Genomic DNA, 60,948 nt, shown 5'->3' with positions numbered 1-60,948 from the left:
TAGAGAACCCCAGAGGGAATCCAGGAGGTTAAAAGAAAGAGAAAGATCCTAGATTTGTGTATTGTGGAACTTTGTCTCCTCTTGTAATTGTAAAGGGAGTCGAGCACATCAGCAGAATGGCTTGTTCTGTGTATGAAAGGACACTAGGTGTTCAAGCCCTCACTAAGCTTGGAGGCTTTTAGTCCTGAGAGGCCCAGAGAGAATAAGGCAAGTCTCACTGTCATTTCATGACATGATTCCACCTCCTGCCACCATAATTCAGTGAATATCTGTGAGTGACTTTGGTCCCTCACTTCCAGGAGCCAAATCACATGGGGTGGATGCACAGTGTAGGCAACCATCTACAGGACAGTGGAAGTTTATACAGGAAGGCACTGTTTCTTTCCATATCCAGTGTTGTTCGGAGAGTCAGCTCGCTCACAAAATATAGTCTACAGTAGTAGTTAAGATGTTAGTCTGATTAAAAAAAGTCTAGTACATTAGGCTATATTTCAGTTGCAATTGAGCTAGTTTTCACTTTAAACTTGATGCTTAAAGAAAATCATCTGTACGTTAATACAAGGTGAGGCTGTACTGTAGGTATAGGAAGCTCTTAAGCCCTGTGCGAAGACGATGCCGTTACAATATTTATGCGTGCTCCACTTTAAACGAGGGCTGTAGCTCTGCTCCTCTTCCCCGTCTCTCTCCTCCAAGAAAAGTGATGAGACCAACTCTGACACACAGGAGACTTTCTGAGATGCAAATTATAGAGGGAAAAACAAAACACGATTTGCAAACTCTGTCAAGAAGATGTCTCTTTCTGAGGGCTACAAGTGGAACGGAGCACAAATTGGCCTGTGAAGAGTGTCACGTGGCTGTGTGTGGCTCTGACTGAGAGGACAGAGGTAATGAGAGTGCCAGGCACACGGCCTACGATGGTTTGGATATGGGTTGTCATGGGGCCTCCTGCTTCCTGAATGGATAATGCTGTTTCTTGCCTAGTCCTGCCTTCTACCTTCAGGAGATGACAGCACCTTTAATTCCTGAGTGTTTGTTGTGAAGTAGTTTGCATCTTGCTGGCCCTCTCCTGCTACCCCAGCAAATGAAGCAGACAAATAAGAGATACAAGTCAGGTTTGAAAGGAGTTGTTAAACTCCTCTCCATCATTACAACTTTTTGTTGACACCATTCTCTTTGGCTTCCTGGCTTCTGGTCCCTTGTATTTCCTTATCACCATTTTTGTGTAATTTGAGATGGAGCAAGAAACAAATGATAGGATTCTGTCTACTAGGAAAATCTCATCCATGACTTGTCAAATGCCTTTGGGAAGCTACTAAATGACCATTTATAAAAATTGCCAACAGCAGTAGAACTTTCATCAGTGGTTTCTTCTGGGAAACAGGAATTTGGGGGTAAATGTACATATACAGTTAGGTCGAATTACTCATCATAAAAATGGGAACTCTAAGAAACAACCATTGCAGTAGTTGTGTGAAAAACCAACTCGTACCAGAGTGTAAAATTGTAGTTATGGGGGGAGGTGTTTCGGGGGACTGTAGAGATGACTCAGTGGTTAAGGGCCTTTGCTGCTCCTGTAGAGGACCCCAGTTTGGTTCCCAGCACCCACACAGTGTCTCACAACCATGTTTAACTTCAGTTCCAGGTGCTCAGACCCCCCCTCTACTGACCTCTGCGTGCACGATACATGCATGTCGTACACATACATAAATGCAAACAAAACATTCATACACATAAAATAAATAGATCTTTCAAAAAAAGACTAGTTATAACTGAAATTTCTTTTATTTCACTCTAATTTTGAATTTTTCAAAGTTCTGAGAAAGATTTTTTTTTTTGGTGGGGGAACAGGTAATTGTATATTAGATTAAAATTGATATGGTGGTATTACTAAGGGTTTTGTTCAGTCTGAACAGAACTTTAGAAAAATTGACGAAACTAGTGGAAACACATGAACTATGAACCAATAGCTGAGGAGCCCCCAACTGGATCAGGCCCTCTGGATAAGTGAGACAGTTGATTAGCTTGAACTGTTTGGGAGGCCCCCAGGCAGTGGGACAGGGTCCTGTCCTCAGTGCATGAGCTGGCTGTTTGGAGCCTAGGGCCTATGCAGGGACACTTTGCTCAGCCTGGGTGAAGGGAGGAGGGGACTGGACCTGCCTCCACTGAATCTACCAGGCTGAGCTGAATCCCCAGGGGAGTCCTTGCCCTGGAAGAGATGGGAATGGAGGGTGGGCTGGGGAGAGGCTGGAGGGGGCGGGAGGAGGGAGGACAGGGGAATCTGTGGCTGATATGTAAAATTAAATTAAATTATAAAATAAAAAATTAAAAAAAAAGAAAAGTGACAAGTTCTTGAAATAAAAAATCAATGTTTCATGTGGTGGTGTGTTCTGGACTCTCAAGGCAGAGTGGCTGACTACCTGGCCCTAAAGTACTAAGAAGGTACAGGGAGGCTCTTGGTGACGTAAAGAAACACTTTGCCTCCATCTACTGTGACTATCTCAGGTCCAGGCATACAAGGCAGGAGCAGCAGGTGGAGTGTCCCAGAGCAGGCACATGGCAAAGCCAGGATTTGAACTTCCGTGGCCTGTCTTGGTCTTAGCCACCACACTAAACACAGATAGGAATCAATTCCCTTCAGAGATCAAAGCATTCTGCCTGGGGTGTTTGGAATCAGCTTTATAAAAACAAAAGCAAAACCCAAACTCCTCGGCTGGGTCACAGAGCACTGAGAACAGGCAGGGCAGGGCCTGCTGGTGCTAATGGCAGGTCTGGGAGTATGGGAAGGAATGCACATTTGTAGGAGGCAGAGTTCTTGCTGGTTCCCTCATTGTATGTAACATAGCTATTTTTGATTTCTGTCTGAGGAAATTGCATTCAGAAGCATAAAGGTTTATGTAAAGGATTGTGAGGTTGCCATGGTCAGGTACTGGAATAAGGATAGACTTGTAGGTCTTTGGCATAGGATCGAGAATGCTGATGAATCATCCTTCTATGGTTAATTCATTTTCAAATTTTTATTTATTTTTCATGTGCGTGAGTGTTTTGCCTGTGTGATGTATGTGTACCTCCCATGTACCTTTTACCTGAGGAGGTCAGAGGAAGATGTGGAATTCTTGAAACTGGAGTTATGGATGCTTGACCATCCATGTGGATGCCCGGAGCCAAACCTAGGTCTTCAACAAGAGTGGCAAGTGCTTGGAACCGCTGAACCATCTCTCCAGACCCTGGTTGATTTGTTGTCAATAAATATGCTAAAATAATTAAACATGATTGAATGGCAAAGGGTAGTCTTTTTTTAATATGTGGTGGGGGAGAGCTAGTTTATTCTTTCATCATTTTTATGTTATAAAATAAAGCTAATCTTGATTTTCATACAAAGAACGACTCTCTACTTAGAAATTTAAAATCACTGGGCCACAATGGAATTAAGCTCAAAATCAACACAGAAGAAATTTGAAAAACTCTCAGATGTGCAGACATCGAAGCAATTTACTTTTAAATAATCTGTGAATCAAAGAAATCACCAGGGAAATTAGAGAATATTTTTAACTGAATGAAAAATGTGTTAAACAGTATAAAGGCGGCGAAAGCAGAGTTTAGAGGGGAATTGACAGCTTTAAATGCTTCCATTGGAAACATGGAAGGGTCTGAAAACCAGCAATCTTAGCTTCCACTTTTAGAAACCGAAAACCAAAGGGCAGATTAAATCTAAAAGTAGAAGGAAAAAATGACCAGAGAGGAAATCGTTGATATATAAAGTAGACAAGGATGTGTCAGGGCCAGTGAGATGGATCAGTGGGTAAAGGTGCTGCTGAGCAAGTCTGGAGACCCGAGTTCAATTCCCAGGATCCACAAAAAAGCAGAAAGAGAGAAATGAGTGCCAGACAACTGGTGAATGGCCAAGCACAGTGGAGTACTATTTAGAGGAGAAAAAGAAAGCAATGGTTCAGTCATGGATGACTCTTAGGACCAGACAAAGTAGACACAAACAGCTTCTATACTGTATGATTCTATTTATATGGAATTCTAGAAAAGAAAAAAAAAACATTGTAGAAAATATATCACGGATTGCCTGGTACCTCAGTGCCGGAGATCAGACAGAAATAGGCACAAAGTATCATTTGAGGGCTGAGCTTGATGGCACATGCCTTTCTTCTCATCCCTGGAGAGGCAGAAGGAGTTGGATCTTTGTGAATTCCAGACTAGCCTGGTCTGCATAATGAGTTTACAGGATGGCCGGGGCTGCATAGTGAGACCTTGTCTCAAACAAAACAAAACAAAACAAAACAAGTACCCCCTGCCAAAACCCGGAAACAAAAAAACCCTTGAACTGCACACAGTAGATGAGTGAGTTGTCAGTAATTCACACGTCCTGTAGCAAGCCACTTACTAGAGGCAAAACAGTGTTTTTCTGTTCATATTTTAGTGCACGTGAGATGATTATCTTAGCTTTACTCCTTCTCCCCCATCATGTGAGCAGTGTGTAGAGGCATGGACATTCGTACTTGTGAACTCTAGATGGAGTCGAACAACTTTTCCTGGTGGTAGTATAAAGTGGAGTTAAAAACTTAAATCCAGATGTCCTGATTATGAAACATGAAAATAACATAACAAAAAGTTAAAAAGAACTTTGGCTAGAATTCTTTACAGCAAAAATTCCTGTGTTCATTTGTTTTGTAGACTTCATAGTGCACCATATAAGCACACCAATATACACCAATAGACACATACATTGCACACACACATACACATCCCACACACATTGCACATATCATACTGTACACACACTACACACACTGCACACATACACATTGCACACACACACTGCATACATATACACATCACACACTTTGCACACACATTGCACACGCACCCTGCAACACATTGCATATACATTGCATACACACTGCACATATACATATACACCACATACATTGCACACGCACACACACACACACACACACACACACACACACACACACACACACACGCTGCACACACACTTTGTTTGGTGTGTTGGTAAAGAGAATGTTTGTATAAGTGGCCACATTGTAACTTCTGAGCATAAATTATGAGACTCTGGATGTTTCTTATTAGAGGTCAATGTTTTGGGTATCCTGTTATTAGTGATCTTAAAATTTTTCTTTTATTTGTGTGTGTGTGTGTGTGTGTGTGTGTGTGTGTGTGTGTGTGTGTGTGTGTTTGTGTGTGCGTGTACAGATGTGTGCATGCCTGTGAGTCCAGAGGTTGATGTCAGGTGTTATCCTATATTACTCTTCAACTTTGTTTTTTTTTGAGACAGGGTCTCTCTATGTACCTGACTGTCCTGGATTCAATATGTAGGCCAGACTCAAGGTACTGAACTGAATTACATTTGGAATTTCTTTTGATCACATAAGATGATATTGGTCCTGGGGTAAGTGTAAAAACATAATTTTTTGGAGACCTCTATCCAAATCACTATACTAAACAATCTCTACTTTTTAATTTTTTAATTTTATGTATATGTATGTGTGTGTGTGGACAGATACCAGAAGAGGATGTTAGGTAACCACTCCATCATGCTTTTCTTTATTTTCTTTAGCAGGATCTCTCACTGAACCTGGAGTTAGGCTGCTGGCCTGTAAGTTCAGTGGTCCTTGTCTTTGCTTCTCTGTAGCTCTGTGGTTACAGGCGTGCATGGCCTTTTACAAGGGCATTGGGGTTTGAACTCAGCTCCTTTTGTAAGAAGTGCATTAATTCACATAGTCATCTTCCCAGCCCATATCCATTTCCTAAAGATAAAGAATGTTGATAAAAGAGATTCACTACCTCGCTGGTGAACTTAATGGGCTGTTCACTCACCTTGTCGCTTGAAAGCCAGGGGCGACCTTTAGTAAAAACAAGAGTGGAAACAAGACAGAAGAGGCCTGTTAGGGCAACACGTCACCTTTTCTCAAGGATCTAACTTTGCTGTTTGAATTCAATGTGGATTTTATCACAAACGTTGTTTTGTGTGGTGACCTGAACATTTTTTTTGATAAAATGCAAAAGGTAGAAATAGTGAATTGCTTTATTCTTTAAAATTGTCAAACCATCGAAATAGAAGTGAAAAAAAAACCCAAAAAACAACAAACCCAAAACATGGATATATTACAGTCTCAGTATCACTCTATCCCAAGGCCTATAAATACTCAACAATGTCAAAATGAATTTACTAAAAACAGCCACCTTTTATGATTCATGAGGTCGGCAAGTGAGGAAAGGGGCTAGGGGAAATATGTAATTAGAAGTGGACAAATAGCTTTGCATCCAAAATATGTGAAACACCGATGTTCAGGCTCAGGCTGGAGGCCCTTGGTAGGCTCCTAAATCAAACTCAGAAAAACATTATTCTTCTTTCTTTAGAGGCATGAATGTTGACCCTGTCGGCTTCAGACTGAAGGGCCTTCCCAAGAGGGCTGGTCCAACAGTCCTTGAGTTCTGCACCAAGAAACCGCATCTCTGCCTCTGTGCTCTCATTCGTATTTAACTCCCCCCCGCCCCCCCAGATGAGTGTTCACTATACAGCCCTGGCTGGCCAGGGACTCACTATGTAGACCAGACTGACTTCAAACTCAGAGATCCACTAGCATCTACCTCCCATTGCTGAGATTAAAAGCATTCACTACCATACCCAGATGGGCTTTCATTTTTAACAAGCTTTGGGTAGGGTTGCTAAGAACCCTAAATTTTACAAATCTCTGTTCTTCAGAAGCATTGCTCTGTTTATCCTTCTGCTTCATCGAAGTCTTAGAAGAGATTAAAAAAAAATCCTCCTATTGAGCTGATAACTGGTAATAGCTTGTTGTGCTGTTTCTAATGTAGTATTTACATTTTCAGTATTGATTACAATCTGGCTCTTCACCTAAAGGAATGAGCCTGGGCTGCTGGCTTTTCACAAACCTCCATGGGTGGGTGTGGATAAAAGAGTTCTCACCACAGGAGTGAATTCAGATAGTTGAGTTTGCTTGTGTGGCTTTGTTAGATCCTGGCCAGGCTCTGGCAGGACCCTTAACCTTGGGCTGGCCACCACGGGCTGCTGCAGGAACTCACTGTGCCCTTGGTGGCGTCAATAACCCTTTTAGCTTGACTTGCTGGTGTGGAAGTCACTCTCAAAGAGAGGAAAAAAATCCACTGATGAAGTGCAAGACCCTGTTCTCTGTCTTTGATTCAGATCGTCGTTTGTGGTATGGGCTGGCTTCTATGTGTGAGTCTAGACCAGCAGTTCTTAAAACATGTTCACTGGAACACTGGTTAATCCATTTCCTCAACAACCAATTTATCGAACAGCTTTCATGCACTCAGCTCGATCATATAAATTACATACAGTATTATATAGATTACAGTTGGGAATTAAAAATATCTGTATCCCTCCAGGGCTTGTTAATCTAGTTGTCAAAGGTGCGTGTGGATTTAAAAATATATATATATAAGAAGGCAGGGAGTATTTGTGGCCAGTACTTTTCTTTCTTTCTTTTTTTTAACCGCTAAACAACAGTTTATTCATTCCATTAGAGAAGGAGGTAAACTTCAGATTACAAAACCAATGTAAATATAATTTTGAAGAATTAGAGTATCTTCAAGAAACCAGTCACAGCTTAACTGAAGTGCATGAAAACATGGGATGATGTCCACTGAGGAAGGTCACCTTCCTCTAATGTGTGAAAAGTTAATGAGATACACTTCCTTAGTCACTGAGGAAGAAATTTTCTTTCTTGGTGAGCTGATACTATTTCTTCTTTGTAGCTCTTTTCCCTTCTCCTTTCCTTGGTTTCCCCTTTCCATGGAGCGTCTTTAGATGTCTTTGCTTTTCCATAGAATCCTGATGCTCATCTCTGTAAAGGCCAAGGAAACGGAGTGTGCCCATGAGCGCAAAATACGTGTTGTGATTTGGATACCAGTCATAAGCCTCTTACTTTTTGGCCAAGGGCTGTTCACTGAACATATTCACCACTTTCCTGGACTTTGAATCAGTAGGTCTGGCCACCTCACCAAAGATCCGGGCACTTAGACGAGACAGACGCAGTGCACATTCTGAAAGTGAAGCCATTTCTTAGGCAGCGAGGAACAAGATTCCCTGCGTCTGACCTTGCTCGCGTGCGTGCGTTCCGGAAAGCCCGCCCCCCCCCCCCCCCAGTACTTTTCTTAACTACAGAATTTCCTATAGTAAATTACTATAGGAGTTGGTCAGGGTTTGAAGGATACCCAAGGTATCATTTGACCAGGGAGCCTCTGGGTATTAGATTTTTTTTTTTTTTAAGAGATCGTGTTCTCACAGATATAATTCCTAAACTTCAAGAATGAGATTATTTCTCGTGTTGTGTCGTCAGTGTTGTTTCGGGGGCTCAGCGGGGTGGAGGGCTAGTTCTCATACAGCTCAGGGTGACTTACTTCTCTCACTTACCTTGAAGTAACGACACTTCACACTTACTGAAATAGCTCTGTTGATGCCTCGAGCGCAATTCCATGAGCATGTCGTGAAGCAAGGCCAAATGAAGGAAGGGAGGCCGGTGTCCTGACGTGCCTGTGGTGAGGATGGAGAAAGTTTAGAGAAGTCAAGCGTGGGAATGACAACGGCCAGTGAATGTGTTATCCGGAGCAGAAGACAGCCCTGTAGTTTTTCCTGTAGTTATGTTATGCTGCCCGGCAAAGGTGACTGCAGCTGTAATTAGCCTGTGTAGAGAAGCCGACCAGGCTGCAAGCCAGTGACTTGGAACTATAGAACATTATTTCTTGTTTTTTTTTTTTTTCTCATTTTTTTTTCTTATTTATTGTTTTAAGCTGCCCGGTCTGTGGTAATTTGTTACACAGTGACTGAAAAACAAAACAGAGAACTAAATTGAATCACTCCTCTCCTTTGACAAATGATGGACTAGAAGGCCGTGGAATCATAATGAATCACCTGTGTCTCTTAGTTGACCTCTGGGTTCCATGTCCAAGAAGTTGCGTTTTAACCTTTGCCCCTGTATCCCAGGGTGTTACCTAGCAGACTGTTTTTGTTACCTATATGATGCACAGTAGGTTCAGCCCCTCTTCTGTAAGAGCTTAGCCACATCACAGGGGTAATAGGCAAGCCCACACAGCTCATCTCCAAAGGCCAGTCCCAACCCAGTCTTAACTCCACCGCTGTCAAGTACAGATGCCGGCTAGAACTGGCCTCAGTATTTGTTTGGCCTGAGAGTTATTTCCAAGACCTAACTGGTGGTTAACACAAGAAGTTTGAGAGATTCTACACAGCAGCCTGACAATTCCTGGATAGCCAGGTGAACAGCTGGTGTCTGTGAAATGCCCCAGGAGCTGGGTGCAAGAAAGGGGTTGTGCCCTCTGCTTCTTACTGGTAGAAAAATGTATACTTTCCAGTGGGAGTTTGCTTGGGTGTGACACTGTGAAACCCTATTATTTCTACAGAACCTCTCTTGTGAGCTTATAGACCGTAGGCTAGGAGCCATTGACCCTTTTAACAATGAAGAAGGTGCATAAGGGTAACTTACACAATGAGAAATAGTTCAGACCCTGCCGTGAACTCAGATCTACAGACTCCAGACAACATTTCTTCTGGGGCTGTATTTCCTTACTTAAAAAAAAAAAAAACAGTTAAAATGAAGTCATTATCCGCTCTTCATATATAATAGTCTATGAAGGTCCAGGGAGGACAAAATAATTAAGTCCAGCACAGTCCAGTTTCAAGGGAGAGGGACTCATTCAGACTAGGTCAAGCCCCAAGGGAGTGTTTGATGATCAAACTTGACTTCCTCAAGGCTCCAAATCGGATGCTGTCAGCCTGCTTGTCTCTATTGTTAGGGCTGTACAATATGCTTTGCATGCTCTTCTGTGCTTTTATTTTGTATCTGTTTGCTCAGGACCCCTGTGGTCTCCATAAGGTGGAGCCTTGGGGTCTAAGGCCCCTGGCTGGGCTCTCCTCTTGTTTTGTTTTATAAAGATATCTGTTTGGTGGAGCATTGTAGGCATCAGGGCTGGGATTGGTCATCAACTCTTGCTTGAAGGTGGATGGTGTCTTTCAGAAGTTGGACCAGTGGCATTAAGGAGTGTGCTGTGGAGATCACTGCTACAAGTGCCAGCTGAGGGTTGTCTGGCTGCCACATGCATCTCATTTAGGAAACGGCCTCTTTCCTGGCAAGACGCACCGTATTATAAAAATCTCATTCCCTTCCCTCCCATTCGCCATAAAACCCTATTACCGAAAGACCACTTAGGTTATTTCCTTTGTTTCTTTAATTCTGCTCTTTCATCTTTTAGCTTTTCTATTAGTGCTTTTGCCTCTCCCTCTGGCATTAGAGTATCCAAGGAGGACATCTGAGACATACATTTCATAGCTTCGGTGTCCCCTGGATGGAGTTATCTTCCCTTTCTTCACCTACCCTAAAATCCATTCTCAACTGTGGTATGTCCTGGCTTTGAGGGTAAGGACCAAATAGCCACACTCAGAGTGACGTTGACCAGATGAAATGATGCTGTTGACATTTATTCCAAGGACCCAGTGGCTGCCTGATGTGAATGTCAGGTGATGTTCATGAACATGACTTGTCTGGGCTCTAGGGCCACATCCAGCCTCCCGACTCTTCCTGTGACTCACCCTCACTGGAGTCTGTTGAATCACTACAATCAGGAAAAGGTACTAATACTTGGCACTGAAATTTAATAGCTCTCCTAGCCTAGGGACTTCATTAGCTGGCGGGAGAATGATGGCAGGCTCTTTATGATCCTGAGCTTCCTATGTGGAGTTCCCTAGATCATATCAGCTGAGATGAGGAGCCATTGCACATTAGAATGGACATTTGAGGGAGAAAACTTTTTGTTTTTTTGTGGTTCTCTATCCCTAAATGTCACTGTTCTTTTCTATAACCTAGACCCACACCTTCTATACAATGGTGATTAGAATTTGGCCTTTGGGAAGTGGGAAAGGAATTGATATTTGGCACAGTCTGACCCAGGAAAGCTAATAGCCATGGCAGTGGAATCTTTCCTCTGTCTTTTGGGAAGTATGTGGCCCATCCTGTGTTTCCCTGCTTAGCTTCACTCCTGAGCCAAGCAGTGTGAGTATAAAGCACTCCTTTGTTTTCTGGGTCAGTTTAACATTTGTCTGGAACTTTTCTCTATTCTGAATGACTAAAAAGTTTCCCTATTAAAATTTTGTTTGAGAGCTGGGGATATGGTTCTAAGGGTCAAAGCGCTCGCTGCATAGGCACGAGGACCTGAGTTCAGTTCCTAGCACACCCAAAAGCTGGGCATACACCATGGATATGCCGGCAACACAAGCAGTGTGGGGCATGAAACTAGAGGATGCCTTGGACCTCCTGGCTGCCAGCCTAGCAAGTCTAGGCTCAGTGAGAGACTCCATCTCAAGCAAATAAGGTAGAAGGTGATAGAGCAGAATACCCAACATCCTCCGCCGGTATCTGCATGCATGCTTTGGGTATACCTTTCATCCTACGCACAAGCATTACATATGTATCACACGTACACACAATAGTAATTCTTTTTTATTATGGGAAATTAAATGTGTGATTTTTAGATTGAGATCACCTGTGTTCTAAACCTCGTAGGCTGATAACTCAGAGTGTGACCTTAACCAAATCAGCCTCAAATGGTCGATCGTAACTCACCACGTCAACCTCTCAGCAGCAGAAAGAAAACTCATCAGAAGTTGCTTTGCTTTGTTGAGGTGGAACTTAAATTTCTGGGATAGTATAATCTAGGCCTGTGGAACAGACAAATGCAAGTTCAAATCCCAGCAAAACCCCAGGTTAATTATGTGGTCTTAGGCCAGTGTGTGCCTAATTTTCCTTTTCCGTGGGAAACATTAGGAGAGTATTAACCCATTGCTTTATGTTGGAGTTCTGTGATATTATTAAGATAAAGTATACTATGTATTATGTCATATTATAATAATATACCTCCTGCACCACTGCAGTAATACATCCTGACCTCTTCTCTTGTTTTCATAGAACTCACCAAGTTTGAGATCCCAGATGAGATTCCAGATGATCTATTTGTTTAGCGCCCCCCCCCATCATATCCCCAAGTTTTATAAGGATACAGATACAAAGTTTTGCTTTTTGTTCACTGTTCTGTCATTAGTCTTTGGTGATAGTCAGCATTTAATAAACACGTATAGAATGAATGTCATTTCTGTAGACCTGTGGTCGGGAGCTAGTAAATATTTTAGGCTGTGCAGGCTGTGAAGTCCATTACAAGTGTTCAGCCTGGCTGTTGTAGTATGAAAGCCCTACAGAGATTCCCTACACAAATGGTGGTGATGGCCATATAAAACAGCATAAAAGAGGCTCTGAGCTAGAGCCAGCCTGTTGCTCGAAACCCAAACGGTCTTATAATAAAAACAGGGAGTCAGACATCAGGGTAAATGCTGAAAGTTCAGAGAAACAAAGGAACAAGCTGCTAGAGAAACTTCTCACCACTACCAAATCCTCAGGCTGAATGGAAGGCGAGATCCTGTCTCCAGGAATCCTCTGACTGAAAGCCTCCGAGTCCTCAGGCAAAAGGCTAGTTTCTGTCTCCTCACAACTTACATGCCTTTCTCCGCCCAGCCATTTCACTTCCTTCCTAGTGCTGGGATTAATGGCCTGTGTGCTTCCTAAATACTGGTAGCAAAGGCCATGAGATCTCAAGTGCTGGGACTAAAGGTGTGTGCCACCACTACCTGGCCCTGTTTCTCTCCTAGACTGAATCAATCGCATGTAGTTCAGGGTGGCTTTGAACTCACAGATATCCAGATGGATCTCTGCCTCCCCAGTGCTAGGATTAAAGGTGTGTACCACCACTGCCTGGCCTCTATGTTTAGTCTAGTGGCTGATTCTGTCCTCTGATCCTCAGGCAAGCTTTATTTGATACACAGTGTATCACCACACCAGCCTGTAGAGGGTAGTTGGCATCTCGTTATTGTAGACCTACAGAACAGAGCTGAATTCTGATGTGTTAGTCCTTTAAGTCATTCTAAATCAACCCTTCACAGACATTTGGATTTACACAGGATGAAGAAAGGGGAAAAGCAACCTAAGAAACCTTTCCTGAGAGGCAGGGCCTTTCTCCAGGTCCTATGCCCTTTGGTTGATTTCAGAACCTAAGAGATGCTAGCAGGTTCAGAGCTAGGAGATGAAGGATCGGATGTTCCTTCTAAGCCTTTCTCTTGCTGCCCATGACTTGGATACTTTGTTCTTTTATAGTCCCAGAATTCCACAGGTCCTAATAGCACTATTTTTAGACTCAGGAAGCTTTTTTCCTTTTTGGTGAGTTTTTGTTTTCTAGCTCTGTCCACACCTTTGTGAACAGACCTACCCACTTCAGATGGAGCCATCCGGGTTTCTACCAGGGCCTGGTTTCCTGCATTGCCTAAAGGTAGCGCAGGTGGTGGACGCCAGCGGTGGCTCTTCTCGCCGGCCAACACACTGCTGCCACTGATTGTAACCCCCCAACCTCAGCTTTGGTGGCTCTGTTCTGTAGATTTCTCTCCCCTCCCTCGCAGAAAGAGCTGAGGACAAAGTCAACAGCTGCCTGAATTGGCAGGGTTGCTCAGCGCTGAGACTCTTCTTTCTTTTTAAGCTCATTTAAGTGGACAGGAGCATCAGTGCCTGTGATTCCAGACCCAGCTTTCTCACTCGATATTTCTGTGTCACTGGACAGATTATTTTACTTCTTGGAGCCTCACATTACTCGTCTTTAAATAGACGTGACAAACGTGGCTGTACAAATCTATATATTCAGTATGGTTAGGCCCTAGTCAAGAAAAACAGCAACACTAGTTTGTAGATTGTGAACCACTACCAAAAATGTGAAGTGTGACCATTTAGAGGTGGACTTTTCCCTTCTCCTAGTTCCTAAATTTCATAAATGCTAATGGTTTTATTAGTTTCTGAGCCAATTTTATAAAGAGGCTCAGGAAATATAGCAAACTATTATATCTGAGTGTGTTTGAGCACCGCAAAGAGCCACAGAGATGAGTGTTGGCATTGCTAACTCACCTTGTGGTTAAACAGATCCCTCCTTGCTTGTCTGGAGGTGGCTCCTCTTGTCAGACCCTTTGATGCCGTGAGTTGACCTGATGAGGTTGGCAGAGGCTCTGATGTACCCTCCACTGCTACAGTACCACCGGCTCCTAGTACTGATGATCCTATACCAGTTACCTCACCCACCCAAGTCAGGGGCAGCCCCAGATCTTTTAGAGGCGGCCTTGGGCTCCCCCCAACCCCTGCCATCCTGGGTGGAAGCAGTGGATCCTCAGACCTCCCCTCACTGCGTTCCTTTTCTGAGCATCTCCTGTTTTGTGGCCATGTGACCAGGCCCAAGCCCTTCTCTATGAGAGGATAATGAGAGAAATGAATACGTAAGGTCTTTTCTTATTTGTGTGTGTGTGTGTGTGTGTGTGTGTGTGTGTGTGTGTGTGTGTGTATGTGTGTGTCACACACACACAGAGAAAGAGAGACAGAGAGGGATGAAGAGAGAGACAGAGAGAGTGAGAGAGCGAGGGAGGGAGAGAGAGAATGAGAATTGAAGTTTCATTTTTCCTTTTTCAGAGTCAGCTCCTGCCATGAAATGAATTTGGGTTGATCTTTTATATTAATATTTTCTGATTTAGAAATGATAATTGTATTCCTTTAATTGCTGCCATTAAAATTTAAAGTGAACATTTTAAATACAGTGTAACAGAAATTGTAAAATCGTGTGTATGCGATTTGATACGTTGTATTAGGAGGGTAAGAACAATTCACTGCAGCTTCAGGTGGCAAGGAGGTTCACCATAGAGAAGGTAAGCACGTGGAGGAGGCAGTCAGTCAGCTTTTTGTCAGCATAGTGCACTGAGCATGCTAAACAATGTCAGTGATAAAGTACTCACTGCCCACCATTTTCCCACTCAAGAGTAACGTTTATTTATTCTTTGACAATTTCATACTTGTATACAATGTATCTTGATCATCTCCACTCACAGCTCCCTCTTCCCATTCCTTCTGGACACTTTCAGACATGGTCCCTCCCTACCTCCATATCCTCTTCTTATATGACCCACCGAAGCTCCCACTTTTGTATTCTACTCTAGCTTGGTAAATACCACTGCGGATACTTCCATGTGGCCACTACCTACCTCTGCTAATGCAGGAGGAGGAGGAGGAGGAGGAGGAGGAGGAGGAGGAGGAGGAGGAGGAGGAGGAGGAGGAGGAGGAGGACCCTGGAAGTTTCACTTGTAATGCCAAAGATTCATTTTGGCCAGGATTTCAGTGTGACGCGTAATGAGTCATATAGTCTGTATCCTTTCAAGTCTAGCTGTTCAGGCTCAGTATCGTTTTTGTGAGACATGCCCATTTTGTCATAGGTAGCCATAGTTTCTCATTTCTGTTGTTATGTAGTAGTATAGCGAAAGTACTGTTTATTTGATCTTTGGTGGATGAGTATTAGGATTAAGTGTGATTGGGGCTATCAGGAGCAGCCCTGTTAAAGACAGTCTTTGTTCTTAGGGTGTATCAGTCAGGGGGTCTCTAGAGGAACAGAACTGATAGAACGTGTGTGTGTGTGTGTGTGTGTGTGTGTGTGTGTGTGTGTGTGTGTGTGTGTAACGTGATTTATCAGATTGGCTTTCATGATGCAATCTAGGCAATCTAACAATAGCTTCTGATATCCTGGAGGATTCCTTGCAGGCCCACTGGTCCTCAGTGTGTGTTGGCCTGAAGAAGCTGGCATCTGACATCAGGAAAGGAATGCAGCAGCAGAGGCAGCAGGATAGGCCAACTCCCAGGCTGGGCAGTTAAAGTCAGCAGTGAGACACAAAGACGAGTGAGCAGAAGGCAAATGCACAGACAGACTTTCTGGGTCTGGCTTATTTCACTTAGCACAGTGACCTCTGATTCCATCCATTTTCTGCAGATGGCCGTATTTTCATTCTCTTATAGCTTCATAAAAAATCCATGGTGTGTACACACACACACACACACACACACACACACACACACACACACATACACACACACACACACACACACATACACACACACACACACACACACACACACACACACACACATATATATATATATACACAATTTTATTTATGTTATTCATCTGTTAATGGATGTATAGGTGGCTCCATGTCTTGGCCATTATGAAAACTCCTACAGTGAACATGGATGTGCAAGTATCTCTGTGGTGTGCTTACTTAAATCCCTTTGGGTGGGTACCAAGGAGTGGCATATTTGAATCACATGGTAGTGCTAGCTTTAGTTTTCTGGGGAATCCTATACTGATTTCCAAAGTGGCTGTAGTAGTTTACATCCCCACCTGCGATGTATAAGGAAAAAATGTACAGCTGTTTCCTCCAATCCTAAGGGTTTTCTTTATGATAACTATTCTGACTAGGGTGAGACAGAACCCAAAAGCCATTTTAATTCTCATTTCCCTTATGTACATGAATGTTGAAAACTTTAAAAGGATATTTGTTGGGTGGATGGAGCAAAGGAGTGGGCAAGAGCACTGACTGCTCCTGTAGAGGACCCTCATTTGCTCTCCAGTACCCACAGCGTAGCTCGTTACAGTCTGTCACTCCAGCTCCATGGCATCCTTTGCCTTCCTCTGCCCTCTGGGGGCACCGAATGGATGTGGTACACAGACATATTGTGCAGGTAAAGCACCCATACACAAGAAATAATAATATAAAATAATTTAAAATATTTGTTGGCCTTTTCTATTTCTTCCTTTTGAAGTGTCTGTTCCCTTTATTAGGCCATTTATTGACTGGGTGTTTGATGAATGCTTTAATTTTTGTAGTTCTTTATAGATTCTACACATCAGTCTGCTGTCAGAGACATAATTGGCAAAGGTTTTTCCCCCATGCTGTTGACTGCCTCTTCACTGAGCGACAGTTTCCTTTGCTGTACAGAATCACTTCAATTTCGTATGATCTCATTTTTCAGTTCTTTGTATTCTTTCCAGGGCTTTGGGGAAAATTTCAGAAACTCTTTGCTTATGTCTCTCTTTTGAGACTGAAAAATGCACTTTTGATGAAAGCAGAATGTTGTTTCTTTCTATATAAGTCACAGAGACCAATACTTGGGTGAGGGCAGCTGCCATGCTATGGCTGGCGGTGTTCATTGTATGCAGAAGGTAAGACCTCTCCAGTGCTTTGCCTTGAGTGCTGGCTAGAATGTCCAGCTCCAGGTTTTTGATCCAGTTTCAACTGATTTTTGAGCAGGATGAGAGACATGGATCTACATTTACTCCTTTACATGGGAAAAATCTAGTTTTCTTAGCACCATTTGTGGAAAAGATTATTAATTTTTTATTATATTTTTTTCCTCCAGCATATTCTTTCTTATCCCATTGTCAAAGATTAGGCTATAGCTATGTGGGTTCCTATTTTACTCACTGGTCTATGTGTCTGGATTTTTGTGCCAGTATCTTTCTGGTTTTGTTACTATGGCTCTGTAGTATAGTTTGATATACAGTATTTTGATATTTTTAGCATTCATCTTTCTATCTAATTGGTTTAGCCATTCAAAATCTTCTGTGTTTCCATGTGAATTTTAGGATTTTTTCCCTAGCTCTGTGAAGTGTGTCATTGAGATTTTGATGGTATTGCCTTTAATATGTGGTGGTTTTTTTTTTTTTAAATAATAGTCATTTTTACAGTACACAGAATGGGAATCTTTCCATCTTAGGTGTTTTCTTCAATATTTCTTTGGTATCTTAAGTTTGGGCTATAGAGGTCTTTCATCTTCTTGTTTAGCTTTATTAGCTTGACTTATATTTAGATTTTTAATTGGAATTTCTGACCCTCTTATGAATGATATTTTTGTTCTTTCTTGAAAAGTCTGCCAATTTTAGATAGAAAATTTACACATTTTTATATGTTGATTTATCTTGATATTTTGTTGAAATTGCTTACCATCATATCTCAGAGATTCCTGATGGAGTTTTTAGGGTTTCAGAAGTATGGTATTGATTGTCTGTAATCATTGACTTCATTTTCTATTTATATCTTTTTTTTTTTTTTTTTTTTAGTTTTGCTTTTCTAGCTGAGACTTGGAGCGATATTTTGAACAACAGCCAAAAGATCCCTGTTCCTGGTTTAAGAGGAAATGCTTTAATTTCCTTTAATGTTGGCTATTCTTCAGGGCTTTTTATCATGAAAGATGGTTGAGCTTTATTATAGGACTTTGAGCATTGATTGAGATGACCGTGTGGCTTCTGTCTATTAATGCACTGTATGTATATTTTGATTTATGCATATTGAGCAAATCATTGTATCCTTGGGATGAAACCGACTTGTTCATGATGCATGACCTCCTAAATGTATTCTTGGATTCTGTTTGCAAGTATTTTATTGGGGATTTTTTTGTCACTGTGTTCATCAAAGAGATTTTTGTATGGTATTAATTTTTGTTGTTATGTCTTGGTCTGACTTTAATATCACGGTAATTCTGGCTGTATAAAATGACTGCAGAGTGTTTCTTTACTTTCTGTCATACGGGGCAGTTGGAGGAGCCTCCGTGTAAGTCCGTCTTTAAAAATTTGATGCAGTTTGACAATAATTGTTCAGGTTTGGGGCTCCTATTTGCTGGTTTTCACTTCTATTACTGATTGAATCTCATTGCTGCTTCAGGTCTGCTAAGGCTGTTAATATTCTATTGATTTAAATTTGGCAGCTCATACGTATGTAGGAATTTGTCCATTTCTTCTCGATTCTCCCAGTTTTCTCAGGATATTAGTTTTTAAGTAACAAACTTGGTGTGGTGTTCTTTTGAGCTTGGCCACTTCTTGTCATCAAGTACTTTTGAGATTGGCTTGTTCTTGTTCTTACTTTTCAAAGACCTGAGGTGTATCATTAGGCTATTTACTTGAGATCTGTCTGTTTTGTTTGTTTGGCAATAGCTATGAACTTTCCTCTGCCTTGGAACTGTCTTAGCTGGGTCTTATAGATTCTGATAAGCTGTTACTTTACAAGTGAGTCTAGATTATAAGCCTGGATGAAGGATTGTGTAGTTGGTGTTGTGGGTATGTTCATGCGGTGTGGGATAACTCATCCCTAACAGGCCTGAGGGCCAGCCGGCCCAAACCAGTAATAAGATACTTTCTGAGTGCCAACCTGGGTCTGCCTAAGAGCCTTAGCAGCAGCATCTGAGACATGATCTGGAGATGACCTGGACCAACGAGAGGCAGCCATATCACACTAGCAGATGCATATTCATCAGACCTTCGGAGGGAATATAAGGCTTGCCTCTTCTTGAATAAACTGAGCTTGTTGTTTTAGCATTCCTCTAGAGTCTGTGTTGTTGACTCTGTGCCTACTTAGCCCCCTCCCCCAAAGGGAACAACAGCACAGGACCCTGCTACAATGGGGGATTGTCTTAATTATGTTAATAGAGGTGGGAAAACCTGCCCACTGTGGGTGGCACCATTCCCTACTCAGAGAATCCTGACCTGTAGAAGAGTAGATAAAGGTTGCTGAATACAGTATACATTTATTCTCTCTGCTCTTGACTAAGGACATGACTAGCTGCTTCATGTTCCAGCTACCATGACTTTACCACAACAATGGACTGTAACACGTAATTGTGAACCAAATAAACACCTTCTCTTTTAAGTAGCTTTTCTCAGGATGTTTCGTCACAGCAATAGCAAATGAAACTAAGACACTGTGTTTTCATTTTCATTTGACTTCCAAAAGTTTTGTATCCCCCATCCCCCTGATTTCTTTATAACCCAATGGTCATTCCATAGTTTATTGTTCAGTCTGCAAGATTTGTGTAATTTTTTTTTTTCTGAGACAGGATTTCTCTGTGTAGTTTTGGTGCCTGTCCTGGATCCTGCTCTGTAGACCAGGCTGACCTCGAATTCACAGAGATCTGCCTGCTTCTGCTTCCCGAGTGCTGGGATTAAAGGCGTGTGCCACCACTGCCAACCAGCAATTTGTGTAATTTCTATAATTCCTTTTGTTATCAGTTTTAAATTTTATTCCATTATTATCTGATAAGATATAAGACATTTCATTTCTTTTGTATTTGTTAAGGCTTGCTTTGTGGCCTAGAATATGATCTATTTTAGACAAGTTTTATGGGCTACTGAGAAGAATTTGTGTTCTACATCTTTTGGGTAGAGTATTCTGTAGATATTTGTTAAGTCCATTTGGTGTAAAGGATATTTTTTAACTTGGAAGTTTCTTTTTTCCCCTTCTTTTTTAGGGGGATAGTTTCTGAAGCGTGTTACCTTTTAGTTTGGACAACATATTCAAAAATGAGAATAGGATATTGAAATTCTCCCCTTTTATTGTATCAGCACCTATTTGACCTTTTATTGTATCCAGCCCATTTGTTTTACAAAATTGGGAGCCCCACCATTCAGCACATACATATTTACAATTATTTATCTTCTTGAAGAACTGTTCCTCTCAGTAGTATCTAAAGACTTTCTCTCTTCTGTTGTTTGAAGTCTTCTTCATTGTATATTAGTAATAGTGATACCAGCTTGACTTCAGCTTCTGTTTGCTTGATCATTTGACTTCCGTACTTTGACCCACAGTCTGTGTCTCTCTTTGCCAGTGAGATTTGTTTCTTGGAGACATTAGATAGTTAGGTCTTATGTTTTAATTCAGTCAACCAGTCTGCATCTTTATTGGTGAGTTGAAGCCATTTATATTTAAAGCTATTACTGAGAGATGTTGACTAATTACTTTGATATTGTTTTTCTATTTGCTTGAATTATTGTTTTTTCTTTCATCTATATTCTCTTTGTGTTCTGGTCTTTGTTCCTTTATTTGTATTGATGGTTTGCTAGTTTACTGTTTTATACATGATAGAGTCTTCCTAACTCTATTTTATTAATGTAGGTCTCTTAGAATTTATTCTTTGCTACACTCTCATGGTTGAGACTGCCTATCTTTATCTATCTATCTATCTATCTATCTATCTATCTATCTATCTATCTATCCTTTTAAGTATCTTTTGCAGCTCTGACTTGGTAGTTGTGGTAGTTTGAATGTAGTTGGCCCCCATAAGCTCAAAGGAGTGGCACTATTAGGAGGCATGGCTTTGTTGGAGTAGGTATGGCTTTGTGGAAGGAAGTGTGTCACTGGGCTTTGAAGTTTCCTATGCTCTAGATACTGCCCAGTGTCACAGTCCACTTCCTGTTGCCTTCTGATGAAGATGTAGCCAGTACCATTCATGCTGCCATGCTCCCTGCCATGATAATGATGAACTGAGTCTCTGAAACTGTAAGCAAGCCACCCCAATTAAATGTTTTCTTTATAAGAGTTGCCATGGTCATGGTGTCTCTTCACAGCGATAGAAACCCTAACTAAGACAGAAGTCATGATTGTCCTGATTTTGATCTTGTTCTGAAATATCCCCTTTTCTCTTTCAATTGTAAAAGATAGCTTTATGAGACATACGTAGCACTCTTGATGAGCAATTATTTTCACAGTTCAAATATGTCATTCCATGTTTATCTGGATTTTAGGGTTGTTGGTGAAGGATCTAATGTTATACTGATGTATTTGCCTTTGTAAGAGAGTTGGATTTTTTTTTAAATTGATACTCTTTTTTGATTTGTGTTTTTATGTCTTGGTTATAATGTTTCATGAGAATTTCTTATCTGGTCATGACTGTTTAGGATTCTAAATGTTTTTTATGCTTATATGTCCAATTCTCTCTATATATTTGAAAACCAACCATGTTACAGTTTTATGGAATAGATTATATACAAATTTGCTTTATATCTCAGCTCCTATTTATATCCCATCATTTTTTAAAGTTTGGTCTCCTGATAATAACCTTAATTCTTCTAAGTTTTTTTTTAATATGATAAAATAAAAATACTACTAAAATATAAAGAAAAAAGGAAACATAAGAGACAAGAACATATAAAAAGAGGAAGAAGAAAAAAATGAAGTGTAGAACAGCTCTCCTTCTCCCCTGGGAATTTGAGAACTGGAGACAGGTGGACACACACAGGGACTAGAGTTTATTGAACTTGTGGACTCTTGTCTTTCCTATGGCTTATGCTGGTGCTGAGCCTGAATAGGACAAGTGTTCAGTGTCTTCCAGAACTTCATTCACTTTGGTCCTTCCTTTCTTTGCATAGGAGGGGGTTCTACTGGACACAATTTTGTAGTCTGTGATGGGCAGTTCTCCCACTCTCTCAAGACTCCCCAGATCATAACCTCCAAAATGGCTAATGGGATGTGTGTGTGTGTGTGTGTGTGTGTGTGTGTGTGTGTGTGTGTGTGTGTGTTGTCTCCTAAGTACACTAAAAGTAGAGAAAGCAACTACAGCACCCAGGTCTGTCTTTGTGCCTTTAAAAGCCACCAAGCATTAACTACCCTGCTAGAGGTGTGCAGTTGTGGATGTGAGTGGTCTTCTGGAGCCCAGTGAACTTCATGACAGATGTGACAGCTACAGAGGTTGATCACTCACTGACATCAGGGTCCGGCCAGGACACCAGCATTATCCTTAGTTGATGAGATCTGCTGTTGGACAGCAAGGGTGGGATTGCATTTTCCCTATACCCCTCATAGTCTGGGCTAAGCCTTCATGTATATAGTGTCCCACTCTCTGTAACAGCTTTCTGGAATTGTCTTTTACCCAAGGAATGAGGCAGGTTGATTCCAGGCTTATTAACTTGTGACTGTCTCCTGTTCCCAGGCTTCTGAGCTGGGCATTTCTCTCCACTTACCAGCCAGAGAAGTCGCTATCTCAGCAAACCTGCAACTGGATTTAAGGCTTGTGTGGGCTGTAAGCTTGTCCTTTGGTAAGGCCGTCTCTTTATACCAGACCAACCACCAAGCTTACCTTTCGGGTGAGCCTTCTGCCTTCTTCTGCCTTCCCTCCCTCTGCTGAGCAGACAGGTGGCTGGAGGTATTTGGGGCTCGGCGGCTTTCTTCTTCTCATTGTTATTCTGATTCTATGCACTTCTCTGCTTTATTCTATGCACTTCTCTGCTCTTCTGTCACTCATTTTGTGAATTTCCAAAGCTATTTTTCAATTTCTTTCTTCTGACTAGAGTTAATCTCTTCATATCTTGATGCTTTTTCATCCTCTAGGTCATGAAGAGTCAGCATCTAGTACCAGTGTGTGTGTGTGTGTGTGTGTGTGTGTGTGTGTGTGTGTGTGCACGCAGGTGTGTCTACAGGTACTTGTGTGTTTCCATGTGTATGGAGGCTGGATGTTGACGTCTTCCTCAGTTGTATTCTCCCTTGTGTTTTGAGACAGAGCCCTTCACTGAACCAGAAACTCGCTGATTAGGCTGAGTTGCTTTTCTAGCAAGTTCTGGGGGTCCACCTGTTTCGGCCTCCCCAGAGCTGGGATAGAAAGCATGCACTGCCACACCTGTATTTTTTTATATGTTTTTGGGGATCCTAACTCAGGTCCTGATGCTTGTGCTTTCTACCAACTGAGCCCTCTCAGCAGCCCCTAGTCTGGCATCTTACCCAAAAGTCTTTATTCTTTTATGTGTCTTTTAGTATACATACACCTGCATTTTTATTGATCTTGTGCCTACGAATAGAATTGCTGATTTATTAGCTGTGTGTGTTTAACTTGAGTAAGTGTTTCCACTTTCTTAAAATGGATATCCTGGTTGACACCCTTGCCAGCAATTCAGGAGAGATCCAAATGGTCTGCACGTGCACCAGTACTTGGAACAGTTATCTCCATACTTAAGGGGGTATAATATCATAATCTGGCTTGAATGTGTATTTCCTCGAGTTTTACTGAATCTAAGAAAACTTTGTATGTTTGTTGAACGTTTGGATATTTCTTTTGTAAGATCATTTGTTATGGAGTTCTGTCCTCTGGGTACAATGCGTCCTTTGCTTCAGAGTAACTGTGATTTACTTCATGAGACCCTGGTAACATTGGGCTCACCAACATTCCTTCATGGAGAGTGGGTGGGGGATCATGAGACAGCTCATTAAATAGCCAACAGGTGGCCTGTGTAGCACATGAGGACCCTCCCCTCCTCAAGGATGCATAAGTAGTTAACAGATGCGGGAAGGAGCCTCTGCCTCAGTGTGTTGCTGCCCATGGTCCTGTCAGCATGCCCTCATCCTTGTTCCTGTAATCACTCCTTTTAACCTTGCTGGTTCTTAGAGCTAGACTTGGGTGAATTCATTACTCTGGTATGCCATTGAGGGTCTCTCTGGGTGAACAGATAATTGTTCACTTCTTCCTTAGAAAAGTCCTATATATATGACACACACACACACACACACACACACACACACACACACACACACAGTCTTTTGCATTTTATGTTGAGTTGTCTGTGTAACTGACTTGTAAAAGTTGGATAAGCTCATTTTTTTTTTTTTTTCTGGTTGTGTATGATGTCTTTGCCTCTAATGATGTTGTCTTTGGAAACACAGCAGCTTCTAATGTCGATCAGTTTATCCTTTGCTGTCCACCACGGACAATGCTGTTTTCCTCTTTGGAACCATCAAGGTTAATTCTCCTACAGGGTTGCTTAGAAACTTTCTTGTCTCACTTTTCATACGCAGACCCATGATGCACCCGGACTTGACTTTTGTCGGTAGTGTGAGTTGGAGACAATCCCCCGACCCTCCCCCCAATATAATCTCCCAATCTACTCAGAAAGTGGAAATGACGATTGTGTTCCCCTTGGCTCTGCTCCCAGCCTGAGAAGGGCAAGTCTTCTTCCGTTCACCCGCATACGAGGTGTGGGGTTCTCAGTCGCCATCTTTCATCAGCTCAAGTCCTATTTTACTACTTCCTGGCAGAAATGCTATTTTCCCCTTTTTCAGTTACGAATTGTCATTGGATTTTATCAGTCGTTTCTTCCTTTAGTTATTAAACCAACTACACTGTTTTCTTTTCACCTTTGTTATTTTAAATTGGCAAACTATACAGATGTTTTCAAATGTTAAACCAACTTTCTTTGGCCAAGTGAACTTAACTTGGTTGTGATGACTTCTAGCATTCTTTTTTTTTTTTTTTTTTTTGGTTTTTCGAGACAGGGTTTCTCTGTGTAGCTTGGCGCCTGTCCTGGAACTCACTTGGTAGCCCAGGCTGGCCTTGAACTCACAGAGATCCTCCTGGCTCCGCCTCCCGAGTGCTGGGATTAAAGGCGTGCGCCACCACTGCCCGGCGACTTCTAGCATTCTTATATCCTTTTATTTTATTTTATTTTTTCCTGGTTGGTCAAATAAACCAATTTAAAATATTTATTTTATTTTGTATCTTTCTGTCAAATATTCTATCAAATATTTCAATTTTTTTTGTTCTTTGACAATTTTATGAATGCATTTGGTGTATTTTGATCATTTCAACCCCTTATTACATCCTTCCATCCCCTTCTCACTCCTGCTGGACCCCTTCTTAACAGTCCCCTCCCTTCTCAACAGTCCCCTCCTGTTTTCATGTATTTTTTTTTTTTTGGTTTTTCGAGACAGGGTTTCTCTGTGTAGCTTTGCGCCTTTCCTGGGACTCACTTGGTAGTCCAGGCTGGCCTCGAACTCACAGAGATCCGCCTGACTCTGCCTCCCGAGTGCTGGGATTAAAGGCGTGCGCCACCACCGCCCGGCCGTATTTTTTTTTTTCTGATGTTGCTTTGGTTTGTTTCGTGGACACACTGAGTTTAATCAGAGTTATCTGCATGAACACGGGTGGGATCATTTATTGATAAATGGACAACTCAACAATGGCTATACCACTGAGGAAACACGATTGTTCTCTCCACTTAGATACCGAATTTCGTTTCATGCTTGTGGGTCTTGCTCCCGTCTCCTCCAGGATAGGGGTCTGCCTGGCATGGCCTTGATGCCCTCTTGCCAGAGTGCTGAACGGCTCGCTGGAGGTAAAGTACTGTTAATCAAAGTATGCTCATTTTTCCGTCGTGCAGGAGGCTGGGTTTGATGGTTGAGATGGTGCGGCTCTCCCATTGGCTAATAAGCAGCCCAGGAATGCTAATGAAGGACTTCCTTTGCTTGTCTCTTGTGAGTCAGCAAATGAGCTCTGTAACTTGGAGAGCCAGAAGTTAATTAGTGACCTGTTAGAGAGACAGGCCCTGATGGAAATAGGAGAATTTAGGTCTGTCAGAGCAGAGAGCTGGGAGACTTGGAAGGTGAGGCCATGATTCAGGCCACGAGGCTGAAAAGCAAAGGGAATCAGAAGCCAGGGTTTGTGAATGAATGTCAAAGCCAGGACCCTGTGAAGGAAACCAGGAGAGGTGCATGTGGCCTGCCTGGGAAGAGGAGCAGCCCAACATCTGGCTGTGGCTGACACCAGGGAAGCTGTCAATGCAGAACTCTCCCCTGTAGCAGAACAAATAGAGAAACACAGAGCTATGCACTGCGTGAACTGTGTAACTCCAATCACCTGCCAGCTGACGATGATGGAGGAGATGTGTAGGTGTCTTGTATCCCTTGTTCATTTTTCTTTGAGACAGGAGAGAAAATCTAAAGTCCCATCTGCTTACAAGTTTACTACAATAACCCGATGGATAAGTAATTTGCCAGGCAATACCGTGGATAACGTCCTGCAAAGGAAATCCAATAGGCTATAGTTATCAGGCAAAGATGAAAGAGTTGGAACTGTGCTTGTCACGCTGTATGAGTGATGTCCACCATATGCACTGCGTTGGACTCAGATGTGCTGGACAGGCTTGTGGTCCTGGGAAGCCAGCCTTGGCCGGGGGGTGGGGGGGGGGAGTGTCACTGCCTTGGCTTAGGCAGGTACCTAATTAGGTTAGGAGAACTGCCAAAAAGCAACCTATTGAAAGGTAAATGACTGCAAGGCATTGTGGGTAAAATATGCAAAATGTCACTGAGGCAGAAGTAAGGAAGCCTTTAGAACAGGTGTGACATAAAGCTAACCTGCCAGGGAAATTGTTGGTCCTGATTCCTCTTGAACCCCTTTTGATTGTTTTATTTCCCCACTGTGGAAGCTCTGCCCATCTTTACCATCGGAGACTCAGGAACACATGCCTCTGCCATCCCTCCTTCCGAATTTTAATAGACTGAAAATGGAAACAGGCTCCTGATTCTACCATATGTGGGGCCAGTGGCCTAGCCATTCTGTGTTCACTGGGAAATGGTGCCGAATGGAATGATGCATCAAGATGCGTCTGCCTGGTGAAGCCTGTTCTTTGGAAGTTTAACTGTTGGCGTGTGACTTCCCTAATTCGTCATACTTTCTGCTTTTTGCAACAGTAATATCACTGTTGATGCCACCCAGGCCCTCCACAGCTCGGGAAGGCTAAATGCATCTGCAAGGCTCCTGTTGACTCGCCCTCTTCATCTTCTAAAGCAGTGTTGGAATGGCCAGGTGCCATGCAGCCTCAGCACACACCCTATCGCTGCCCAGGTGCTTTGCCAGTTCATTGACTTTGCTGTAGAGATGGGGCACAGTGTTGTCCAGTAGGTAGGATAGACAGTGGGGAGGGGGCAAACTGCTCCTTCCGGCCTCTCACCAGCTTCCCCGTTCCCCCTTTCTTTTGCCCCTCATGATTTCCTTCAGAGAAGTTATATTCATTTTCCTGAGCCTGTAGTACCATCCATAGAGGCTGGACATAATTCAGGCAAGCTTCGCAAGGAGGTGTTCCTACAAAGGAGACTGTCCCTAACAGGAGATTTGGGACTCACCCCCTTTAAACACGTTGAAGTAGGCACCGTGACCTCTACCTCACACTGAAGGAGACTGAGGCTTGGAGTGGGCTGCTTACGATGATACAATAGAGCCAGGACCCCAAAGGAGGCTGGTGGTCCCAAAGGCCGTGCTGTTTCTATTATTTAGTCATGTTATTTTTTATGGTCCACTTGTGAGGTTTTCAAAGCCCTTTGCTGACACAATTCCTCTCATGGCCAAGTGTGTACGTTTTATCTGTTTTCATACCATGCTACATGCCATACCCATTTGCTTTAGTTAATGTTCCCAACAAATCTGTAAGTGATAGTGGGGTGTGTGTGTGTGTGTGTGTGTGTGTGTGTGTGTGTGTGTGTGTGTGTGTATGGAGGCCAGAAGTTGATGTTAGGTGTCTCCCTCATTCATGCTTTACTTTAGTTTTTTAAGACAGGGTCTCTCACTGATCCTGGATGGAGCTTGGTGATTTGGCTAGAGTGGCTGGCCAGTGAGCCCAAGGGATCCTCCTGTGTCCATCTCTCCAGAACTTAGACTACAGGCACACACTACCATGCTTGAGTTTCACACGGGTACTGGGGATCTGAACTCAGGTCCTTAGGTTTGTATGGTAAGCACTTCATTGACCGGGCCATCTTCCCAGCCACATGGGAGGTTCAGAGAGAGAAGTGCCTTGGCTAAAACTCCATGTCCAGGAGAGATTAGACTCCTATCTCAACCCCAAGCTCCCGCTCCCAAATCTATCAGTGTTCTTTGTACATCAGATGGCTCATTCAAGGCAAGCAAGCAGTCAGGGTTCTGGAGGATCTTGGTGATTTTAACTTGGCTTTTCAAGACAGTGTTTGGCTGGGGCTGGAAAGGGATAATTAGCTCAGCCACAGATTTGGACTTATCCTGCGCCTGCCTATGGCAGCCAGCTCTGGTCTGGCGCCAGTTCACACCCAGGAGCAGCCAGTGGGCCAGGAGAGAGCTGAAATGCCTGGGCCTCACATTTATTCCCCCCGCTTTCCTCAGCTTTATGTGGAGCTGAGCCTATCATTAATCAGGCTGTGAAGCAAAGAAAATAAAAAGCTGCCTTGGAAAGAGCTCTTATTTATTTAAAATTGAAAAAAAAAAAACCCAACCCAGAATAGACTGAAACATGTTTCCAATATACTGGATTTGATTATCTGGCTGTGAACAAAGGGACCTAGTCATTTAAAATTAAAGTTGAGATATCTAGCAAGTTTGCTTGATGAATCAATCTCTGAGGAAGAAGCCCCCACCCCACAGCCGTGATGAGCCTTCCTTCATCTCTCTCTCTAGACTCAGGGCATTTTGCTAATTGCTCTAATTGTTTAGTGCCATTGTTGTACAAGCTCCTCGCTGGGGAGTGGGGGAGTCAGAGAAGTCCAACACGTCCCTGTCACGAGGGCTCCGAAGAAAGAGTCTCCAGTCTCTGGAGTGGAGCCCATTAAACCACCCAGCTCTCCAGCACAGTTGCTTTGAACTTCAATGATGAGTCTCAGTCAGAAACACGAGTTTTATCCTTCAAGGAGCAAAGCTACATCACTCAGATGTGGAACTGAATGGAGGCCAGTGGGAAGCAGAGGGCATTATTGTTCTCCAGGGCTGTTCATTGAGTAGAAACTGGCAGTGAGCATGCAGGAAGCCATAACCAGCGGACGTAATCCTGGTAATATGAACACTGGGGCATATTGTTGACTTCTTTAGGTCTAATTACAAAGTACCAGACTCGGTGGATAGGAGACCCTTGACCTTTGGACACATGCTTTTTTCTTTCTCACATGGCCAACTTCTAATAGGTTTTTTTATTTGTTTTTGTTCTTTGACATTTATTTTATGTGTATGTATGCCTGTTGGATGTTTGTACATGTATGCCTGTTGGATATATGTATATGTATGCCTGCTGGATAGATGTATATGTATGCCTGTTGGATATATGTATATGTATGCCTGTTGGATATATGTATATGTATTCCTGTTGGATATATGTATATATATGCCTGTTGGGTATATGTATATGTATGCCTGTTGGATATATGTATATGTATGCCTGTTGGATCAGATTGGGGTTATGGATGGTTGTGAAATACCATGTGGGAACTGGGAATCGAACCTGGGTTCTCTGGAAGAGAAAAAAGTGCTCTTAACCACTGAGCCATCTCTCTAGCCTCCAAAATGGGTTCTTTTTACCCTGTTGTGACTGCGTGTTCCTAAGGGACAGTTCTGATTGTGCCCTGTCTTGCTTGTAGTCTGTGGGGTTCCTCTTGTGTACAGAAAGACTCCAGTTGCCATTCTGTTCATCTCACCACCCTGCTCCTCAGTTTGATCTACTTGCCTTTTCTACTGTTGCTGGCAAGTCCCTTCTTATACCTGCATTTTAGCCGGAGGGATGGTCCTATGATCCCAAACCTATTTCTGTCTTACTTCAGTTCATGCCTTCTCCTGCATCAAATGCATGACATTCCATCCCTGCATACCCCATGGTTTCAGAGCCCCAGTGAGATGATGTCACCCTCTCTGATTCCTTTCTTCTTCCCATTCTAGACTTCACATTGGTGTTACAGTATCGCAGCCCCACGTCCATCACCCGCTGCTTAGTGTTGTAATTTCTCGGTAGGGTTTCTTTTCTGTAGACCTTACTTTGTATGTTCCTTGAAAGCAAGAGTAAGTGATTCCTTGTTGGGTAGAATTTGGGGTATGCAGGATACTGTGGGTTGAAAAGGCATCCACCATGTGTGATGAGTGTGTGATGAGGTTTATTGAGACGTGGATGAGTCCTTTGGCTCAGATTGGCCTCATTGGTGTTTATCTCCATTTCCCCCTTCTCTCTAGTGCCCCTCCTTTTTAATTCTATCCTGTCCTTCTTTATAGCTTACTCACCTTCAAGTCTTGGTATTTTAAAAGATCTTCCAGGGGTACCCTGACTCTCCAAACCTGCTCCAGGTAGATCTTGCCTCTTGTCATAGACTCACACAAATTGCGTGTGTGTGTGTGTGTGTGTGTGTGTGTGTGTGTGTGTGTGTGTGTGTGTGTGTATGCCAGAGGTTAACATTGGATATTTTTTTTTCAATCTCTCTCTGCCTTACTGTTGGAAGTAGGACCTCTCACAGAACCTGTCGCTTATATATTCCACTATACTTGCTGGCCACCAAGCCCTCAAGAGAGCCTCTGGTCTCCACTTCCTTATTACAGGCTAGCCCCATTGCACCCATTACACCCAGGTTTTTCTCCTTTCACTATTTAGAGAATACTTTATTAGTTTCTGTAATCAAACACGCATAGATAAGACCTTACATATTTAATGTAGTGCCTTACCCCTGGACAAATGGAAAAAAAAGTTTAATCTTTCTAGACCAACAAGGCTGTTATTTCTGTACAATGCCAACTCAACACAGCAAACTGGAATAGTTCTTTTTTTCCCCAATGTTGACTGCACAGCTAAAGTGTAAAAACATCTTTTTAAAATATGGGTGCTGCAGATCGATCTCGGGTCCCCACGTTTGCGTGGCCAATGCTTAACTTAGTGGCCAGCACCGTCTGCTGTGAGGGAAGCAGGAAGAGTTTTCTGTTTGATGCTTGTTTGCTTTGGAGATCCCTGATTGAGAATATTTCTTTATGACACATGCGTTTCTCTCCTCTGAAAAATGATGAGTGCTCTTCCCTGGCTGTGACTTTGCTGCCTTCAAAGGAGGGCTAAGTCAAGGAAGAAGTCAAGGTGGGCCCGTCCCGAGTGTCAGCCAAGGCTCTCTGCTCCCAGAGATCCTGTTACAGACCCCACTTCTCCTTTGCATGGCCACGATGACTGGATCAGAGCAGTTTGGGCTGAAGAAACAGGAAGCCAGCAAGGCACTAGGGAAGGAGCCCTGGGGATGGATGTGATCTGGCTCCACCGTGTGTCTGGGCTGTGGGTGTAGTGGTTTGGTTAGTTTTATTTGTGAATTCAACACAATCTAGAATCGCCTGGGAAGAGAGGCCCAAGGAGGCACTGTCTAGATCAGGCCGGACTGTGGGCCTGTCTGTAGAAAATTGTCTTTATCACATTAGCTGATGTGGAACGGCACAGCCTATGTGTGGGTGGCACCGTCCCCTGGGTTTGGGTATGACGAAGGAGACAGTGAGCTGAGCGTAGACCTGCATGTATCCACTGCGCTGTTCCTGATTGTGGCTGGGATATGACTAGTTCTTCACGCTCCTCCCACTGTGACTTTACGGACTGTGACGTGATATTATGAGCTAAAATAAAGCCTCTTTCTACTAAATTGCTGTTGTCAATTCTTTTTATCGCAGCAACAGGAAATGAATTATACATGGGGGAGAAACCTGAGACCATCCAAGGAGCTTAGTTTCCTCTCTGCACAGAGGCTCGGCGTTCAGCTTTACCCTATAACCATCCCGCTTCTCGACTTGGCTCTCCTGCTCTTTCTGTCTGTTACCCGCACTTCTCAATATGTCCAACGAAGGCCAAGGATAATCTCCGTGGATTTTTTTTTTTTGAGGCGGGGGGGTGGGGGGATAGGCACTCTAGAATTTCTGATTTTGAGGTTGCAGACCATCTGAATAGCTCTGCTTAGACCAGCTGGAGCCAGAAGATGGCAGCAAGCGCTCCACTCTGAGCACAGCCTGGGTTTTGCCTGTCACTCCACTGGGGCTGAGTGTATATCATTCCCTTCCTCGCAGCCTCTTCCGTTATGTTCCACTGCAGATGGCTTACAGTCTGCCAGGTCAGGAGATGGGCCTCAGGATGACCGCTAAGCTCTGGGCATGGGACACACTTAATACTTCCTCACTCTCTACATCTGACTTTACTTGACATGACATAAGCAGGTTGGGTCACACTCATCCCCAATGAGGCCCCAGTGACTGGCTCACATCCTGGCTGCTTGCTGGCACTCCTTGACGCAGGCTGGTGTCTCCCTTAGGGTGGAGGATGGCTGCGGCCATGAGTAACTGTGAATGTTTGCCTGTTCTGAGTGTGCCCTCCTGTCACCATGCCTCCTGTGCCGTCTCTAACAGCTGCATTTGCTCAGGGCAAAAAATGGAAATGCCTAATAGGTGACAACTGAGCCAGGCACAGAGAAAATGACGTGGAGGTTGTCCATCAAACTCTCAGGGAACTCTGACTGTGGGGAGATGGCCACTGATATTTCATATGTAATAAAATGTCTGAAGAGCAAGAACCTTTGGCATAATCCAGTTTTCCCGTGGTTCCCAGCCCCTCAGGACATCCCCTTGGAACTGTTTTTTGTTTTTTTTTTAAATAATGGTCCTGAGCCCTGCTGCAGCCTGGCTGAATACAGATTTCTAATGCTCGAACCCAGGAATCTGTGTTTTGAATGAGCACCTCAGATAGGTTAAGTGTCTGTAAAAAGGTCTGCCCTCCCGACCTGTGCCATTGAGTCTGTACCTGTGCACACTCTTGGATGGCATTCTGTGGAGTTCAAGAGTCCACCTCAGGGTGGGAGCAGTCTTCCGTTTGATCTGACCCTCCAGAAGTTTGCTTGGCACTGTTGACTCCACCATCCCAGGAACTGCCTGAGTCCTGGGACAACTGGGTTGGCTGGTCACCTTCTGGCTTTATGTGCTCTGAAGTTTAGGAGGCAGTAGAAGCAGTTCATTTCATTGTTGAGGGGGTGGGGCCAGTGGGGTGCAGTGAGTTATTGACAGGCAGGAGGAGGCTCCAGCCCTGTATTCTTGCTGCCCCTGGAAGCATTTTGCTCTGTGAGGTTGCCTCCTTTCTCCTGTTCTCCATTAGGGGCTGGTCCTGGAGGAGCTCATTACGGAGTGGCCATATTTGAGACAGATAATCTGTATGCAGTGGCCTCGCTGCAGTGAGGTGTGCAACATTGGCAGGTGCCATTATACTTTAATGAATCCTTCCAGGGCTTCTTTCGGCCCACATGGGGAAGGTGATTTGCAATTTAATCTATTTCCAGTTGGGCCATAATCCCTGGATAGTAGAATCACTGAGCTGGAGAATCCTCAATAAGGGATTATATACTAGGAACTGTGGGTACAACCGAGTCAGGATCCATGGTTGTTTGCTTCCTCCAGTTTTGCTCCCCCCCCCCGGGGGGGGAGGCTGGAGTAGATCCTAGCATATCTCTGTTCTCTCACCATTGGCCATCCCAAATTTCCAGGTTAGGCCTGATTATCAGCTCAGGGTTTGGCTCCTTTATCCCAGGGTGCCATTTGCATCATCCACTATCTAAGAAAGGCATTAAGGGTCTGAAGGCTCCTGTAATACAGCACTTTGCAAACTAGAGCCTGCACAAGAATCATCCTGAGAGCTTGTTAAAGCACCCAGTGTTGGGCCCACTCCCTTAGCCCTGCTCTACTAGCTCCTCGTCTGCCTGACTTGATAACGGTACAGCGAGGGCTCGATTCTGGGCTTGTATATCTTTCCTGGAGTGATAGCAGCATCTGTGCTCTTAGTTCAAAACCCCATCCTATGCCAACGACTCTGAACTTCGACTTCCCGTGTGAACTTCTCCAAGTTCCAGCTACCTGATAGCTTCATTTCAGCATCCACAGGCATGTTGAATCAAACATGCCTAGAGCCACACTAGCCATAAAGTTGAGGCAAAAGAGTAGGGTAGAGAGTGAGCTCTAGAAGGCCTTGCAAAATCAGCATTATGAGAAAAACAAATTGGCAAAAAGGAAATCCGGAACACCTCCCCCACCTTGCCCTGCTCCACTGGCACAAGAGCGGAAACACCCCATACTGTTTGAAAGGGACCTCTGCCTCTTTATACTAAAGTCCACATTCCTGAATGGAGATTTAAGATCTTGAGACATGTAGTGCATGAAGTTACTACATGTAACAGGCAGAACATGCTTAGAAAAACCCCCACTATGAAAATGATCCAAGACGCCCATGCTAGGGTGACATGAATGCTCCTGCTTCCGTGCACTGGGCCATTGGACTGCCAAGCTCTCTCTGCTTCTGCTTCCTTCCTTCCTTGAAATGATTTCTCCTTCTAATATACTATGCCTGCTTGAAAATGCATCTTCTCTTAATAAACTCTTTGCTTTGTTTCCTGGTATTTTTCATGTCTTCATCCAGTTCTTTGTTCTGCAAAGCTAGAAGCTAGATACCATTCTGTAAATTTCCATATCCCCTGCCCCATGTCTAAGCTAGGTCACCACATTATCTGTCTTCTGGATGACACTCTGGCCTCTTATTCCTTTACACCACACAGTGGCCAGAATGATGTCCCTGAGATGAGAAATAGACTGTCTCTTCCCTTCTAGAAACCTTCCAGAAGCATCCCATCAAATTCCCCCCATGGCTTACAAGACCCTGTGAAGGCTGATCCACCCTTGCCTCCTGCTCCATCAAGTTACAGTCTCCCAAAGCCTTCATTCTCCAGCCATGTGCTTTGTTTTGATTCCCGGAGCACAGCAAGCTTTGTCCCCCCTCTGCACCTGCTGCTCCCTTTCACTGGTGATCTGTGCTCTTTCATCATCTCAGCTTGGCTGGTACCGTGGCATCCTTCAGGATTCAGCCCAAACGTTACATCTCAAGACGCCTTGCTCTGACCAACCCATGTAAGTAGGCCTTGCCACTCTTTTCTATTTATGTTTATCTTTGAGCTTAGACTCTGAAATTGTTTCCTGCTTCTAGTCTGACTCCTTATCTCAATCTCCCATTGGGCTGTGAGCTTTGAAAGGGTATTGATGCCCTGCTAGGCTCTGCTCTGCTGGACACTGATGGTAGAGAAGATGCTGACTATCTTGGTGCACACAGCAGATCCTGGCGAATGTATGAATTTCCATTTGGAGAGTGAATAACCTTGCTCAGGTATATCACCAGAGCTAGAAAGGAAGGAAAGAGGTGGAGGAAGAGAAAGAAAGGTTAGACTTGAGAAATCATGAAGATTGGTGACAGACAGTGCCGGGCTCAGGATTCTGCTTCAGCCTGGTCTGACCTGCCTATCACACTGTGAACACTCAAGAAGTGATAGCTGTCATCACTATTATTGTAGTAGATTTTATAATTGGCTTCAATTATTTTCTACCCACTTCCCAGCATGCTAATTAAGCATCCTGTCCCATTGCCATGTGACACAGTGACATCAGTGATGAAGAAATAAACATCACACCTCCAGTCCAACACTATAAGGGCTAGCCATGTGACAATACTTTGGTTAGCAGAAGGGGAAGGGATATGATGTGTGCCAGGTCCAAACAGAAGTTTTAAGGGCATCCCATATTTCTACCATGGGAATGCCATGCCAAGGAGGGGAGATGCTCCATAAGCCTGGGTCCTAAAATGAGAAGGGACATGGTGCAGAGCTGGCTTGTAGCTGCTGACATGCGACATCAGGGAAAAAAAAAAGGTGCTAGTAATTATACACCATAGAGATTGGGTGATTATTTGTTATGACAGCAAAGCTGACTAACAATGTCATCATCATTTCATAGGAGGAGAGAGTCAGGAACAATTTTTGTTGTTGTTGTTGTTAGAGGGGAATAGTCTAAGTTGACCCCTGATGATAATGTAAATATTAATAAGATAATGTAGATTTGGGTGGGGGATATTCTAGGTAGAGGATAAAGACTGGCAAAGAATCCATGCATTCAAGAGAAAGCATTGCATGTTAGAAGGATAGAAAATAAGTCTAGAGGGGTTGACAGAGGTCACAGGGAGAATGATCCTAAGTACAGCTGGAGAGATGCTTAGGGCAGATCATGAAGGGCCTTGCAAAGCAGGGTAAGAACATTTCACTTCATCCAAGAACCAATGCGTCGCCATCTTAGGATCTGTTTTTGTCTTTTAAAAGGATCATTCTGGCTGACTGGAGACTAGGTCAGAGGGGCAGGAAGCCCCTAGAGAAGGCAGGCAAGAGTTCAGGTAAAGATGGAAAGTGGACATGTGTAGGAGGTGTTGGGGAAATCTTGACAGCCCCTTTCATGAGATTTGAGGACAAGAAGCTGGTGCGAACAGCTGACATGAGACTCAGGTGGGTGTGCTGATGGAGAGCACAGGAGGGAGCAGCTTAGGGGATGTAGATGAAGAGTGTGTTTGGGCCATTTGTAGCTTCAGGTAGCTGAGACTGCTGTGACATTTCTTCTAATGACAGTATGCCCAGCTAACATTGTCCAGCTTCCTTTGTAGCTAAGGGAATCTGTTGTGGAATATTTAACTAGGCAAAGATGCACTGCATTTGTTTATGCTATATTTGTTTAACTATGTAAAGATGTGTTGCGTTTGCGTTAATTAAATAAAATTAACCTAGGCTTAGAGAGGCAGAGTTAACAACTAGCTGACAGGAAGTAGCAGGGAGGAGTGTAGTTTGCGGGGGGGTGGGGTGGGGGGGGGTGGGGGGGGTGGGGGGGGGGTGGGGGGGTAGTGGGGTGGTGGTGGTGGTTTTTTTTTAGTTGGGACGGTGTGGAAAGAGAGAGGCTTCCAGGGACACCAGCTAAGAGAGGAAGTTAGCCAGTTCCTACTCTAGCTCTTGAGTTCACAGGTTTGCATCCTAGCTTTTGATTTGAATCTTCTTTCTCTTCCTGTTTCCTGGAATGGAAGCTACTGAACTAAGAAAACAGGTAAAACGCCAAGAGGATTTCAGAAGCCTTGGGATTGCCTTCTTGGAATTGCTCAAACTATAAATTGAATTGGAAATACAGATTTTAGATCCATCAGCCTATAGGTGATCTATAATTTTAGAAGAGCAGGTAGTCTGAAAGGACAGAACCCTGACAGTTATTATCAGAGCACAATAGAAATAACATAGCAATATGCTTTTTGGTTTAATTTTTATAAAATAAAGCACTATAAAAATGGGGATTGGGGAGATGAACTGTAGGTAAAGTGAGCTCCTGCCATGCACATATGAGGACCTGAATTTGGATGTATAGCTTCCATATTGAAAGCTGGCTAACCAAATGTGATACATTTACACAATGGCGTATTACTCAGCTGTAAAAAAACAATGACCTCATGAAAATTGCAGGCAAATGGATGGAACTAGAAAAAAAATCATTCTGAGTGAGGTAACCCAGACCCAGAAAGACAAACATGATATGTACTCACTCCTAAGTGGATATTAGAAGTAAATTATAAAACAACCAACCTATAATCCATAGCCCCAAAGAGGCTAGATAGCCAAGGCCCAAAGAGGGATGCATGGATTTCCCTGGGAAGGGGAAATAGATCTCTTGGGTAAACCAGGGGTGGAGGTGGGGAGGTCAGGGGAATGGGAACTTGAGGGAGTGGGTTGCGTGGGCTGGGTGTGGGAAGGAGGGGGAAGAGTAATGAAAGAGACATCTTGATAAGGTGGCATTTCAGGGTTAGGGAGAAACCTGGTTGGTGCCAGGGAAACCCCCAGGAATCCACAGGATGACCCCAGCTAAGACTCTTAGCAATAGTGGAGAGGGTACCTGAACTGGCCATCTACTGTAATCAGATTGGTGACTACCCTAATTGTCATCAGAGATACTCTATCCAGTAACTGATGGAAGCAGATGCAGAGATCCACGGCCAAATACTGGGCTAAGCTCCGAGAGTCTTGCTGAAGAAAGGGAGGAGGGATTGTGTAAACCAGAGACTTCATGATAGGGGAACCCACAGAGACAGCTGACCTGAGCTCCTGGGAGCACATGGACTCTGGACCAACGGTTAGGGCGTGTTGTAGAATATTATTTCAAGGTGTGTTACTTTTGTTTATGCTCTGGAACATTTGTTTAATGATGCAAAGATGTGTTTGATTAAATAAAATTCACCTGTGGTCAGGAGGCTGAGTCAGCAACTAGCTGACAGGAAGTGGTAGGGAGGAGCCAGGCAACTAGCTGACAGGATGTGGTAGGGAGGAGCCAGGTGAGAAAGGGCTTATAAGGAGGGTCGAGGAGACGCATGAGGGCTTTTTTGGAGGATGCAAGCAAGGAGAGGAGGTGAGCTACTTGCTATTCAGCGTCTCTGAAGAGCGGAATTCCACCTTAACCTTTGAATCTTGAGTTCTTTAGAGGGACAGAGGTTTGGTTAAGTTCCCTTTGTAGCTTTGCAAGAGTCGGAGAGTTGGAGCTGAAGGGAACAGAATTCCCTCTGGGCTGTGGCCCTTGTGGCCTAATTCTGCTGCTGGTAGCGGTGGAGTTGCAGTTGCTGATTCAGACAGCTGTGGTTTAAAAGGCAGCAACAATTAAAAAACAAACAAACAAAAAAAAGGGAGCCTGCATGGGACTGACCTAGGCCCTGTGCATGTCTGTGACAGTTGAGTAGCTTGGTCAGTAAGGCTCCTAGCCGTGTGAGATCAGGACCTGATCCTGGCACTTAGCTGGATTTTGGGGACTTGGATCCCATGCTGGATTACCTAGTTCAGCCTTGATGCAGGGGGAGGAGCTTAGCCCTGCCTCAACTTGATGTGCCATGCTTTGTTCAAGCCCATGGGAGGCCTGCCCCTTTCTGAATGGAGAAGGAGGGGGTTAAATGGGAGATAGGGGTTGGGGGGGGGGAAATAGGAGAGGAGGGAGGGAAAACTGTAGTCGGTATGTAAAATGAAAAAAAGGTTATATAAGTAAATAAGTAAATATAAATATTTTTTTAAAAAGCTGGCTAATCTCAGAGCTGGGGGCTGGGGAGCTGGTGGATCCCAAGAGCTCACTAGCCAGCCAGCCTCACCTAATAGATTCTCTGGTTGAGTGAGAGATCCTGTCTTAAATACGGTAAAGCATGATTGAGGAAGACACTATCATTGACCTCCAGCCTCCCCATACACACACACACACACACACACACACACACACACACACACACACACACGTACACACGTTTATATAGGTTTGTGTATACACACACATGCACATGAGCTAAAGGGCTTTTAATCACCACCCCAGATCCTAATCTTCTAGCTTGATCCTTAGTTTAATTTGCCTTCTTTAAAAAATGTTTTTAAGACATTTTATATTTATGTTATGTATATGGGTGTTGGCCTGTCTGTATGTCTGTACTATATGTCTGCAGTGCCTGAGGAGACCAGGAGAGGGATGCTCTGGAACTGGAGTTATTGATTATTGTGAGCCATGTGGATGCTGGGAATTGAATTTGGGTCTTCTTTTTGTAAACGTTTCCTTAGACTCTATCCATGTTGTCACACATAGACTAAATCATTTCTTTGAGCCACTACACAGTCCTCTAGGGTGGCATGTATCCAGTCATCCCCTTCCATGGCATGGCCCAGTAGCCCAATTCTTCAACCTAGGCCCTACTTCCTAAAGTTTCTTCCATCTCCCAGTACCACCACCAGTGGGGTGTTGTAGAATATTATTTCAAAGTGTGTTACTATTGCTTATGCTCTGGAATATTTGTTTAATGATGCAAAGATGTGTTTGATTAAATAAAATTCACCTGCGGTCAGGAGGCTGCATCAGCAACTAACTGACAGGAAGTGGTAGGGAGGAGCCAGGTGAGAAAGGATTTATAAGGAGAGTCGAGGAGAAACATGAGGGCTTTTTTGGAGGATGCAAGCAAGGAGAGGAGGTGAGCTACTTGCTATTCAGCCCCTCTGAAGAGCAGAATTCTACCTTAACCTTTGAATCTTGAGTTCTTTAGAGGGACAGGGGTTTAGTTAAGTTCCCTTCATAGTTTGGAAAAAGTCGGAGCCTGAGGGAACAGAATTTCCTGTACCAAGCTTCTATCACACAAGTCTTGGGGAGACAATATCTTTCTGATCTATTGTTTGTCCCTTTTCAGTCTGCCCATGCTGTTTGGAATACGAAAAGTGTGATGAGACACACTCCAGCATCTGGGCTTGTCAGTGAGGGATCTGTGGTGGAAGATGCTGTAGTAGAAGATGAGGGCATGATTGTGTTGAGATGTTTGGTTTTCTGACTGTCTGCTGAGTTACTTTGGGTGGGCTGTGTTCCTCTACTGAAGGTACATGTCTTTTGACTTCCCTGTATGGCATATGAAGAAACTTCATGCTAACCTCTTTGAATCATCCTGATCCCAGCATGCTGTTAGTTTCCCACTGGGATCTCAACTGATAGCACATTGAGATTTTGATTGAAATTGTATAGGACAGAGTGGGGGAGAAATGAATACAGCATTGAATATCTCCCTTTATGGTTTATTCATGTCTCCTTGAAGTCTTTCAGACAGTTCATGGTGGTGCACACCTGTAGATCCAGCTGAGGCAAGCGGGCAGTTTTGAGCCGAGCCTGGGCTACATAGCCAGTTCCAGGACAGCCAGGATAGTAAGGATGGTAATTTTTATCCCCCAAAGCAAAACAAAACCACACAGAAAGCACAGAGAAGTTTGGTGTGTTTTTTTGCATTTTTGTTAGATTTAGTTATAGATTTTGTTTCTATAATGTATAAAAACCTCTCTTCTGTGTTTTTAATAGGTAATGCTAGTTGGTGGAAAAGTCATTGATTTGGGGAGATGCAATGATTTTGCCTCTGGTGGCTTTGCAGAGCGCTAGTCATTTCCAGTGGATGTTCTCCAGATTTTTGGGTAGGCAATCTTATCTGTGGATGATGATAGTTTCACTTCCTTCCTAGCAGTTTTGATAACTTTTATTTCATTATCTTGTGTGTATATATTTTTTCTTTCATTGCACAAGCTATGCTGAATAATACTGGTGAATGTGAACACTTTTTTTTTTTTTTTTTGCTTTCCCTGATACTGATAGGTGTCTGGCACCAAATAAAGACTTTAACTTCTTATATCCAATTTGCTAAAAGTTTTAAGAATAATAAATAGCTGCTGGAATTTTATCAAATGCCTTTTCAGCAGTTTTGGGGCATAATCATATGTTTTAATTTTAATTCTTATTGAGATTTTACATGCACATTTGTTAAAAAGAAAAATGGTCTATAAAGCTTTTAATAAAAAATGGTCTAACTCTTCTCTCTCTCACTCCTTACTCTCCTGATTCAACTATTTTTAATTATTTTCTCTTTTGTTTTAGATTTATTTATTTTATGTGTCTGAGTGTTTTGCTTGCATGTATTCTGTGTACCACATGTGTGGTGGTATTGTGTTCCCCACAATATTGTGCACCCTAATAAACTTATCTAGGGTCAGAGAACAGAACAGCCACTAGATACAGAGGCTAGAAAATGGTGGCACTCACACCTTTAATCCTAGCATTCCAGAGGCAGAGATCTACCTGGATTTCTGTGTGTTCAAGGATACAGCCAGGCATGATGACACACGCCTTTAATCCCAGAAAGTGAGCCTTTAATCCCAGGGAGTGATGGCAGATACCAGAAAGGTATATAAGGCGTGAGGACCAGGAACCAGAAGTTTTCAGCTGGTTAAGCTTTCAGGCTTTTGAGCAGCACAGTTCAGCTGAGAGGCTTCCAGTCTGAGGAAACAGGATCAGCTGAAGAATTGGTGAGGTGAGGTGGCTGTGGCTTGTTCTGCTTCTCTGATCTTCCAGCATTCACCCCAGTACCTAGCTCTGGGTTTGTTTTTATTGATAAGAAATTTTAAGATTCCTGCTACACATGTGTGTGCCTGCTGCCCTAAAAGGTCAGAAGAGGGCATCTGGTACCCTAGGACAGGGATTGTGGATAGTGGTATGCCACCATGGGGGTGCTTGGAAATAAACCCAGGACCTATGTAAGAGCACCAAATGCTCTTAACTTCTGAGCCATCTATCCATCCCCAATTTTATTTATTTGCCTTCAAAATTTTAATTTCATCTGTGTACTGTTGCTTTCAGTTTTGAAGTTTTTCTTCTGCCTATTAGAGACTAAGGCACTTTATTTTGATTTTTCTGGTCTCTTCTTCCACTGTGGCATGATGCATAAGGAAATGTTTTCCTAATGAAGTTTAGAATTAATCAGTATTTTTATATTATCTATCTGCATATAACAGAAGCAGCATGGCTTTATTTGTTTATTATCTGAATCCTATGTTATTGATTCAAACTTTAGGTTCAGGTTTTATTAAAGCCTTTCTATTTTTTAAAATCAATTCTTACTTAGGTCTAATGATAAACTTTTTTTGATTTGTTTCCTTAATCTTTCTTTTTTAAAAAAACATTTAAAGTTTTTATTAAATATTAAATATTAAGTATATACTCAATATTTATAAAATATGTATAAGGTACAAAAGAAAAATTCAGTGAACGTATAAGTACCCCAAATCTAGTATGGGGAAAGGAACATTGTTACTGTTGAAGTCTCCTTGGGAACCTCCCCTGTTCCTTTTCTTTTCTGATGCACTTTCTTTAATTAGTACATCCGGCTTTTCCTGTCTCAGCGGAACTGTCTTATTTAAGCCAGTGTTAAGTTACTGTTACTTTTGATTTTACTTTTAAAAATGGATACATCATATTGGTGCATACATACAGGGTAGAGTGTGCCTCTAACTCAGTACCTGTATTCAGTATGCAATGACCAAAGCCAGGTCACGAGCATTTCCAGATCAAGCATTTACTAGTTTTGTGCGCTGGGAGCTTTCAGAGTCCTCTCCTAGTTATCTTGAAACATACAATAAATTGTTGTAGTGGACCTGTAGTGAACCTACTGCCCTATAGACTCTTAGAACCAATTGTTTTTATACTTTTCATCCACTCAAGCAGTCACCCAAACTTCATTATTCTCTTCTTTTCCTCTATTGTTTTATCATACACAGTGTATGAGACAGAGTCTCACTATGTAGACCTGGCTGGCCTCAAACTCGTAGAGATCTGCCCTCCTCTGCCGCCTCAGAGCTGGGATTAAAGGTGTGCACCACAATGTTGGGACCAATCTTATATATTTTTAATTGTTATTTTTTTTATCTGTAAACAACATAAGTTTCCCAGATTTCATTTTAATATTTAGATAAGTGGAATTAGGGCTTTAACATATGTTTATATCTTTAAACTTTGTTCGGTTTTATAAGTTTTAAAACTTTTTGTAAATGAATTTCACAGTACAGTGAATTCTCGGCTTGTTTAGTGTTATGGTTCCCAGTTTATCAGCATTTTTATGTGTAGTTTTACCTCATTTACACTGCTGCTTATATTGTATTCTATGAATGAGTATCTTGGCAAGTAGGCTAAATTAGTTATTAAGAGTACAGACTCTGTAACTAGCTCTTTGTTCAAATCTTGGTGTCTACCATTTATTTATTATAGTGATTCATTTTTATTTTGTGTGTTTGAGTATTTTACCTGAATGTGTGAATGAGCACTGCCAGAAGAGGGGGTGGATCCCCTGGAACTGGAGTTAGGAACAGTTGTAAGTAGCTATGTTGGTGCTGGGAATCAAACCTGGGTCCTCTGGAAGAGCAGCAAGTGCTCTCATGTGATGAGCCAGCTCCAGACCCTCCATGTTTATTACCTGTGTGGCAGTGGACAGAGTTTTTAACCGGGTTCTCTTGAATTGTTCTCATCTGTAACATGCACATAATAATACTCACTTCAGTGGAGTGTGGGGACTGATTTAAGAGTGCAATAGTGTTTAGAACAATTCCCTGTTCAGTAGTTCACTCTTATCCATGGTTTAACTTTCTGTAGCCTCGTTTACTCACAGTCAACCACAGTCTGAAAATATTACATGGAAAATTCCGGAACAGTATTCACAGAACATTCAAAGAACTTTGAAGGTTGGATTTATCATCTGGGAAAAATCTAAAACTTTTCTTCTTTTCAAATATGCTGTTTGGGAGCTGGTGATAGTCATTCTGACAGGATTTTAACCTATCAGATTATTTTAAAAGCATTCTTACAGCTAGAAGTGGTGTTGCACACCTGTAATCTCAGCACTCAGCGGGAAGATCAGGAATTCAAGGTCATCCTTGGCTACAAAGCAAGTTTGAGGTTGACCTGGGCTATATGAGATCTTGCCTCAACAACATCAAAAAACATCCCATGGATTTAAAGTTTACCTAATAAGAACAAAATATAATATGCTTTTGCCTGACTGACTTTCTGCTTACTCTTTATATACTTAATTATAGTGATTTATTATAGATACATAATTTCAGAGTTGTTTTATTCAACATCTGACATAGGAAAATTAATTTTCAACTATTAATTCATGCTTACATGATAAGAAGATTAAACTTTTTTTTTGAGATAGGATGTCTTAGTTAGGATTTCTATTACTGTGAAGAGACACCATGACCATGGCAACTCTTAAAAAGGAAAACATTTAACTACAATTCAGAGGTTTTGTCCATGCAGAAAGCGTGGTGGAACACAGGAAAACATGGTGCTGGAGCGGGAGCTGAGAGTTCTACATACGGACCAGCCAGCAGCAGGAAGAGACAGTGAGCCACTAAGCCCAGCTTGAGCTTCTGAAACCCCAAAGCCCACCCCCAAGTGACACACTTCCTCAAACAAGGCCACACCTACTCCAGCAAGGCCCCCACCTCCTAATAGTGCCACCCCCTATGAGTATATGGGGCCATTTTTATTAAAGCCAACACATAGGGTTTTACTGATTAGCCTGGAACTATGTATACCAGGCTGGAATTAAACTCACAGAGATATACTTGCTTCTACCTCTCAGGCACTGGGATTAAAGGCTTATGCCACCATACCCCTGGCCTTTTTATTTTATTTTTTAAGGTTTTTTTCTTCATTTTTATGTGTTTGAGTGTTTTCTTTGTATGTATGTCTGTGCACCAATTGCATAAAATGCCCACAGAGGTCAGAATAGAGTGTCTGACCCCATTCAACTGGTGTTATAGATGGAAGTGCAGCCAGTGACTTAATAACCACTGAGCCATCTCTCCAGCCCTAAGCATCTGTTAGTCCGTCCATCCATCCATCCATCCATCCATCCATCCATCCATCCATCCATCCATCCATCCATCATCTATCACATTTGTTGGAGGGGGGTTAGGAGTGGCAATTATTACATGATACATATGTGGGGTGAGAAGACACTTAGCAGAAGTTGATTCTCTTCTTCCACCATCTGGGTTCCAGAGATTGAACTTAAGTCTTCAGGTTGGCTGGTGAGTGCTTTTTTACCCACTGAACAATCCCAGTGACCTGAGATTAAATTTATTATAGGTGCTGCCACAGTTTGGCTCATGCGTTAAAGGCTTGCTTCCCAGAGTGCCACTCTTGGCTGTGGACATTTAGGAACTGGAAAGTCCTTAGGCTATTGGGAGGGTTCCTTGCAGAAGACTATGGGACCTCAGGCACCCTCCTTTGGCTTTCTGGCCATGGGCTAAACAGTTTTTTGCTCTTCTGTGCATTTCTGTTGTGGTGTGCTCCCTCACCACCCAAAGCAGCAGAATCAATTAATCACAGATGGAGATGTCTAAATCTGTGATGCAAATTTATTTTTTCTCTTTATGAGTTAACTATCTCAAGTATTTCATCATAGTGTTAGCTGACTAATAACATGTATATATAGGGGAAAATAGTTTCGTAGCATTTGGTAACTACCTGCAGCTTTTGGCATCAATTGAAGACCTTAGAACATGCATGCCATAAATAAAGAGGATTTCTGTTTGTTGTAAACATTGCATAAGTATAGATATTTGTGTGAGTAAACCACTTATTTATCTATTTAAGAGTTGGTAAATACTTTTTACTATCTCAGTGCTCCTCTGAATGTCCCTGCAAATGTCTCATAGTCCACATGCATGTACTGAATCACAGGGCTGAATATCTTCAACTATGCTGTTTTCTATGCCAGCTTTTTTAAATTGTGGGTCACAACCTCCTACAACTGAATGTGGGGGTCAGAAATAATTTGGCATCAGTAAAAGGTTCTGGACATGCAGTGGCTAAAAATTAATTTCCAATCACGTGTGTGATGACTCTGAAGTATCTCTGGAAGTGCTCACCTGTGCAGTATCGCATGGCTTTATGCTTTGGTATTGGATGGGCATGTGCACTTTGCACTGTGCATGACATTGTACCACAGCAAATGCTGCCAACACCTTAGTTCAGATGCCAGACTGTCTTGTTTTTATTTGTTGTTTTGAGACAGTACAGACATCATGTAGCTCTAGCTGGCCTAGAAACCACAGAGATCTGCCTGCCTGCCTCTGCCTCTCAAGAACCGTGATTAAAGGTGTACTTCTCCATGCCTGGTTATCTAATTCAAAAATATCATATGCTATGAATTCCAGTGATTTTAGTGAACTTGTAAATTTTTTGCTCTTATATAACGTAATAGTTTAACCATGGAAAACAGACTTTTTAATGTTTTCCTCAGCATGTACTTATCAAATTAGTTTATCTGTGGATTGTATTATACTAGAATGTTTGAGTTTAAATTTACTGTTTGAATTGCTGACTTGAGTCCCATAAAAAAAAAAAACTATTAAATGAATCTTGGCTTGGGATTAGGCTAGAATTTCCAACGATTTCTGGAATGGCCCCAAAACACACCTGTCATTTTGTGCTATGTATTTATGTGAAGCAGCATTCTCAGGTTTGATGATTATAAAGTGAAAATGTCCATCAACTCTGAAAAACATTGAAGATGTTCTACATCCAGTAGTATCAAATATTCAGCCAAGATTTAATAATTCCTTTTAAAAAATTAACAAAAATATAATCACATCATTTACCCACTCCCTCTCCTCCCTCCGGCCACTCCCATACCCCTTCCTCCCAAATCGCAGCTTCCCCTTCCTTAACCATTGTTACATATACATATAAACAACACATGGATAAAAATAACCTGAAGAGCCTATTCCATATTGCCTGCATGTATATGTTTCTAGGGCTGACCACTTGGTAGAGGATAACCAATCAGCTTGCTAGCACATCCCCGGAGAAGACTAATTCTTCTCTCAGTCATTGTTAATAGTGTGTAGCCCTTCCACAATGTGTGGGACCTTGTTGAGATTTCCTCTTCCTGTGTTGGGATGACAACTGTTGTTGGAATTGTTCAAGTCTTGTTGAAGCAGCCATGTTAAGATGTAGCTTCCCTGTCAGAGCTAAAGGCACAATCTCCCAGCAGACTTCCCAGACCTCTGGATTTTACAATTTTTCTCTGCTGTCTTCCTTGATGTTCCCTGGGCCTTAGAGATAGGAATTGTGTTGCAGAGGAATATTGGGCTGGCATACCACATTCAGTTGTTCTCTGCATCTTGACTGCCTTACCATTCTGTGATGTCCTGCTGCTGTGTGAAAAGAAGCTTCTTTAGAGAGGGGTGAAATCTATACTCCTCTGTGGGTGTAAGTATTCAGAATGTAGTTGGGAATCACATTGGCTTGGGGCAGTGGCAGGAGTAGGTTCTTCTCTGACCTTTCCAGCCACAGATAGTTGAGTAGGTTTACAATACCAGACATGATTTCCCTCCTGTTGAACGGGCCTTAAAGATTACTCCGTGAAGCTGTGTTACTGTGCCTGTGTAAAACACCTGATGGTCTAATAGAGAATTTAATGGCCAATAGCAAGGCAGGAGACAGGATAGGTAGGACTGGCAGGCAGAGAGAACAGATAGAGGGAAAAATCTGGGGAGAAGAAAAAAAGAGATGGAGGAGGAGGAGGATCCAGGGGCCAGCCACCCAGCTACACAGCAAGCCACGGAGTAAGATTGACAGAAGTAAGAGAATGGGAAAATCCCAGGGGTAAAAGGTACGTGGGATGATTTAAGAAAAGCTGGCAAGAAAGTAAGCCGAGCTAAGGTTGGGCATTCATAATTAAAAATAAGCCTCTGTGTGTGTGTGTGTGTGTGTGTGTGTGTGTGTGTGAGAGAGAGAGAGAGAGAGAGAGAGAGAGAGAGAGAGAGAGAGAGAGAGAGAGATTGATTTATTTGGGAGCTCGGTGGCGTGGCGGGTCCCCGAAAAGAGTAAAAGCAAAAAACAACAGTTGCTTAACTCCCAGATCAAAGAATCACCATTTCATCATTGTGGATATATTTCAAGTCCAGCCATTGCTGTGGTTCATAGCCTTTGCAGCTGGATAGAACTACTGAATGCTGCTCTTCCTTGTCAACTTGCACAGTACTTTTGATACTTCAAGAGCCACTTTTCAGAGATGAGGCTTCCAGGTTAGATTGCTCCAAGTCCTGTGTCCAGAGTGTATCTTGTCTTCAGTAATAGAGCTTACTTTCACATTGAAAGAGGCAATAAAGGACAACGGAAATAGCCCATATTGTTTGTTGGGTCTCTTGAACTCCCCAACCAACAACTTGAGATGAGGTTTCTCGTGCATGGTATTGGGGTTTTTGTTAGATAATCCGTGGCTTTTGTGGGGAGCATTATCATCCCAAGTGTCATAAAAATGTATGTATACACATACATTTATGTGTATTATATGTAATTTTAGGTAAATATAAAATAATGATTTCTTGTATCCTCTTCAGGCATTCTAATTAGTGTTATCTACCTCCCTTCCTCCTTCCCTTTCTATATTTCTCTCCTCCATCCCCAGTTAATTTTTTACCCATTTCTTTCTCCATAGCACCTATGTCCTATGTCCTACCACTCTCCACTCTGGAGTGCCACACCGCACCCATCCCTCTTTATTTTCCTGTTACTCTACACTTGATCTTAGCCAAAAGGCCGAGAAGCGATCCTGTTACTCTAAGTTAAATACTCACATCTAAAGATTTAGAGCTAAGGATCACAAATAAAAGAGAACAGGAGAAGTTCATCTTGCTGGGTCTGGACTACTCCACTGAGTATAGTATTTTCAGTTCAATTTATTTACCTGTAAATTCCATTTTTCTTTACAGCTGAATAGTACTCTATAGAGTATACATAGCCCATTTTCATTATCCATTTTTCAGCTGAAGGGCATTGAGGTTGTTTACATTTCCTCGTTGTGAACATAGCAGTGATGAACATGGTTGAGCAAGTATGTGTGGCTTAGGATTTTGAGTCCTTTGGATGCATGTTGAAGAGTGGTAGTGCTGGGTCATAGGGTAGATGTATTTCAGCTTTTTGAGGATTCTCCACACTGATTTCCAGAGTGGCTGGAACAGTTTATAATCCCATCAGCAGTGGATGAAGATTTCTTGACATCTTCCCATCATTGGCCATTTGTTTTGTTGATCTTAGCCATTCTGAGTAGGGTGAGGTAAAAGCCTCTCATAGTCATTCTAGTTTATATTTCCCAAATTGCTAAGGACAATGAACACCTTTGGGGAGATTTCTTAGATGTTTCCCTTTATTGAGAGCTCTATGTTCATAGCAATAGCCCATTTTTTTAAAATTGGGTGGTTTGTTTCCTTGACTTCATTTTTTGAGTTCTTTATATATGCTGGATATTAATTCTGTCAGATGTATATCTGCCAAAGATTCTCTCCCATTCTTTCATCTTCCTGTACCTTTGAATGTTTCCTTAGCTGTCCAGATGCATTTTAGTTTTATGAGATCCCACTTGTCAATTGTTGGCCTTGGTTACTGGGCAGCAGAGTCCTATTCAGGAAGTTCTTTGCTGTATCTATATCTTGTAGGGAACCGATTATGTTTTCTTCTACCAGATCCTGGTTTGATGTTGAGGCTGTTGACATATTTGGCGTTGATTTTTGTGCAGTGATAGATGTGGATCCAATTTCATTCTTCTATGTGTGGATATCCAGTTTTCCTAGCACCATTTGTTGAAGATATGTCTGTCCTTTCTTCGGTGTGTGCTTTTGATATCTTTGTCACATATCAAATGGCCGTAGTGACAGTCACTCATGTTGTGGTCTTCATTTTGGTCCATTGGTCTACATGTCTGTTTTTGTGCCAATGCCTTGTTGTTTTTATTACTGTAGCACAGGCAGAGTTTCTTTGTGTTTCAGAAGCTGCTCTCAAATAACCAGACTGAGACTAATTAATTATAAATGCTTGGCTAATAGCTCAGGCGTGTTACTAGCTAACTCTTACATTTTTAAATTAACCCATATTTCTTATCTATCCTCTGCCATGTGGCAGTATCTTCTTTTAACATGGCATGTTCATCTTTCTTCTCTCTGCCTCTCCTCACAACCCTGAGACTGCACCCCTTCTTCCCAGTGTCCTCTGTGTCTTATTGTGCTACCTACACCTCCTGCCAAGCTACAAGTCAGTCAGCTCTTTTATTAAACCAATCAGCTCTTTTATTAAACCAATCAGACACATCTTCATGGTGTACAAAAAGATTATTCCATAACACTGTAGCACTGTAATATATCTTGGTTATGGGCCATGGACATAGAAAATGCTTCTCAAATGTTAAGCATAACAACAACAACAACCATGTCTTGAATTCTTTTTTGTACTGTACTAGACACTATTCTAAGAGATTAATTTTTTTTACATAATTTTAGGTGTCCAGAAAAGTTTCAATTTAGTTTATTTTAAATTATACTTTCTCTAAATGTTAATATTTGTATAACTATAGTACAATTGTCAAAACATCAAATTTGGGGCCAGAAAGATGGCTCAACAGATAAATTGCTTGCTGTACAAGCCTGATGACCTGAGTTCCATTCCAGTTATACAGATAAAGATGGAAGGAGGTAACTAATTCCATAAAACATCAACACTACCACCATCTACTATATAATACTACTAACTAACATAATACACTACTAATACTATACTCCATAGGCCTTGTTTAAATTTCATCAGTTTCTTACTGCTATCTTTTCTCCAGCCTATGATCTAGGATTTCATTGACTTACTCTCTTTGGAGTTTCTTGCTTTTCATAACTTTGATATTTTGTAGAGTCTTATCTAATTTAAATTTATCTGATTTTTTTTTCTTGATTGGATTGACTTTAAGCATCCCAGGGAAAAATACCACAGAAGAGATATGCCTTTCTTAGTGCACTGTGAAGGGTGGGAACAGAGGAATGTAGTATTGATTTTATCTTATTACCAGTAATACTAACCTTGACAACGTAATTTGTGGTGTCTCTTGGGGTTTTCTATGATAAACTCATTATTTCTCCCTTTGTAATGAAAAGAATTGTATCAGTTAATAATGAATAGAAATCTTTAGTTGTCAAATACTTTTTTTTTCTCATTATAATTAACCTGTCATACTCTTACATTTCTTTTTTTTTTTTTTTAATCTCTCTGGGCTTAATTTTGAGTAAGTTCTGTTTTCTCATTCACTTCTCTAATTCTCTCTTTAGCTGTGTCTATTCTGTGGCTAAGAGTGGCTAATCGTATCAATTTTAACTTTAATTTCAAAAATCTCTAACTCATTCAAGAAGTTACCTGGTTAAATATTTTACTTATACAACTTTTTATTTCATTTAAGAGGATTTTAAATATATATGTTTAGATTTATTTATTGTGTTTATGTCTGTTTGCCTGCATCTCTCTATAAATGTATGTATATCTCACATGTGGGCTGATTTTAGCTATATTGTTGGAAAAGACCTTTCAGTGTTTTCCCATCATTCCCACCATGGAAGCTCCTTTCTCAGGGAGACACCTCAGATGCTCATGTCACCTGACCTCTGGCAATTCTTGGTCTTAAGTTCATTCTCTGTGATAAGAGTCTTCCCTGAAAATTGGAATGTGCGGCTGGCTGCTTTCCGGGTGGTTGAAGCCAGTTGGTGCTGTCAGCTGTTGGTTGATGCATCAGGCGAGAGACGTCCCGGCACAGTGCCCACGACAGCAGTTCCATTGGCTTTCTGGCACGGTGAGCTACCCGCTTTTCATGTAGTTCTCACGCTGTCTTCCCAGGAGGCGCTGGATACTCCGGAATCTCAAAGCATAACAAGCTTCCTTCTTAACTTTCCCCTTTCCCAAATATGATTTGTGGCTTCAGATCCACAAAATTTTTTATTTATATGTTTTTATTAAAAAATAATAATGTAGGAGTTTGGCGTAGTATTTGGGAGAGTCAACACCAATATGAACTTTGGTATGTGCCAGGCATAATTCTAAGTGCTTAATGTGTATGAAATTGTTTCTCAAAGAACGCCTATGAGATACTATGATTATCCTTATAGTATTGATCAGCATAAAGAGGCCCAGAGCTATCAAGTGGTGTATTACTTTCTATTCTGTTGCTGTGATAAAATCCTGGGCAAACAGCAACTTCAGGAGAGAAAGGGTTTGCCCAGCTCACAGTTCTAGGTTAAAGTCCGTCATTGTAAGGAAGTCAAGGCAGAAGCTTGACACCCCTTGTCCATGGTCAGGAGCACAAAGAAATGAATATATGCATGCTTACTGCTCAGATTGCTTTGTCAACTCTTACACAATCCAGGACTCAAGCCCAGGGAAAGATACTACCTATAATGTGCTGGGTCTTCTTGTCTTAGTTAAGCCAGATTAAGAAAACAGTCCCTCCTGGGCATGCCCACCGGTCATCCTAATCTATGCAACCTTTACCATGACTCTCTTCCCAAGTGATTCTAGCTTGTATCAAGTTGTCAATTAAAATCAACCATTGTGTGCAGCTTCCCAAAGATCACAGCTGAATGAAAGCCTTAGTTTTTGTCCATATATGAAACTACCCCGACATTCCTCTCCTCATCAGTGGGCCCAGATTCATCAAACATGACTCCCTAGAGCACCATCCCACCACTCAGTGGGGAGCCTGTACTGTGGAGACTGCCATGCAGAAGTGGCAATTAGTCCTGCTAACAAGACCCTCGTGGCCTCCGGCCTACAGTGAGAGAGGAGGATTTGGGTTCACGCTTTTCCCAGATCTACTTCTGTGTCAACCATTCTGTGCTACAGAACTCTGCTGTTGAGACGAGACAATTAGGAGCAACAGACCTCTGGAATATGGAGGGCCAGCAGTTTCTCCTCCCGAGCATGCTTCCTTCATATGTAAATACAGAAAGCCCTATGGGTGGACTAGGGAAGAGGCCATACAAGACTCTTTTCTAATTCCATAGATTCTCTGAATCTGTCATTCATGGACATGTGTAGTTTCAACTTGTTTTTAATCACTCTTACTGCCTTTTTGTTGGACTCCACCTGAAGAAATGAATCAGTGCACATGGTTAACAAATTGAATAATACATAAGGATTCAAAACGAAAGAGAGTGCCCTGATGTCCAGCTCCTGTCCTAGCTAGTGTTCCCTGAAGGCAAGAGCTCGAGCTGTCTCTGGCTTCCCTTCACCGTTCGTCTGGAGTTTATTGCATACCTTTAAATAATGCTGGGGTTACTGCTTCCTGATTTATGAGCAGCAGATGCCATCCATTGACTCCTGCATTGAATGATGAACATACATCTCACCTATTACATTCTGGGGTGAGAGCCCTTGCTCCAGTTCTGTGACCTGAGTTCAATCCTGTGACCGCACTGCGTCTCTGTCAGCGGAAGCTGACTCAGGATGGCTGCTCTTCACTGCGGTGACTTTATTCATGTTTGTGGAGTTGAAATTGGAGCGCAGAGGGGCACCAGCAATGGCTCATGATTTACTCCAAGAAGGGGCCTTGCTACTCCTGGGGATGGTGGCTTGGATTTTAAAGAGGTTAGTCAAGAGGGAGTGAGGTGATTGTCTTAGATGAGCACACAGTTTATTGCTCCCAAGAGGGCCTTGTGGCATTGGGGAGCCACGAAATTGGAGCTATTTTACTATAATTGATGTATTCTATTGTTCCAAGCGGTGGGAAATAGCAAGGTCGCTTGAGACAGGAAGAGCTGAGTGCCCAGAAGACCTGTAGCCACGTCCAGTAATTGGAAAGGAAAAAATTGGGAAGTGACCTACATTGTTACGTCAGGAACTGTTCTCTTTCTGGGGGACCAGGAGAGAATCATCAGGAATCCTTGGGGACAGGGCAGTGGATGAGAGGTGAGGAGCAGGTGGCTGTTCCCCAATAACTTGTGCCAGGGGAGAGGAGAGGCCTGCGGGAGCGGGAAGGGAAGGGAAGGCCATGAGCTCTCATCTGACCTACCAGGTGGCTTTGGAGTTCACAGAGAATACTGTTGTGTGCTTGTCACCAGGGACTCCATCTCTAACAGCACAAGCAGAATGGGCGGGGGAATTCAGAAGGATAATGTAGCACCCTACATTCCAAGATATGATATTACTGGGGATCTATCAATATGAAAAAGTCTCTCTCTCTCTCTCTCTCTCTCTCTCTCTCTCTCTCTCTCTCGTGTGTGTGTGAGAGAGAGAGACAGAGAGAGAGACAGAGAGACAGAGAGACAGAGACAGAGACAGAGGGAGGGTGTGAGTGATGTGTGCTTATTTGTGGAGGCCAGAGGACACCATTAGGTAGGTATTCCTTAGAAGCAATCCACGTGTGACTTTTAAAACTTTATTTACTTATTTATTTTTCTGTGTGTGTGTGCGCGCATGCACATGTACATGTATGCATGTGCCAGTGGACAACTTGCAGGTCCTCACTATTTCCTTATACCACAAGGGTCCCAGGGATCAAAATGAGGAGGTCAGGCTAAGTGGCAAGAGCCTTTACCTGTTGAGTCATCTTCCCAGCCTCACTTCGGCTTTTGAGAGCCAGGATCTCACATAGGCAGGCCTGTAGCTTGCCAATTAGGCGAGGCTGGCTGGCCACTGAGCCCCAGGGATCCGCTTTGTTCTGTCTCCACAGTACCGACCGGGATTACAAGAGCAGATTACCAAACTTGGCTTTTTCCCCATGGTTCCTGGGACTGAGTGCAAGTCCTCATCCTTGCCCAGCACACACTCACTGACTCAACTAGCTCTCCAGCCCCAGGCCCCTTCTTCTTACGCTGTTTCTTCTATTTTTTTAGATTTTATATAGTTATATAATTTCTCCTTTCCATTTCCTTCCTCCAAACCCTTCCATATACCGTCCCTTGCTCTTTCAAATTCATACCCTCTTCTTAAATACATATATGTATATATACATACACACATATACATACATATATATATATTCCTAAATTTAGCTTGCTCAGTCCGTATAATGTTACTTGCATGTATGTTTTCAGAGCTGATCATTTGGTACCGGGTAACCAACTGGTGTGCTCTTCCCTGGAGGAGACCATTTCTCCCATTCTCAGCATTCTGTAGTTTCCCAGACCCCCTTCCTTATTCCTGATTTCCAGACACACCCATAGTAGAGAGTATGGTGCTAAATGCTCTTTATCTGCCCTTCCATGCCTCCCAGGCTCATTTGTGTGTGAGCGTGCACGAACATGGGGGTGGGAGCGGGGAATGGGCACATGTATGTGAGGAGGTCCTAGAACAGCCTTTGGGCGTCAGACCTTGCCTTTCTACCTTGCTTTGAGACAGAGCCTCTTTCCCATTGCATAAGCCAGGCTAGCTGGCCTGTGAGCTTCTGGAGGGTCTCTTGTCTCTTCCCATAGTCTTCTTAGAGGGGTGTGTGCTTGTGATTATGAACTTTTGTGTTCCTGCTTTTATGTGGCTTGTATGTAGGTTCTGGGGATCTGAACTCAGACTGTCAGATTTTCTCGGCCAACACCTTCACCCATGGAGTCACCTTCCAGCTCCAGGCTCATTGTTTTAAAGAGTGAGATGGCCAAAGGGCCAAGGGCATTAGAAATGTCACCTTCCTCACAAAGTACAGTGATCTTCTGTGTGACAGAGGTGTTGAGGACAGTTCCCATCTATGCAGAGGACATCACTGGTTACTACAGTGGTCCCACGAGGATGGACACATTACCCACATTTTAGATACCAGAATAGATTTCAAAAGGCTTTTGGGCCGGGCGGTGGTGGTGCACGCCTTTAATCCCAGCACTCGGGAGGCAGATCCAGGCGGATCTCTGTGAGTTCGAGGCCAGCCTGGACTACCAAGTGAGTCCCAGGAAAGGCGCAAAGCTACACAGAGAAACCCTGTCTCAAAAAACCAAAAAAAAAAAAAAAAAAAAAAAAAAAAAAAAAAAAAAAGGCTTTTGGGATCTCGTGAGTCCAAGAGTGGTGGAGCCAGACTGTAACGTAGATGTCACAAGTCTAGGTTTAACTCTTTCTGTCACATTAACATAGCAGAGAGCATGTTGGGAAGAGAGTTCAGTCAGCCATGCCCTTGCCTTGCAAACAAAAGAGCCCGAGTTACACCTCGAGAACCCACGTAAAAATACCCCAGATGTGGTGGTGCATGCTTATAACCCCAGTGTTGGGGAGGCAGACAGGCAGGTCCCTGGGGCTCACTGGTCAGCTAGCCTAGCCTGGTTGGTGAGTTTCGGGTCAGTGAGAGATGCTGTCTTAATGGTACCCAAGGAACAATGGCTAAGGATGTCCTCTGGCCTACATATGCACACACAGTAAATATCCAAGGGAGCCTGAGGAGGAAGGGTCCTTTCTCTAGTCTTCAGAAGTCTTTTTATACTTCAGTAAAACTTTCCATCAAAAACTTCAGAGGACCCTACTTGTTTTCATCTGAAGATAAGAAAGGTTGGCTACTGCTTGGTCCTTTCCAACTTCAGCCCCAGGTTTATAAAAAAAAAAAACAAACCCATATGACATGCGATGGAAGTGGTGAGGGGAATGGAATCAGCCTTAGCAGGATCTCACAGCTTCTGACCACAAGGCCGGTCGTCGAGTTACCCTGCCTTTCCAGCTATCGGAAGACCTGCTTGATTCGACTGTGGTAAGGGATGATTGGCCATTATCGAGAGCAAAGAACTCCTATCAAATTCTCTGTGAGGTTAAACACATATTCAAATGAGACACTTGGCGTGTAAAAGGAAGCATAAGTGGGTCAGAAAAATGCTGTCAGCCGCCACCAGAGGACTCGAGGAGGTCAGGCAGCTGTGTGGAGTGGAGCTCACCAGTAGCACGATGGATGGAAATCTGAAAAGGTCAGAAATTGGGTTTGAACAAATGGACAAATTATCTGTGAAGGCGATGGCTGGGGACTTAAAATGAGTCTGTTCTTTCATCTCAATTTGAGAGAGGAGGCAGGGTTTCTGTGACAGTTGTGCTCTGCATTTGATTAATGATCAGACAGAACCACTTGGATGTTTAGGGACTTCTTGAGCTGTTTGGAGCATTGGGCTTCCCTGTCTTGTATATCCTCACAGTGGCTGCTGCTTGACCAGTGCGGTAGTGTGTTTGAATAAGTCATGTATTCAAGGGTGTTCTCTGCTATGGGGTGTGTGTGTGTGTGTGTGTGTGTGTGTGTGTGTGTGAGAGAGAGAGAGAGAGAGAGAGAGAGAGAGAGAGAGAGCGAGAGCGAGAGCGAGAGCGAGCACCAGCGCGCATGCATGTGTGCTGAGGACGACCTCAGCCATTATTCCTCAGATGCTGTTCACCTTATTTAAGACAGGGTCTCACCCTGGCCTGGACTTCACGAATTAGGCTAAGATAACTGCCAACTGTCCCTCTGTATTGATTTGGATGTAGAGAAGTGGACATGGCAAAAATACTTTTGAGGGACACTAACTAGCCACATAACGGCATTTATTTCTGGTTCACTTCTTAGTTTATACACATTATAATACTTTTTACATTTATTTGTGTGTGTGTGTGCGTGTGTGTGTAAGACCAATGTTTGAGTGGAAATCATAGGGCAGCTTGTGGGAGTTGGTTCTCTCCTACAATGTGGATTCTAGGAACCCAACTCAGGTCATCAGACTTGTTGGCAAGGGCCTTTTCCTGCTGAGTCATCTCAGGGGCCCCACAATTGCAGTTCTTGATCTGGAAGTGCTTTTCAGAAAAGTGTTACAATATCTGTCTCATAGATTATTACCCAAAAGGAGTGAAGCCCATGAAGATGCTGGTAACTTGGAAATCCCTCAACTCAGGTTATATGTATATTTTAGGAGTTGAGCAATGGAGTGGCATCCAGGCCAGAGTTATATATCTGGAATTAAGCTGAGGTATGGATGTGGCTCAGGACTAGAGTGCTTATCCAGTATGTACCAGCATGTATCCAGCTCTGGGTTCAGCCCCTAGCATCACAAGTGAACAAAAACCAAAAAAAAAAAAAAAAAAAAAAAAAAAAAGCAAAACTTCCTCCAATTAGGCTGCGCGGGATCCAACCCCTTCTTTACTACTTGAAGATGAATTATGTTATTCCTGGAGTCTCGCTTTTCTCATCTGTAAAATGGGAACTGTGGTGCTCACCTCATACATGTGTGTGACTTAAAGCCAAAGTTGATAATGAATGGCAAGACTTTGTACCCGCTACTGCCTCAGCCCTAGAGAGTGGAGGAGTTATGAAGGAGCTTATTACTGCTTGGGTCTCCAGCTAGGGGACCGGAATGCAGCTGTGCCTGTATGACAGCTGCGTGGGAACACATGAGTAATTCCCTCCAAAGTATACTTTTTTCCTTGCCACCTATCACCAATAAATATTTAATTTACATTTGAAATCTGGCAGCTCTGAAAGCCATTAATCCAAATAAACACCCGGCGGTGCTCTGCAAAGTGGCATGTCTTTCAGCCCCAGCCCCCCGCCTGTTCTGTGATGCAGAGGGAGGGACCTGCTCACCGTGACGACTGGCAGTGGTCACTCACTGTACTCGCACGGTGGCCACTGTGCAGGGGCAGGCTGCGGGACCCAGTGTCAGCTAGGAAGGGAACAAAGAGATTGCAAATATTGGATCTGTCAGGACAGTGGAGGGAACACGAGGAGGACAAGTTAAGGACTTAGCAACCCAGGAAAGCGTGTCGTGGACAGTGCTCAGCTTTACCTGTGAGACCTTTGTTCTCCTCTGGTGAGAACAGAACAATTACAGAAGACAGCGGAGCCTTCTGCTTTCCTGATGTTACTCTCCTTTACCCATTGCTGCCTGTGTGGTGTTTGGGTGAGGCTGACCTTAGCTCCCTGCTCCACGAGTAGGCACATTACCCAGGGCCTTCTAATCAGAACCATAATGACTGGTTCTGAGCAAGGCAAGCCCTCTGGTCCAGGTCTAGAGATCTCACTGGCATATTAAGGATGACGTCTCCTTAAGCTTCAAGAAAACCATTGGTAGCTTCCCGGGGATGCTTCTGAGCTCTCACATCTAGATGCGTTGAAGCTTATGTAGATTTCCCTATATCCCCCATCCGATAGATTTCTTTGTTTAGTCTATTCAAGGCCTAACTAGGCTAGTTATTGATCTGTGTATTCATTGCATCTGAGCTGTGCTACGGGGGCCTTCTTGAGTTAGGACCTGTGCTGATGAGGAGGGCACAGCCTTTTGTCTAGAGCTTGCAGGCTAGTAGGAGACATAGATTATTAAAATACAGAGAAGAGGTCTGAGAGGAATATGCATAAGGTATGAAGGGAGAATGAGGTGGAACTTGTGTGAGCGGGTCAAGCATAGGAGATCCAAGAGAAAGTATGAAGCCTTCCACTTGAAAATCGATTATACTCAAGCAACGCACACACCAATCTTAAAGCATACTTGTTGGGCAGAGTAGATAAGAAAAATGGGCTAGAAAGGGAAAGATAGAAAAACAAAGCAAAAGCAGAGAGGTTTGGGGGCAGAAAAAGAGATGGAGAGCAAAATCCCACGAAGATCTCTGTCTTAGGAGGAGGCGAGAGGCATCTGTCTACAGAGAAAATAGAGTAGAGAGGAACAAGAGAGACAGACAAGCTGAGTAACGCGCGTCAAGGAAGATGCCAGGCAAGCGGGGCGGCTGACCGGAGATGTGAGGAAGGGGTAGTCCCAGTGTTAAAATGGCAGGGCGCTTCCCAAACCAAGGCGCACATGTAATGGCATCGTTTGCTGTCTTCCTAGAGGCTGGTGACTGAATAACCTACGGATAGCCTGCCGTCAGCCAAGGAGGGCTGACTTGCGTGTTGCTTGAGCTAAGTCCTAGTGCAAGTCCTCTGGTCCTCTCTGCATAGCCCCACGGAGAGATAAATATTTTCTGGAATCCTGGACATAGATAATGTCGGGCTCACCAAATCCTCACACTAAGACTGGAACTACAGTTCTCGGTTGTCACTTTATAGATGAAGAAACTGAGACTTAGAACACATACAGTTGTCTGGTTATAATAAAGATGACAGCAACATTGTAAACTGAGGATCGGTACTAAGGTTTGCTCATATTTCCCGTGTTTGTTTCTATTTCTGCTATGTATTCAGAGGTTAACTCTCCATCAGAGACGGGACACAAAAGATGGAAAGATAAATAAAATGAGCAAGCCCCGGACCAGCTGTGGCAGTCAGGAGCTGCCGCGTTAGCTCAAAGATGGAGTCCAGGCCCAGTCCTAGGTTCCTTGCCTCATAGTTGGGGTTCAGGGGTGGGGCTATAACAAGGATGAAAAATGTGGCCTATGAGAGGGAAAGTCTTTTGTCAAATGTTGTAAGTAGAATCTGTTTTCCAGTATCAATAATATGCTGGAGGGTCCCAGGCATCCATGTACCTGTGTGGTTTTGTTGCTGTTGTTTTAAGGTAGTTTTTCACTGTCCCAGGCTGGCCTAGAACTTGCTCTCTTCCTGCACCCCAGCCTCTTGAGCCCTGGGATTGCAGCCACTGCACCCAACATGGTTGTGTGGTTTTGGTTTACGAACTCCCCTCTCCTGCCCATGAGAGGCAGAACCCCCTGTGTGTGTGTGTGTGTGTGTGTGTGTGTGTGTGTGTGTGTGTGTGTGTGTGTGTGTGTGTGTGTGTGTGTGTGT

The 60,948-nt window shown here is 43.0% G+C and overlaps 1 protein-coding gene across 1 annotated transcript; it reads right to left on the bottom strand.

The window, feature by feature from the left end:
* Nucleotides 1-7,514: 7,514 nt before the first annotated feature.
* Nucleotides 7,515-8,120, bottom strand: LOC128115490 (28S ribosomal protein S33, mitochondrial-like). The gene has a single exon (XM_052746226.1). It carries the CDS (start codon nucleotides 8,069-8,071, stop codon nucleotides 7,934-7,936), a length of 138 nt encoding a protein of 45 aa, XP_052602186.1. The 5' UTR covers nucleotides 8,072-8,120; the 3' UTR covers nucleotides 7,515-7,933.
* Between the last annotated feature and the right edge of the window lie 52,828 nt (nucleotides 8,121-60,948).

Source organism: Peromyscus californicus, unplaced genomic scaffold (assembly GCF_007827085.1).
Source record: "Peromyscus californicus insignis strain IS unplaced genomic scaffold, ASM782708v3 Scaffold_1__1_contigs__length_55948999, whole genome shotgun sequence".
NCBI classification, from domain to species: Eukaryota; Metazoa; Chordata; class Mammalia; order Rodentia; family Cricetidae; genus Peromyscus; species Peromyscus californicus.
The sequence above is the reverse complement of the archived record's forward strand: the minus strand, read 5'-3'. Positions and strand labels throughout refer to the sequence as shown.

Coding starts and splice junctions, on each gene's coding strand:
- LOC128115490 (XM_052746226.1), bottom strand. CDS start 8,071: ATGGCTTCACTTTCAGAATGTGCACTGCGTCTGTCTCGTCTAAGTGCC.